This window comes from Pyxicephalus adspersus, chromosome 5 (genome assembly GCF_032062135.1).
Source record: "Pyxicephalus adspersus chromosome 5, UCB_Pads_2.0, whole genome shotgun sequence".
NCBI lineage: Eukaryota > Metazoa > Chordata > Amphibia > Anura > Pyxicephalidae > Pyxicephalus > Pyxicephalus adspersus.
Genome location: NC_092862.1, coordinates 43,296,510 through 43,368,598, shown reverse-complemented (window position 1 = coordinate 43,368,598; position 72,089 = coordinate 43,296,510). Strand labels below are relative to the sequence as shown.

General features: G+C 35.6%; 1 protein-coding gene across 1 annotated transcript; it reads right to left on the bottom strand.

Annotated features, from left to right (window-relative positions):
• Positions 1-46,168: 46,168 nt before the first annotated feature.
• AQP4 (aquaporin 4) lies at positions 46,169-63,841 on the bottom strand. The gene is made up of 5 exons (XM_072411286.1): positions 63,748-63,841; positions 52,239-52,653; positions 51,280-51,444; positions 49,791-49,871; positions 46,169-48,689 (listed from the first exon to the last, which is right to left on the bottom strand). Exons 1-5 carry the CDS (start codon positions 63,777-63,779, stop codon positions 48,426-48,428), a joined length of 957 nt encoding a protein of 318 aa, XP_072267387.1. The 5' UTR covers positions 63,780-63,841; the 3' UTR covers positions 46,169-48,425.
• Between the last annotated feature and the right edge of the window lie 8,248 nt (positions 63,842-72,089).

Sequence of the window (72,089 nt, the reverse complement as noted above, 5' to 3'; positions counted from 1 at the left end):
CTGCATTTTGATATAAGCAGCACAGCAGATTTATTACTATTATTACTATTAATAAAGCTCTCCAAGGCTGGATAGGATACACTTTCATCTGTGAAGCTGGCTAATCCAGCTAACATAGAATGGATCTGGTCCAAGATTCAAAAAATTTGCTAGCAAATAGCAAATGACTTTGGAGAAATTCATTCCAGGCTTCCCTGGTTACCCAGCTTCACTGATGAAAGTGTATCCTCTCCAGCCTTGGAAAGCTTTAATAAATTAGGTCTAGTGTATCGCAGTGATCAAGCAAGCATAAACCCAGGGCAGACATGGCAACATTTTTAATTATCGGCTTGAACCCATTCATGGTCCGAGGTCATTGATACCTAAATGCCCTAACCAAATTTATCAGCTTTGGTATTGAAGGCAACCTAACCATTGGTGTAATTAAGACCTATGAGCACTCAATGTGGCATTTGGACCTGGGCCCTTCTTCTGCCACAACTCTGTACCCTACATACATGCAGCACAGCTCCCACTTTGGTGACTGACCATTGCCCTTTAGTAACAGATCCCCCCTTTAGTTGCAGCTCATCCCTAATTATCAGCTTTCCTTGCTGCAAGAAATCTTAATTTGCTTTAAATGCAGGTATGCACAAATTGATTTGTCCATCTTTCTGTGTACTTTATTGCCTATGCCATGGGGGTGTAGTTCTCTGTAACACGTATGTAATTATCAGATACTTTTTTACTCTCTATACTTGGTTTGGTAATAAGCCCTGCTATTGTATACGGTTCCTAACATGATATAACAGGTTTTGTCATCCTCAGCTGAAATGAAGTGCTCCAGGCATTATCAGGTAGGAGTTGAGGCCACCCCTGTAGCACATTTTGCATTGGGGCTGCGGTACTTAAACAAGCATAGACAACATTGCATTGTCAATATGTATTGTTAAAAACGTAGACATCAAGACATGAATGCTCCCTGCCTGTTCAATGTATAAATAATAAATGTTCATGATGTTAAATAAAGATCACACTTTTGTTTCAGTGGATACTTTGTTGTTGATTACTTTATTAGTACTCAGTGTAACTATATATTTTTAAGGTGTCTTCATATAGAGCGTTCACAAAGTTTACCCTGCAGCAAACTTTGGAAATTTAGTAACCAATGTCTAGATAAAGAAACATTATATGGCACCTTTATGTGGCTGAGCACCAGAAAAGGCTGTAAACTCTGAGGCACAATGTAGGATTTAACATATAAATAGGCACCTGTGGAAACCCTGTGGATATTTATAAAACAGGGAATCTAACGATCCCTCAAACATTCCCTGATGGGAATCAATTACTGCCATTCAAACACATGGACCTGAAAGATTCCCACAGGGAATGTCAGATTCCCTGTTTTATAAACAGAGCCCTGTGTGGCACTTTTGCAAAAACCTGGGCACATGAACAGGCTGTGGACTTTGAAACAAAATACAGAATGTACCCTAAGGCAAACACTAGAAATGGCAGCTGAGGTCCAGGTATGGAAATGTTGCAACATGTTGTACCTTTAAAGTACTGGTGTTTATAGGCATGAGGAGTGGCAGGAACTGGTAATGGTAGCAGGTATGTTTTGGTATCTATGTTGGTGGGAAGGCATGATGACTATTAAAGATTTAGTTTGTAGCATCAGTAGGAGGTGTTTCGCCCTCATTGTTAATTTACGACTGGTTCACTTTGTTGGAAGGGAGGTGGTCCAAACTGTCAGGAAAAAGGTAAGTCCATCTTCCCACACAGCAAAATGGCTGCAGAGCAAGCTAGAAGCTCTATCACATACTATGTAAGCTCCTGCCAGTGGTCCAGCCTGGAAACCCAATAGTCCATGGATCTGTGTGTGTCACCTGTGTTCCTCCTTTCAGGAATCAGAGGGGATCCACCACCACGAGGGAGTATAGAAAACAAGTTCTTAGGCAGCATCTTCTCAAAATGTTGCTTTTTGGGCTTCTGGTGACAGTAGACTGGCTTTTTTTGCCCTTTTATCAGATATCTAATAGGGTAGTCACCAAATAGTTATCCTTTTCTTTGATAACCTATATCTTAGGGTCATTTCATTTGTGCATAAAGACTCCATTTCTGATTCTTTCACAATCTTATCCCAGCCATGTACAACTCCTAAGCTTTAAGAGGCTCCCCTAACACACGCATTAAAGCCTGTGCCATTTCTATATAATTTTGTCAGGCCATGGAGTGTTTACTTCAGAAGGAACAAGAGAAAGACTGTATCACTTATCTCTACTTTTTTGTGGTTCACCAATTTGACCTCCATCTAGAATGCACCCCAGAGCCTGTCCTTTTACCATATTAGCAAAGTTATCCACAGATGGTATACTATTGCTTGTACAGCCTGTTCAGCCGGACTATCCTTGAATACCGGTGCTTGGGGGTTTTAGAGGTGAGGTAGTTTGGTTGGTGCTTAATTTCTGTTTCAGAGAGAACACTCTCTGGGTATGACTGTCTAACGTTGGCACAGCTCTTTCTGGTTTGATAAGGGACATGCTGGAAATCAGGATACCTTATGAAAAAATCTCTGACATACAAGACTGACAACATGTCACAGAAAAGGTACATATGTGACTTTTCCGCAGTGAAATATGTCCATCAGATCAGTTCCATTGTCATAAACAACATTGCCTGGCCAATTTTGGAGTGAGGTCAGCTTCTTCTCGGCCTGGAGATTGGAGCAGCTTTGGCCCGGTGTTGCTTAGGTCCCCCAACATAGCATAGCCTGGGATGTTACAAATGCTCTGGAGTGCGTTGCTGAACTACTGGTTCAGAGGAATTTGCAATGAGGAAGAAGAGGACCTAAATATCACTATCAGACAAAGCACATGGCGGCACTATCTGCTTAAATGATGTTCACCATTGTGCATCGTTTCCAGATACCAGAAGACTGTGGGGTGGATGTAAGAGAATACTGCAGAGGTGCACTTCATGTGATATTCCCTCCCTGTCAATAGGGGCTGCAAAATGTTTTGAATGTGGAAAGAAAGGAATGAATTGATGGAGGTTAAGGATTACAGACATTGTGGTGCCAATTTGTCTCATTGGGGTGCTCTCACCATTTAAGCCAGTACTTTTATAATGGCTGATCTGTGTCATTCAGAGGCTGAAAAACACAATGATTTCAGCACCAGATTTATTAAAACCCCAAATTTAGAGGACTGAGTAGATTGTGAACCAAAAGTGAATGAATTTGCAGGTCATCAACTCTTAAACGAACTGACCAAATATACCAAGCAGACGTTGTGAACAAGGCCCCCTAACAAATAACATATAGCTGCTTATACAGGATGCAACCCTCTTCATTCTGCATTTTATTTATTTTATGTTTTTAATTTTGGGGGTGATGATACCTTTACAAATCTACCAGTTTTTTAGATTTGTGTTAGGCATCTTATTAAGGATAATTTATTAATAACATGTCATAGAGCACTGTATGTGTGTGTTTATGTTTATATATATATATATATATATATATTTATTTATTTAATGATTGAACTATACATAAATGACTAAACTACTGAATATTAATGAATGTTTTGTAAGGCTCTGGCCGTGAGATGAAATTGATATATGCATTAGCACAAAATGGCCTCTGGAAGATGGAAATGACTCTGGACAAAAATGTAATCACCAGTTGCTGAATACAAATGCAGTAAATAAAGTTTGCATGCATTCATATTCATAAAAAGGTGAAAATAGGTATAAAATATATGTTTTTCATAGTAGATATCAATTCTAACATCTGTGTATTTTTTGTATTTATAATATATAGTTTTTTTGTAAAAACAAGCAAAAATAGTTTGCAAGACAAATTTTGTAGGTCAACTGTATTCACCAATAACTCTTGAAATTGTTATTAGAATAATGCACACTTTCATGCAGGGACACACAGTACGCCCAATGTAAAGCAATCTTAATTGTGCTGCTCTTCTATTAACCAATAGTTCAGCTTGTTGTAGAATCAATGTCAATCAAGTTCGGCCTTCCCACAACTATCCTACCACCTCTACAAAAAACTATTTAGGTATCATTTACGGGTAAAGCAAGGGGATACCATAGGAGAGAATGTCAACTATAAGACCCGATAAACCCGGGTAGTGCCAAACTTTAAATGAACAATAAATTATTGATATTCTTCCAGCTACTATATTCTTGAATCATAAAATCATTTTTACTAGATATCAAATCACCGTCATACGCAGTCAACCCATTAAATAAACACATTTTGCTTTTAAGAACAATTTACACCATGATCCAAATCTGAATTGTAAGTTCTCCTATATATTTCTTCCTACTTTTCACAAGTTTGGAAACATTGTTAAAATATCCAGTGAGTTTATATTCCAATATTTGTTATTTTGTTCTTCTCATAGCCCATTTCTCAAAATCCCCTGAGGAAGCCTGTTTGGGTGAAATGCGTCAGGAGAGGTGATGTGCATTGTGCTTTCATTCGCATTTAATGTTGTACAAGTAACAATAGGTCTCAGGTTTTGCAAAAAACTTCAAATTGCACTCTTGGTAACACTTTATGCATGATAATATATGATTTAATTTGATCAGTTTACAATTGAGTGCCCATTAAAAAAGCCTTCTTTTCTTGTCTTCCTTTCTTCTTTTTCTACAAAATTTATTGAGGTATCATAGTAATTTGTTTATCTTGAAATGAAATCTAATTGGTTGCTTTTAGTAACAACTCCATTTTGTGTGCATTTTATGCATATTTCTTGTGCGCATTGTATACAATTGAATATAGACAGGTCCAAATTTAAACCCCTTGACTCTAGTATAAACCCAGGGCACAAAATGCATCTTTCACTACTATATAGTGTTGGTCGAATATCTCACTATTCAATTCGACAGCTATTCGATCGAATAGGGGGATATTGTTCAGGTGAATTCGAACACCATTAAAGTCAATGGGGGGAAAATTCAGGTTATTTTTCAGGACTGTGTAGAACTGCAAGAGCAATCAGGGGAGCAGAGCCTACAGCTCCACTCCCCTGATTGCTCTTGCAGCCCTAGCGTAACTATATTATGTGTTTTTGGATAGAGATTCTCTATCCAAGAACACAGAAGTCCCACAGGATCCTCAGGCATCTAGAGGCTAAATGAAGACAAGTCTCCCCATTCATTCACCTCTAGTGCTCTGTGATTGGCTGTGATTTTTAACATATTTTTTACACACGAATTTGCAAAGTCGAATACCGCGTTTTTCGGGTCTGGTCTTTCTGAATTCGAACACCAACACTTCTACTAACATTCAAAAGAATAATTAAAAGAAATGCCAATAAAATGTATGTGAATAAATACATCCATGGTGTGGTATTTTTAACTCAAGTCACATCGGCTCAAACCGCATAGTATTGTTCCCTTTTTACAGATTATTGTCACTTGCTCTTAAATGATCTTTTATACCAGGGGTTGGCAAACTCTGGCCTTTAGGCCAGATACGGCCTAGCCGGTGGTTCGTTCCGGCCTTACACCCCCTGGCCGTTCTGGCCTAATGCCGGGATCTGCCAGGGGGCATTAGGAACTACTGGAGCCGGAGCCGCCGGAGCTCCAGTGCCGCCTCCTTGCTGTTGCTCCTCTATTTACTTCAGCCGACGTTGATACTTTTGCCGCTGCAGTAAATAGGGAAAGCTCCCGGAAGGGAAATCCCTCTCCTTCGCAATGCTTATGGAGGAGAGGGATTTCACTTCAGGGGGGTTCCCTGGTGGGGGGCAGAGCCATTAAGGTGAGACTCAGAGTCCAGCCTAGTGTGCTCCCGCCCACCCCTAAAATGGCCTAGTGGCCATAAAAGTTTGCCAACCCCTGTTATACGTTATTTTTGACTACTATATGCACCTTGGTCCTCATGAAAAGTGTTACAAAACGTTGGGGCCTCATTTATTAAACCTCATAGGTCTGGATAAAATAGAATATCATGGGAGAACCTGGGTGATTCAGCAAACCTGGAATATCCAAACTTAGATTTCTTAAATATAATTTGCTATTATTTGTCAAATGTTTTCAGATCCGGGCAAGATCCATTTGAGGTTTGCTGGATCACTGATTCACTGATAAAAAAGTACCTTCTCCAGTCTTGGAGAGATTTAATAAACCAGGCTTGTTGGTATCTGATGTTAAGCCAGAGACAAATGCAGTTCCATAAATTGCCACTAGGTGTCACACAAATATAAACTGAATTTATTTTTGGACAGCATTTTAAAGGCGAAAAAAAATCTTGGTTTATACACAAGTATATACAGTATACAATGTATATTGTTTTAAATAAAAATGCCAATTTTATTGTTGGGTTGAATGATAAGTTGTAAAGAAGGAAAAATTTAAAGGAAAGCTCAATAACGCTCCAGTGACCCAATTGTAATCTGTAGCTTTGAATACATGCATGTCCTGGAAGCCAAATATTGCCAAAATCATTCAATCAGATTTCACATTTATTTTACCCTATTTTAACATTTCAGACTTTGAATAATGTGGTTTCTATTATGGACCAGTATATTGGTTTTTACAAATACATTGGTAAAATTGGTTGCTACATTTTTTTTTGAACTTTTATATATCTATAACTTTTAATTACTGGACATTCAGGACCAGATTTGCAGTGGAGTTTCCGGTGTTGGTATTTTTAGGCACAGAACATAAAACTGTTAGAATTGAGGTCTAACATGTTCACTTTTTTAGGTAAGTATTATTTTATCAACAATCTAAATGCTTATGTAATTGTTCAGGGGTAAAACAATGTTGGGTTGGTTTGTTGAAAAACTGTCATGATGATTTTAATTTTATCATTTTATTTTTTCATGTTACAAGTTTTAAAATGGTGATTTCTATTACTTTACATTCAATTGTGATTTTAATTCATTGGGAACAAACTTTAAGGAAAAATGGCATTTTCCAGTACCTAATCAGAACTAGTAATGTGTAATCACGAAAAAATGAATAAAACACTTTAACTTTATTTGCTATATCCACAATTAAAAGTTAACCACTAAGAAATTCTCCACATGTGTTGAATACTAAGATAATAGACAATGCATGTCTGTTAGTATGTGTAGTATCCAGGGTCAGTTAACACAGCTCATGCAAGCCTTGGATGCTGCATGCGCTGACATCAGACACAGGCTGATACAGAGGATTGCTTAGTGGTTATTTGTTTTAAACACCTTCCGCCTTCATTGCAGTCTCATACTATTGTTTGGGACCATAAATCACACACTAAAACACTTTAAAACTACCATAAAAGATAATTTATCACTTTGCCTGTTCAGAAAAAGGTGGCTATTTTCTTATCCATCCACAACTGATTATTTTTTCCATGGTCCTCTTCTGCCTTTCTTCTCCATCAGAGCTGGAAGATCAAATTCTTTGTGAGCTCAATGTCAGACTGTTGAAGCTTGCATGTGGGTTATGATCTCCCATCTGTAATGTGTGATATGTGTTGTGGCCTGTTGATTTGCCACTGAATCCAGAATTGTGAATCCTTAGTAAATGGTTGCAGGGGTATTTCCCAAAATCTCCAATGGAGCAAAAAAATGATGAGCTTAGGTTACTGACAATGTATATATGTGTGCAGAGTATACTTGTTCCAGGAGAACCTGTCATACGAAACATTGATCGCTGGATTAAAAATTCATGGACTGGAAGTAAATATGCAATATTATGCAAACATTAGCAAATACAGAACAAAGTCAGAACTCCTGAACTGCATTCTTGTCCCGGATTAGTGACTAAAAATGTTGACGCAAGACGTTTTGTATGAAAACTAGGTAACTAGCAGAATTTGAAAGGTCTTACTGACATAGTGTCTTTTTAATTTGAGAAAAATGTTGATGCACAATTGAGTATTTCAACTCATGAATCGATTAAAAGTATTCAAGCTGATAAATAGACATCAGGTGTAATCATGTGTACTCAGATGCTGGTAATATGAAATGTTAAATCCTTATCCAAAATAAAAGCTTATAACAATTTAACCATTAAAAGAGATAATTACTTTTCATGTTGGATTGTGATTAGCAAGCTGTCGGTTGAGGTCTGAGCAAATGTTTGATAAATATACAGAACATGCTCCATATGGAATGAGAGAGATGAATAATAATGAGTGGAGCTTTGCATATAAATGTGAAACCATGCCTTTTTTATGAGATCAGAAACAATTAAATGGAATACAATCCCTGTTTAGATATAGAAATAGACAATCTACAAAAGTGAAATATGAGTGTTCTTAATTGCCAGTCATTACATATGCTCATCTTTTTCCTTATATTTCCTTTATGGGCTTAAGTGAACTTCAAGTATAATAATTTTTTTAGGCCCCATGCCAAGGTTCATACTTACCTGTCTGTGCTTCAAAGTGCACCCCTAAGAAGGGTAATCAAGTAAAATTGACCTTTAAATAATTATTCATTATTTTTTTACTTTTGGTAACACTGTGTTGATTCCCTTTTTTTTCGTTTATTAAAAATGATTGAGATAAAATTGATTTTGCAATTAGCAAACAATAATTGATTTTGAAATTCTAAGTTTCGCTCATCACCTTGCTTAGGTGAATTATGCTTTTAAAGAAAAAACAAAAGAATAGCGTGATGATTAGTCAAACCATGTATCTACTAAAACCAATACTTAATTTTAAACAAGTGGTGGGCAAGATAAGAAAAGGAGCTTCCTTTTGCTAGGAATTCTCCATTCATGAGATTGTGTGTAAATTGTGAAATCCTTGCACTACTATTTTTGGATTTGTATGTGCCCTGAAAGGAAGATAATTTAGTCTCCTTAAAGTCAACAAAGCCTTCATCCCTGAGAGCTTTCATAGGCACATTTTCCCTATACTTTTGCTTTGATAACAACACAAACATTTTTATTTTCCCCTTTTTTTGTTTTTGCTACAATAGTCACCAGGGCAAATGAAGGGTAGAATTCCCCCGAGCAAGGATACAGACATCTGTAAAGTAGGGCTTCCCTAGTTGATTGAAAACTACAAAACAAATCAATTTTACATACACTAAAATGTTAATTTCTAGTTATGCTGGTATAAACTATTTTGTAGCTTTGTTATTTCATGTTACTAAATACTACATACATATCCAGTACTAGGAAGGTCAAAAGAAACAGAAAATAACAAATAAGCGCCTCTATTGTTATAGAAAATGAATCTAGACTGTAATGGTTGGCAGAGGTGTAAAGATCATGCCACGAATGCACGGATAGATGTAAAGTCCTGGGAAATTATACTTTTTGCCTTGCATTGACATGGTGACATATGGAAAAAAGAAAGATTTCTTAAACTGCAATAAAAAAATCACACAATTTGTTAAAAAAACCAAAAAAAACCAAAAACAAATCTGGACAGTTACAGTGGTTCAGAGACCTGAAGATAACACCATTGATAATGCCTAGACTCAACTGAAGACCTCATTGTTGCAGCCTTAGTTAAACATTGTGGCATACACACAGTAAAGATTGCTATTTCTTAAGTTTCTCAAAATACTCCAAATATCAAACTTAAATAAAGTTACACAAGTCTAGGAATATGTCTCCCCTTCTCTGTCTTAGTATGTACAACCTGCTCATCATGAAAAGATACTCTAACTAGAGATCCCCAGAGCGAAATATTCAAAAGTGACAGGAGAATTTCTAGTGGCACAGCAGCCTGCAGATATATATTTATGAGAACATCACTTTCTATTTCTTTACTTTATTATTTACAAGCTTCCTGATTGCTGGGAGACATGCCACATCAAATTCATTACCACTCCCACATTTCTTTCAGTCCAGTTCACTTTTTGTCTTTGTTGATAGCTGGTAGGGAGTTTCATAATTTTCTATAAACCTGCGAGGTTAAAGCTTGGCACTCACATGCTCTTTGCTATATGAAAAGTTTATATAGTTTTGCCTTTGGTTTCTAATAAAATATTATGCAGTTTGGGGGTAAATTTTCATATGTCCAAGAAATCTAGGTCCACGTCTTTGTAAAAGTTAAACAATTGTATTATTCAAAATATTTTTTTTCTAATAATTTTTAATAATAATGATGATTGGTATAGATAGTAATATTATTATTTGTATATATAATATATTATATTTATTATTTATACAGTAAATATTTTAAAATATAAACTAATAAGAATCTATTTTAAAATATATATGATATAATTGAAAAACATATTATAGGGCACATAAACTTACACATTTCTATGGCATTGATATGCCAATGTCTTGGAGCTCATCTACAAAATGTTTTTTTTAAAATAAATATAATTTATAGGTATGTGCTAGGCACTGCTGGCGCCTTATAATGGTGCAATAATGTCAATAATAAGAAATTTATTAAAATTACCAGTATTGTTGTATGAGTATCTGATCATTACAAATGTCAAACCTAATAGTGGCAGTAACGTATTTGTTTGTATAACTATGTTGTATGTTAATACTTTTTTGAGGAATGGAGGTGATATAGTGTTTATATGTTTGTATCTAGAAAGTTGTTTATTAAATCATCAAAACATAATGAGGAGCAATAGCAGAGAAAAGACCAAGTGCTCCATCAAGTTTGCCCCATTTGTTTTTAGATGTATGTTTGTTTTAAACATACATAAATGAAACCATAAACTTTGGTTGACTATGGTAGACTTGAAGTCTGTTCCACACATCAACCTTTCCTGCCTTTTTACTTCAACAAAATGATTTGGTATTTTCAGCAAAATCTGTCCTTTTAAAATAATACAAGTTTGCTTTTGTATAGAAATTACCATAAACATTCAACTTGAATTTTACACTTTTGATAGTAAAACATTTTGTCGAATTGCATAAGATATTTGATAATAATTCTAATTCAATTTTTTATTTTTACATTTAAGTGGCCCCTACCTTTTGAACTTATTGCAAAGCCACTGAGGTTGGTATGGTCACTAAACTGTATGCGGTGTTCAGCGGCACCTGAAAAAAGCATATGGTTTTCAGGCATTATTAGCATCCCATTGCCATGAGCTTTAGTAGGTTTGTGTCTTAGCTTATTTGTTTATAGTTTACAAATTTTATATTTTACAAAGTTTATATTTTACAAATTCAACACAGAAAAACCCTTTTTATTACCTAGAGGATGCTCACGGCTGCAGCAATTTACAGTGGCACATTTGTAGCAATGACTTATTAAAAATGCTTGTGGAATGTCTTAAAGCTTTACATTTTTTTAATTTTAATTTTATTTAAAAATTAGTTTTCACTCCCCTTTTTAATATTGAAACCAATCCCTCCCTTCCTTTCCATACCAGGCCAACGAATCTTGAATAGCCAGAATTAAAGAGGAAGGGAGTTTATGCCCCTTTTTCTCTTGCTAATATCAGACCTCCATTATTCATAAAACGTGTTAGGGGCACAGTTAAGGGACAGGGCCTCACCCTCACCTGTTGTCTAAATAGTTGTGAGGGTCTGCAATTAGGTTTGTTGGAATCTAGAAGCCCCATTTAATACCCTCAGATTGCTGTCCCTTACCCTGATAAATGAGCTTAGGGGTACATACTACTTCTTAGCATTTCCCAGAAAGAGTTAATAGAATGGTATTAATAAACCAAACACGAAAAAAGTATTTTAATAAAAAAAAACTCCCTATTTGTGTCTTGGGTCAAGTGAAAGTAATTGAAAAAAATTCAGTGTCATTCAAGTAATCCTGATCCTTTAACACATCAGTGGTCAAAATAATAGCAATACATAATTGAAATAAACAAGAAACAAAAAACAGAATTTACTGTAAAATGTCAACACCAGACTGGAAATCTACCCAATCTATTTAGGAGTACAAGAAAAGAAGATCTCCATAGACATTAGTTGATTGGTATTCAGGTCAAAAATGATCAGACCATGGAAATATATAATATGTTGGTGGGCAACCTGTTCAGGCACCCCGAGGCTGACCAATCTGGAAAAAAGAATCAATCATGTGTTTGCCCTGGGTATAAATATGCATGCTTGGCTGACGTGATAATGTGTGTTAATGTTGCAAGAATTTTATAGAGTCTACAGCAGTTGTATTCTCCAGTCCAGTCTGATATCTGTTGGTACCTTAAATTCTCCAAACTAAATACAACTGTTCCCATCTAACAAGATACACATACTCTGAACATCTTTTAAAATATCTACATTCCGATTATGGGTTAATAAATCTGTTCAGTCCATTTTGTCATTTAAGGCTGATGTTATATCTCTACTAAACCTCCTTAGCTCCAGGCTAAGTGTGTTAGCATATCTAATCTTTGTTCAACAACTCTTCCCTCACATTGATTTGGTGCTAGATAGAAATCATGCAAACTGACATTAGATTTAGACTGTCTCCTAATGCAAAATCTACTCAAACGTGTTTAGTTATAGATGAACATTTATTTTTCATCACCGCCAGTGTATTTTTCTACTGTAATTTGATATTGCCTAAATCATTGCAATTTAGGGTAGTTAATGCAATTAGAAAAACTGACGCATTTTACACTGGTTTGCCGTTATAATTACACAGTTGTTAGCTTTTATATGTTGCAGAATTGAGTGCATTTAATTCTTGATCAAAGCACCAGTGAAGATACAAATGGCTCCTGAGTCTAATATCCATTCAATTTCATTATAAACACAGCTGCTAGCAAGTGCATGTGTGTCTTTGTGTGTCATAGTGGTGGTGGCATTTAGAATCCAAGAGATAGTGCTATGGTACTTACTTAGGTATGTAGATAGTGATCTCACTGACCACCAATAAAAGAAGGAAGCAATAAGGACTGACTGACAATGGTATTAAAGCTGAACTCTAGTTAGCATCCTAAAATAACTGTCATACCTTCCTTTCATCCCCCTGTGCAGTGTATATTGGTATTTTTTTTATACTTTGACCATGTACTATGTGATCCTATTTTTTAGCAGCTCCTGTAGGAGGTGGACTGTCAACTGAATAGGGAGGTAGTCATTGCAGCCATAGCAATTTCATTTGGTAAGTTGTTGCATTGGATATTTTTTTTATTGAACCTTCTTTAAGGTAGAATCTATAATCTGCACTCTAAATAAAGATTACAATATGTTGTGGGGCAAGGTACACACGGTATGTGATTAGTGTACAGAAAACAAAGGGAATTCTGGGTGGGCATTGATGTCCTTTTCATCAATTACAGATAGATTTCAATTAATCACTGTCAGCCTTGCCCTTCCAAAAATAAAGGGTTCACCAGTATGAAGTAGAGCTAAGGTTCTACTCTGTGATCCCCCTTGTAACTTACACATCAGCTGTGGATTATTCTCCTAATTTATTAGCTGCTCGGTTTACAATAGCTTTACCAGTATTTATCTACCTAATAAACCCATGAAAGTCTAAAACTGGGTAATAATAGTAAGGAAAAAGGCATTCTGGTACACAAATCACAATTATGAGCCTGTCTACATTCAGTTGTTGCTCTGCCTTAACTTCAGTTATATTTCATCTCCTTGCATGAAACAGGATTCCTATGACAGTCAATAACTTTCAACTAATGAGCTTCTTTGTGCTCTGCCTTCTTCACATCACTTTTTCTGTTTAAAAAACTAGAGAGAAGTAGATGTGTGTCTCAATGAACTAATTTATAGTGACCATTATTTGCTGTAAACTGGTATTTATAGCAACTTTATTTATAGTAACTCATGCAGTATAGCTTAGTGAATTGTGCTTATGATCACTCCTTTTTTAGATGTACATGGTCATAGATATTACAGCTTTACAGCTAACTAAGAAGTTCATAATCAAATGTCCCTACTATAGTCCAAGGTCAAGAACTCGAATATAAACTGTGGGTCTTTTTTTATCTTGGAATTAAGGAAACTGTTTTTGCTACAGTGTAAACCTATGCACAAACTGCATCTGCCGCTGCTAACATTCAAACCAGTAAAACAAATGCTAATAAAATTAAGTGGTATTTTTTTAACAAAAAAAAAAAAACATGAGCGCAGTAGATATATCCCTTTTTAAATGGTAATGCATTTTGTTCTTTTGAGTTGTGATCTTTTGCACATAATTGTTGGCCAACAGTAGATGGGGCTGTGTTCTCATGTGAATTGTGTAACAAGCACATATCGTATGTCTCAGATGGCGAGAGATTGTTACACAGTTGTTACACATCGAGATTCTTTTAAAACTACATTTTAATGGAAAAAAATATTGGTTTATATTTGAGTATATACAGTAACCTACCAGGATGCTTTTGTGATGAAATCCATGCAAATGCAGGGAAAACATATAAACTTCATGGAGATATTCAAACCTAGGTACTACACAGGCAGCGTGTCAGCTACTCAGATATTGTGCCACCCCATATCTAACAAATATTTAATTTAATCATTTAACTTAGCATTTCATATGCATGGTATCTAGAGACAGGCCACAGAAGACATTCTTGGTGCATCAAAATAATAAAAAAAAGAAGAGAAATGCAACTACTACATTCAAGGACTAATAAGTGACAGTATATCACACTTTTGTTTTTAGATTTAGATACAAGAAATGGTGCAATATCCCCTCCCTACTCCTAGCCTGTGCTTGGACAGTAAAGTAAGTCTGGTTTATATAAAATATCTTTAAAAAATGCATGTATTTCAGTTATTATCCTCCTAGTCAACCTTGATGCAACCTTGCCTATGGCTAAAAAAATGTTTTGCCCGCACACTTCCAAACATCTCACATAAAGATATATGCAGACTACGTATACTTGAAAACTACATTCGTAATGTTTTAATGCTTGCAGAGTTACATGGGAAATAAATAGAGATAGTTACATACACTTTGCAACCCTGACTATGGCTTTTGGACCTTTCCGCAAACATGGTTTTGGTAAAAGTAATATATGCAGTTATACTGAAAAAGATCAGGAGTAAAGATATTTATATTTATCACAGTAATTGCTGCATCCATGAAAATCCCTGTGTATTAAATCCACTAAAATACATAAAAACCTTTTCAATCTCCCTCTCTCTGCAGCTTGAAAATTTTGAAAATGTGACTATACAGTAAATGTAAATACAAAGAGGGACATGTAATAGTTTTTTTATGTTGCAAATTTCTTTTAGGTTTAAATACCTGATAAAATATTACAATGTTTTTTTAACTTTCATTTAAAATTTTCATATGCCACCTAGTGTCAGAAAATGATATGACATTTACATATTGTCTTTCTGTTTTCCCATTTACCTACATACCTTGGGCATTGTACAAATAATTCTTACCTTTAAGCATTTAGAAAACATCATTTTATGTTATTCCTAGACAAAATCTGTTCTTTGACAACTTAGGCTGCCACACTGTCTCTTACCTAAATACTGATGGGCTGACCTGGAACAAGCATACATTTCAGGAAAGTCAAAGGATAGTCCACACTCCAAAATGACATACAGTACTTAATGTGTACTTAATGAGTAATGCCTCAGAAAGTGCTGAGCATCTGATTTTTTCTATTTGCTCTGCAATATCAGCCTTTCATATTCTCTCAGCACGGGTTTTGTTGCCCTTAAAAATAAAACAAAATCATAATACTATATCCTTTTCACAATTGTATCTCTTTGTTTCCAGCGAATCAAAACAGGGATAGTTTGAGAAAAAATGTGGCTGTAAATTAATAAGTAAGAGTTTCCAAATGCACAGCATTCCAGCTCCTAGCATCCATGCTATTCTGCTTTTTGGGGCCTTAAAGTAGGTGAGGGCTCCGGGCAATAACCCAGTTTTACCCCTATCAATATTCAATATTATTATTATTGGACAGTATTTATTTAGCACTAACATAATACACAGCGCTGTACAAATTAAAATAAAATTATGTCCCTGAAATGGAAAACAGAAATTTTTCTTTCCAGCATAGACACATTCACAAAATGTGTCTATAATTATTATTACTATTATATGTGTTACTGACTTACTATATAAGTCATGTAAGATCAGAAAATCTTAAAAATGTATTGAGGCTAAGTTTTGTTTCAAGCCTTCTGATTCAACTTGATTTAGTGTGGAGGATAGTCCATGAGCAGAAATGGAAAAACGGGAAAGTACATAGTAGCTGATAGTATTAAACTAAATAGAAGTAGAAGTAAAAAAACTTTCTCACCTTTACTTCCACAGATCTAGACGGTCCTGCACCGTCCAGTTATCCACCTTTGTTCTGGTGTGAAGGAAGTGTTTCCGTCTGCCGGCTTCTGCCTACATCACCTGATCTTGCACTGCCCAGGGTGCATGCATGGGAACGACACTATTTTAGCTATTGAAGAAAAAGCGTCTTCTGCACATGCCCAAGATCAAGCATGAGCATAAGGATCAGCCAGGAGGTTCCTGGGATGTGTGACATATGTACCAGAAGACTCTGTGCTCCCATTCTGCCTTTGGAAAGAAAAAATAAAAAAGTGTTATTCTCCCCCCCCCCCCCCCAAAAAAAAAGAAGATACTTTTTACCTTACGTAAAAGGGTTGTCTTCCGATCAGACTCATGTTGATGCCTCTGCTTTGCTACAGTTACACAATTTGATGCTGTTCAGTGGTTAAGAAGACACTAAGGAAATGCTTCTTTCTAATGAGATCTTCTGAACCTAGGCAAAGTAACTGGAGTAGAGTCCAATGGCTTCTTTTATTAATAGAAGATACATCTTTTAGAAGAAATAATACTATTGCCCCATACATTTAGTGTAATCATTTTGTATTCTCCAACTTTTTATATATACACAAAGTGTATTTTTGAATCTGGTTGATACTGACACACCATGCAGACTTTATATATATATATATATATATATATATATATATATATATATATATATATATATAAATAACTCAGACTGTTTTTCTTTGTTGAGAACAGGGCATGTCTTTGAAAAGTTAAATTGGTTGTCTTTGGAACTTGCAGTACAGAATAGTAATAGTAAAAGATTAGTTTTGCATTATGTTTGTATTTTATTATTTTTTATTGTCTTTTTCCCCATAGGCAAGGAATGTTTTGCACTTCTTAAATTGTTTGTAGCTAGATAATCCTTCTCTTTTTCCAGAACACTATGTCTAATTTGCATTAGTAACAAAATAAATCTTGCTTCTACTACATGTGTAAAGAAAATTCTGAGCAGATAAAGTATGTTTATTCTTTTTCCTATTTTATTGTCATACTAATAATTGCCTTATCTGATGATCTTACCCCTAAAATATATTTCTGATAATTTACTACTTTACCTATGACCCCAGTTTTTATCTTCTTGAACATCCAATAATAATGTTAATGTTTGTTCTAACCTCTGACTTAAAGCAATGGTTACCTCCAACGTAACTATGGGCAAAATGAAAACATTACATTCATCTTACTAAAATAACAGTTAACAGTTTAATTGATCCTGCCAGTTGATCTGTTTTTCCAATTCCTAGAACAGACGAAACAATCCATCAAATTTGTCAGTTCAAAGGCGGGAAAAATTATCTTACATTAAACATTATTTAAAGAAGAACAATCCTAGAGCTGCCCTGACTCTCTGCAGTGGTCTTTCTCGTCCTGTTCAGCTTGCTTCTACTTCTGCTCTTTTAACAGAGCTCTCAAAACCCATCTTTTCAAACTTGCTCTCCTGTTTTCTTCCATCTCTTAAAACCCTCATTACTTCCCATCATTTCATATCCCCCCTCCTATTGTTTATTACTTCCCCCACCTCCTAGATTGTAAGCTCTTTGGGATAGAGTCCCCTCCTCCTCCTGTGTCACTGTCTGTATCTGTCTGTCATTTGCAACCTCTATTTAATGTACAGCGCTGCATTATATTTTGGCGCTATATAAATTCTGTTTTTTTATTATTAATATTAATAATAATAATAATAATAATAATAATAATAGGAACTGTTACTTTAACTACTCAACATTTATTATTTGTATTTGAGTTTCAATTTTGGGAGGCCCAAAAAAACAAAAACCTCTGGTCACTATTAATACAGACATTATATATGCCATTTTTGATTGTGTTCATTGTCATACTTCATAGGATACGTACATTCTTATCCTCAGGGATCGCCCTCCTCCAAAATTTTTGTAACTGCTCTTCTTAATATGAATGTTACAAAATAATATTATTTAGGTGGAAAGTCCATGCACCTAAAATCACAAGGGATGTGGAGATTTCTATATGAAGCATGCTTGGGAAGCATACTGGTCATGTTGGAAGATGTAGCAGACCTTAGAAGAACTGTAAGTTTATTTACACTTTATGTTTCTAAACCCATTAACTGCAAATGATAAACTTATGTTGGTTTGACCCTGACTCATTGCCAGTAATCCTAATCATACAACTGCTTGCATTGGTGTGAAAAACTTGGATCATCCCTATCGACATAGCCCTTCTTAGAGTTCTGTGATATATCCAGGCAAAAACCTTGATACCACTGATGATTGTGGCATGTTCTAAATTTTGGTTAGATAAAAGGAAAACATTTGATTTACTGATTAGTTAAAACAAATGGGATTTATGCAAAGAGATAAATTAATATTTTAGGAGGAGGAATTCTTAATGAGTGGTTTGAAGACAACTGTTTTGCCAAACTTTTTTCCTTTTTTTTTTTTTTTTTTTACAGTGGTGTGCTTAGGAGGGTGCTAGCGGTGCCAATAACACTCCTTAATGCCATTCATTTACATATACAGCAACAAATGTAAAAACATCTGCTTTTCTCCTAATCCCCTGCACATGTTGCTATATTTACTTGTTGTCCTGATTAAGTGCCCCCCTACCAATCATTGTCTTATTTATCCCTTTTCTCTACTGGTATTCCAGCCATGCTCTACACCCCTTGGCACTCCACTATCCCATTCGTTCTTTTTAGTCCCGGTCGGGTTGCTTTTGGTCCTTTGTTTGGAAAACTCCATTCTGTGACAGCCCAAGTTGGTACTGCTAAAGCTGCTCAAAATAGACCGTGGATGACTAACAACAACAAACTCTAGTATTATTCTTGTTCCTAGTCCCTACACCAACACAGTTTTGTCATTCTGCTTACAATACCGGACTGTTGCTGGGGGATATTAGTGGGGTTAATCCTTTCTTGCCCTAATTCCTAGCCTTTACAGTAGTGCGGGTTATCAGATCAGCAGGGAAATATTAGAATGAAGCCCTAAAGAAAAAGAGATATATTTTTTGGGTACTAATGAAACCTGCCATGGTTTTTATTACTCGGTCTCGTAACGCTTTTTGGTAAATCTATCCTTTGTTCTTCCTTTTCATATTCACTTATTCATTACAAACTTAATCTAGAGCCAAATTTTCCTTATTACCCACAAAGCATTATAATGTTTTATAGTAACAATTTTCATAGAAAAACAAAGGGTTCAACTAAAAAAATCAGTTCTAATTTAGTCTTAAGTCATTTCTGAGGGTAACTTGGTGCAAGAAAACTTTTCTCATTGTGACGAAACGTGCAGTTTTGGTACCCATTCAATTTACTCTTAGATTGTAAGCTCTTTTGGGCAGGGTCCCCTCCTCCTCATGTGTCAATGTCTGTATTTGTCATTTACAACCCCTATTTAATTTACAGCGCTGCATAATACATTGGTGTTTTCTAAATACTGCTTATTAATATTATTATTATTATTATTAATAATAATAATAATAATAATATTAATATTAATAATATTAATAATGTTTTTAGATTTTTTAAGTGGGATTCTGAAATCAGTATTCTTTTTTTTTTTTGTTTGTGGTGGGGAACCCCCTGACATTCAGCAACAAACCACATAAATACCCAATCTCATTGCTGAGAGACCCTGGTAATAATGCAAGCACAGAGATTTCAACAAGGTCACAGTCATGTTTGTAAATGACTTTGAGACAATGTGCCTGATTTAATAAAGCTCTCTAAGGCTGGAGAGGACACACTTTCATCAGTGAAGCTGGGTTATCAAGCAAACCTGGAAAGGATCTGGCCCAGGATTAAAAACATTTGTGCTAGGAAACCCTTATCGGACTGGCGGTTCTGTGCTGTGCACCACCGCTGTATCCCAAACAGACTATTTTGTCCAGCAATGTCACTTGCAGCAGCAAGGAGAACAAAGAAATATCAGCAGCCCCTGCCTCCCTTTAGCCGTTGAGCCTGGTGTATTTTATTGGCATCCCCAGCCCACACTTTGAGGCTGTGCACTGCTGAAGGGGATTTTAGAGGCAAATTAACTCCTGACTCTATCATGCGCTGCTATTGGCTGCTGGGACTTTATAGCCTCTCTGCACCCAGTCACCAGTGCCTGTTGTAGCATTGATCTGGGCTAGTCTGTGTCTGTGCTGACCTTGCCTGGTTTTGACCCTGTGAGTTTACGCTGCCTGTACTGACCTATTGCCTGTGACCCCAACTCTGATTGTGTTTGTCCCTGTGTACTTCATCTAGTGGAAGGATTATCTGTTATGATTTCCGGCTCTGAATTCTGGACTTGTCTATTGGAATCTTGGTACTTCTATCAGTGGGCTCCTGGCTTGCTGCCAGCCCATCTACAGACACCATCCTTTGTGCACTAAGTCCTGGGGGGAACTGAGTGCTGGAAGAGGCAACCAGTCCCCTAAGGCTGAGTGGGGGCTTACTAAAGGTGAAGACTGCAGGGGACCTGGTGCTGACCAGTAGCAAAGAAAATTTTTTGCAGGTTTGCTGGATCACCCAGCTTCATCAATGATAGTGTATCCTTGGAGTGATTTAATAATTCAGGCTGAAAAATAGGGCTCCATGAAACTTCCCATATGCAGTTCTGCTAATCAGCTTTTTTTTATGTAATGAAAAAATCCCGCAGCTCCGTCGATCAGGTGGGAGGTTTCTTTGTTCTCACCCCGCGTCATCCTGGTATCTGTCTTCGGCCTTGGGGAATAGGAAGTGCCGGGTGCTGACATCTTGTTCTTTTTTTTGGGTTCTTCTTCCTAAGTCATCTGATCTCCCACTGCGAGTTGTCTACCCTCTTATGTAAAGTAAAAATTCTGAGTTTAGGTCCGCTTTAAGTGTTTTTTTTTTTTTATGAAAGTTCGGCTTTAAGGGAGACTCCAAAGAAGAAATTTGACATTTTAACATAAGAAAAAGGATTTGAGTGAGTATATGAATGGAATATAGATATAGGGATATTTATTTTTAGAAGATGTAAGAGGTCTGCCACTGATGATTTCGGTCAAGCAGATGTAGGTTGGAGACGTCAGAGATAAATTTGTAGTTTTTATAACAAAAGGTAGGAAGCCAATATGAAAGCCAGGGAACTCGTAGAAATGAGTAACTTCGCTAATAAACTTACGCATATTATTAACAAAACCCTTGAGAACTTTTATCCATGGATTATGTATCAAACTGATACCTGGATGAGGTACTTTTATTATTATTATTATTAATTTTTTTTAAAAAGTATTTATAGAGCGCCAACATTGTATGCAGTGCTGTAGATTAAATAGGTGTAGCAAATGACAGATTCAAACGATGATACAGGAGCTTACAATTTAAAAAGAGGGGAAAGTAGATCACTCTTTTTTTCTCTCTTCAACTATCCTGTTTTTCTTCTGGATCTGATTGACTTTTTTTCTCTCTTCTAACCAATTATATTTGTATTTGTACCTTAAATTGGTTTAGTTTTTTTTTTGTTTGCTTGTATTTAATACAATGATAACCAATCTAGAGAATGTTACTTTATTGGGTGGGGGTGGTTCCTCCTCCTTATAGTGATGGATTGGTGTTCTTTCTCTTTGTTGTGCAACATTCCTTTGTTCAATATTTTATTTCTTTTTTGTTGTGTATTACATATATTTAAAGCTTCTTTATTGAAAATATAAATACAAATATTGATATACAAAAAGAACATTAAATCCATGTAAGGTATTTTAACACAGGAGGTTTTTACTTGAAAATATCTTTGTTTCCCAAGCAAGTAGTACAGTGCTAAATTTCTATAACTTATAGTAGTTTGCTTTGATTTTCAGCAGTAATTGGAAGAGTTAATACATCAACCTTGAGTATAATTTATACAATAAACAAAGTCACATGTGGCCCCCTATAATTTAGATGTAAGCAAATGTTGATTTATTCAGGAAGGCGAAAGCCAGAAGCGCAGCCCACAGCCTCAAATTGTGAATTAAACTAGGACAGGAGCAGGCTAGTCTATAATAACATTTGTATAATTTTATTTTCGCCCTTGGCTCAGTTCATTTCCTCTTACAGTAGACACATGAAATTGGTTCTTCAGCCACCTAAGCTGATGTTCGGTGTTAAACGGCAGGAACAGAAAAAAAAATGCAAAATATTATAAGACTTTGTCTTTTTAATCAGTATGGCATGAATTCTCGGGTCAATGCTGACAATAAATATCTGCCTTGAGAGTTTAGCTGCCTTCAAAGTTCCAGAACAGCTCAATTTAACCTGGAGATACATATATTTTCTTCTTGTGCTGATAGAACTCTTAGAACTGGGATTCTTAAATAGATGCAAATGTTTAGCTGTTTTTATTCTTCTGTTTTGGCCCCAGGGGAGAGCTCAGACTTGCTCTGCTACCCTTTCAGCACTGAAGTAAAAGACCATATGAGAACTGCAGCACTATGTGGTAAATCTTATAGACATAACGGTGACAAATAAACACCATTGAGCAAATGCATCTAATAAATACGCCATCAACCGCTCTCATAAAACTTTCATTAGCCTCCAACCTGAAGGATTTTTAAAAAGGAACACATTAGAATGCAGAAGATTTTTTTGAATGGTTAATTAATATTTGTAAAACCGTGCATTGTATGAATGTATTTACAGAGTGTATTGTCTGCTTGAGCTTGGTGTAAACGTGTTATTTCTGCTAGCTGATACAATCAAAGACTTGCAAGTGTGTACCTCTGGCTGTGAGTTTATTAACACATTCTGTACATGCACAGCAGCAAAAATCACATGTTCCACTTGCATTTCACATTCATATGATGCATGTGGTGCACATTACAGGGATGAAAACATTTATAAATTGACCCTGTTATCACAATATTCTGTTAAACAATGCGTCATCGCAAACTAGGTCCACTTACTTTACATTTTGGGCCTTTTTTATTACAGCTCTCAAGGACTGGAGAAGATAGACTATGAGCCTGGGTGATCCAAGGAACCTTAAATGGATCTAGTCCAAGATTAAAAGTATTTTCCTAATTGACTAATAGCTAAAAATTTTAAATAAATCCAACCCAGGTATGCTGGATCACCCAGGTTCTTCCACAATAGTCTACCGTCTCTTCACTAGTGACCATTAAGAGCTTTAATCCACCAAAAAATGATTTTTCTTCAAATGTTGGTTTGGATTTTCTGGAAAGAAGCTTTATAATAAGTTTTATAATAATAAAAGAAAGTAGTAAAAAATATCATGTAACAGAGATCTTACCTTAACATTCACAAAAACTGTTAGCTAAAATCACCTTTTTTTAACTACCCCTTCTCACTCTCCGAATCATCATATAGTCATATACTTAGCTGACCTTGCCCCTACCAAATTCCCTCATGTGCAGCCAACTAGTAGCTGCAAAATCTTCTGGGTGGATATTAACTTCTATGAATGCAAAAGAAAAAATATGTACTCTTTCCTACTGAAAGCTGCAGACAAGAAGATGACTGTTAGTAAATGATCATCAGCAATGTCAATTGCAGCAGCCAGGAGAACTGGGATACCAGCAGCCCTGCTTTCCTTTAGATTTGCAGCCTGATGGATTTATGGCATCCCCAGCATCCAGCGATAGGCTGTGCACAGCTGAAGGGGATTCTAGAGGCTGATCAGGTTCTGCACTGCTATTGGCTGTTGAGACTTTAAAACTTTTCTGCTCCCAGTCACCAGTGCCTGTTGCAGCGTTTAGCTGGGCTAATCTGTGCTGGAGATTTATCATCTGATTTACTGTTGCTGACCTTGCCTGCCTCTGACATTGCCAATTTATGCTGCCTGGACCGACCTTTGCCTGTGACCCGACTCTGCTTGTGTTTTGTCCTTGTGTACTTTGTTTGGTGGATGTATATTCAGTGTATGTGACCTCTGCTCTGTATTCTGGCCTTGTCTCTGTTGGAATCTTGGTATTGCTTTATCTGTGGGCTCCTGGCATGCTGCCGGCCTATTCCCAGACACCATATTTGCGCAGTAAGCCCTGGGGACAACCGAGTGCTGGGAGACGCAAACAGGGAGTCTGCCGAGGCTGAGCAGGGGCTCAATAAAGGTGAAGACTGCAGTGTTAGATTGAGGGACTGGTGTCTGGTGACGACTGGTGCTGACCAGGCCTTACAATGACGCTGGAGATGTTTTCAGTATTTGAGGATGAGGGAGGTTAGATAAACGATAATTCTAATAAAAACAAACTTTACCATAAAGCATGTCTGTAGGGATACAATCAGCACTGCACTGACAAAACTAGAAACATACACATAGACAAAATAAGTATTTTACTGAACAACAAACACACAATCAGATGTCCTCAGGGGCACAACTAGTACCATACTGACACAACCCAAATTATGTCTTCAGGGACTCAATCAGTACAGTACTGATACAACAAGAAAATCATCTGCAGAGACACAATCAGTACTGTACTGACACAACCAATAACACATCCACATAGATACTATTAGTATGTTACTGACACAACTAAAAATGCATCTGTAGTGACATGATTAGTGATGATGATTACGCCAGAAACCCCTCTGCAGAGACAGAAACACTACTGTTCTGAGTCAAAAAGAATCAAAAATTTTTTCAAGTTCAGTTAAAACAGCATAACCTTATTACAGGCAACTCCTTTACAGCATGGAAAGGACTCTTGGCCAAAAAAAAAAATCTTTAGTGGTGAAAAACCCTTGATCTCTCTGCAAACCAAGCTCTGTAGGTCCCGCTTTGTCCCAGCTTCTCTCTTCTTTCCAGCATGGATGGTACAGCGAGTGGACTATCTTCTTTTTTCTTCTTCCCGGTTTTGCACCCAAACTCTCACAGTGCAGGCAAGTGTTTTGCCAAAATGTCTTGTCAAAATGTAAAAAAAGTGCCAATCTCACTGTGCATGCGTGGGATCGGCATTTTCTTTTTACAGTCCAGGTAAGCCCATTATGATACATGCCCGTTTTCGGCCATGCACAGAAGTTTCAGCCTTGTGACGATATGTATCCCAGGAGGCTGTGGGTTTCCCCTACAGAAGGGGGATGATCCTCCCAAAATAATGTTTATATATCTATCACTATATACTATCTATCACTATATATATATAGGTTAGTCACTCTTTTATATAAAGTTAAAAATGTGGTGGTAGGTCTGCTTTAAATGTGTGCACTAAGTGGTCCAGTTAACATTCAGGGCCCCATTTATTAAAGCTCTCCAAGGCTGGAGAGGATACAGGTTCATCAATGAACCTGGGTGATATAGCAATTTGAAATGAGTCCAGCTTTAAAACATTTGCCAACAAATAGCAAATGACGTTTATGAAATCCATTCCAGGTTTGCTATCTCACCCAGGTTCACTGATGAAAGTCTAACCTCTGCAGCCTTGGAGAGATTTAATAAACCAGGCTTATAGTGTTTGGGGTATTGTATCACTGAGTTCAGAAGCACCATTTGGGTCCTGTATATGTATAATTGTTTTTGTTACTGTTTTGCAATGAGCTGCCTACAGGAAGAACAGTACAGTCATTTGTAGTGTCCTACCTAAGCACAGAAACTGTGATATATGCCTGAAAGCAACTGTATGTTTTAACACATTCTCTGTAAATATAGTGTTTTAAACTGTTTCATTTCCCTCTGTGCATTCACTGTTGTAATTTGTCAGTGATTGCTTGAAGTCCGATAGATGGTAGCACTCTAGACTTAATTGAATAGATTGAAATAAACTGCACACAACAACTGTATTACTTTATTTACATATTACATTATTTTTACTTTATTACAGTGTTTTCTATTTTAGTTTGCTATTTGTCTATTTTAAGCCTTTGCTTTCAGTTAGCAGCATGGAATTTAGAGGTTTGTGTAAATTATGTATGGTATCATATAAACAGTCAAATGATATGTAGCTCTGGCAGTATGTGCAAATGGTAAGCTGGGATGTAAAATAGTTATGTAGACTGTCTGGAGATCATACATCTAACCCCATAACACTTTATCAAACTGAAACAATGGTTCCGAAAGATTTGAAAAACTAGCAGTTTAAAATCTGTAAACACTTTTTTTCCCTGAAATTTATCCAGCTATCCAGATGGACCATTATTGCTAAATGACAAAAATACAATTTCCAAACTAATTTGGTGTCATTCTCTTCCTTGCGAGATGCACTTAATGTAGCATTTTCTCCAGTCTACTAAAATTGTCACATTCCAGATTTAAAAAAAAAAAAAAAAACAAGACCAATCAGAGTTCAAACAAAACGATTTCTTTTGAAAGTGATTATACTGTTCTTTGTAGGCGAATAACCTTTTAGAAAAAGCACAGTAGCTTAGAAGACTTTGTAGTAAAGTTTAAGGTTAGCTTAGTTGGCAACCCCTTGTCCCCAATAAACCAAATACATAATAAAATACTCATCCTACATCTTAGGTTCTGGCCACTCCATTTTATGTCCTGGTATCACTGATGATCTTCAGCTTTACAGATTTACATTCAGCTTCACAGATGATCATGACATTTGGGATCCTCAGCTTTTCCAGGATCCCACAGACCCCAGTGATATCACTAATACCTAGGCTACATGTGCTTAGCTGAACCCTTCTGAGAATGCTTTGTAAGGTTATCTTTTTTATTGCCTTAATATAGATTCCATAATCAGTTTAGCTTGTATTTTAGTGTAAGGGATGCTTGATAGGTTGTCTTCAGACAATGTGAACGTTGTGGTGCCTATTTAATAAAACCAGAGAAGTTGCTCTGCAAAAAGTAAGTGTCCATTTAGCTTACAAAATAAAGGAACGCTATATTCATTTAAATCATACAGTTATGTATAGGCAAAAATCCTTTTTTTCCTTTGCAACATGATTAGGTATTTAAAATAAACACTGCTTTACAAAACTGTAGCGGTAATGTTATGATTGATTTATGATGGGTTGATTTAGTTGGTCAAGTGTAGGTTCAACAATGCTATGTGCCCAGAAATTAGGTCAGCTGACCACCTAATAATAACGAATAGCCACGTTTTTCTATCAATGTTTTTTTCTTACGTGATGGCATGGGCATATACTGGAGAATACCAGCATTCACTAAGCCTAAATTGTAAAGAAGTGGATCAGCAAGCATAATACATCATTTTTACACATTGATTGGCCACCAGAGTCCAGACTTTAACCCCATTAGGTATCTTTGGGGTGTGCTGGAGAAGATTTTTCACAGCAGCCTGACTCTGCCGTCATCAATACAAGATCTTGGTGAAAACTCTTTGCACCTCTGGACAGGAATAAATGTTGTGACATTGTATAGGTTTAACAAAAGACTATGTAAAATTTCATCACAGTGAATGCATGTGATAACCTGCTCACTAATTGTCCCCTTTTACAAACATCATACTCTTACCCAAAGTCAAAGTGACATAAACACCCAAATAAGGACCCAAGATAGAAGACTCAGGATAGGAACTTTATGTAACTATGTATTAAGAGGATTAAAAGGAGCATTTAGGTAGGATCTATCAATTTGAGAGGAATCTCTAATTAGGTTGGATCTATTAATTGGAGGGGAATAGGATAATTCACCTGTGAAGTGAGCAGCTTTAATTAACAAAATGTTCATGTACAATAGTAAGAATGCTCTTAATTGTGTGAATTCATAGTCCAGTAGCTCTGAGCTCTTCACTTTGTAGGTTACAAAGCAAATCACAAATCATGATATGTGGCTACAATACCAATCTTACATTTTTTCACTATGGCAGCCAGGATAATTTTAGGAAATGAGTGAGCACAGGGAAATATTTAATAAGTAGGCCACTAATGTTTAGGAAGGAACACATAAGCACCCCAGCTGTTCTGTCATACCCTGCAAAAGTTCCTCACCGTAGTAAGGTAAACAGATCTTGTAAGGTTCCTGCTATACTGGTTAGAACAATGTGCAGCAGCAATTATAGTACATTATTATTAATATTATTATTATTATTAGTATAGGTAGCAACTCTTATTTGGGGCAAAGCAGGGTATGCTTCTACATTCCACGACTGTTGGAAGGGGGGGTCTGGTGGTAACCTACATTTTAATTTTGGTTGCGTAATCCTACTCACTGAAACAAATAATAAAAATTTAGACTGAAATAATTTGCTCTGTGTAGGTTGAAGAGCATTAGTTACAATTAAGTATTGTGTAACTTGTTCTTTGCTTTTTGCATGAACAATCACATTCAAACTTTTGAAACAGGTTTTATTCTCATTGGTTAATCTGATTTTTCATAAAACCTTCTGACCAAGAGAAATGGGAGTCAGGGTGATCCATGAGTATGCATCACAATGGTGATCAGAATACACAGATAAAAACATGGTGATTTAACCAATATCACACCTCCCATCTTGTTTTTGGATAGTCAACACCTACCATGATACAGTCCATGGAGATTGTAACAAAGTCGATGTGTACTGGGCATGTTCCTGACATTAGATCTAAAACCAAGCAGCTTGGACGAGCAGAATCTTTGTTCAAGAAAATGTCCAATTTAATGCAACTTACTATTACTAGGTATATGATGGCCCAGATAAATGGGAACAATTACCTTACCTAAAGGTTTCATTTTCAGCTCTCACCAACATGAATGGCTTTACATCTGTTTTTTAAGCCTAATTTCTCTCTTCCTTTTCCAAACCCACTGTTTTATTACATGGATTTCCCCAGCATGTGAAGTCAGGTTCAGCAAATATTTTTGTAGATAATTTAGAGCAACTGTTATGATTAACATTAAAACTCTGTGAACCTTGCAACCTTGCAAAAGTTTTATAATAGAATTTCTGAAGCTTGAATTCTTGACATTAGTTCAGTTTTTCCACACACACATACATCAATACTCGTGTTTTTTATTAAGCAGACATTCTTAGAGAATACTAAAAACGGGCAGTAGTGTTTCATAATATGAATTTTGTGTGTCATGTGGAAAAGTAAATACATGAATATTTCAATGAACACAGTTTAGAAAAAAAAATGAATAATGGCAATAATAAAAAGTTTCATTGAAGTACACCTAATAAACTGTAACAGAACCTTTTATTAGTGGCCTATATTGATTAAATTATAGTAATATGGTTATCCAAACATTAGTGATTTGTCAATACAGAGGCAAAAAAACAATCCTGTCAATACAAGTGCCACAAATGCGAAACCGGGGCAACAAACAGTCAACTGTTAAAATATGCATGTAGAATATGGGTAATCATTGCAAACCCCAAAGGATAGAATTATAAATCATTACAATATGCAGGCAGAAAATGGCCAGTCATGTGTATTTGAAGGCACTAAACAGGCAATCATGACAGCATTTGGAGGAAAATGGCATTTTAGACTATTTACAGAGAAAATTCTTTCCCCTTCAGGTACAATCCTCCAAAATCCATCCAACCTTTCGCTCCACTCCATAGCAAAACTGCCTCCTCACTCAGCAAACTCTTTACCAGCAACCCTCTTTTCTTTCCATTATTCCCCTCCCATCAAAAATAACCCAATTCCACCATTTAGACTCTTCAACCAGAAAGTGGAAACATGAGCTCTTGCAGTGACCTCAATAGGAGCAACTAACACATTTCGGAAGAATTACGAACCCTGGCAAATGTCATTCTGTCAGATTTCACAACAAATTAAGCAAAGCTAATAAAGGAGACTATAATTGAGACTTAACACTCCAACTCTTGAGTAAGCCTTGATATATCTGGTTCCTTTTTATAAAACCACAACCAATGACCTTGTCCATGTGACTTTATAGTGAAAAAAATTGTCTTTCTAAGGTTGGACACCAATCCTTTTATATTTTAAGAAAAAAATCTCCACCATAATAACTCCATCAGATGATTCAGCTTTGACGACAGAGAGACCAATATGTGTTTTTTTCCAAGTGAATGTGCATACAGGCTAATAAAATGACCATCTGTACTCTACCCTCATTAAAGTTGCATCTCCTGTCTAAATCACAGCCATGCACTGTCACAGACTGAGGGGGGGGACCGACATTGCTCTCTGCATCTGCTGCCTTAGGTAAGAGAGGAAAATATAATAAAATCATGTTTATTCCATCAGATGCACAACCTGCTGAGTAGACAGGTGCTGCTTGTGCTCATGTCCATAAGCCATAGAGCCTAGATGTCCCACTATCTCTGACATCTATATCTACAGATCTCTACAGAGTCTATAACTGATACAACATGAAGAATGTCACTCTGCGTTACAACTCTATATTTTACATTGCTACTGTTTGCTGAAAGGGATTGGCTGCGAGCCAGATACCTTATCGTTTGGTGTTTTTATTATCCCTGCTGACAATTGACTTTATGACAGGGTAGCCTTCGCCCAGTTTGGCTGGCATGAAACATTTCAGCATTCATTCCAATGACCAGTTTTATAGTTTTGACAGGACAACTGCTATAGGTTTGAATAATAGTCACAGTAAGAGGACATAAGTAAAATAGTATCATACAATACTACGCATTAATGTCTTTTTATACTATGGCTGTTCCAGGGCCCAGTTTATGACTGTGTTACAAGGTGCTATAAAGGTTTATTTGTCAACGTTTAACATTTCACAAAATGTACTAAAATATTAAACTGTAAAGCAAAAATTGCAAAAAATGTGTGACTACAATATTTAACTAAGTGTTTATGTATATTTTTGTAGATACATATATTTATTAGTGTAATAACTACACTATAAATGTCTATTAAAATGCCACATGTGCAGTAGTATAAGAAAAACTGAACTAGAAATTGCTATTATGACTAGGGATGAGCAAGAATGCCTCTCACATTCTCGCAAAAATTTCCCCGAACTTCCGATGGGTCGCGAAATTTTGGCAAACCGATTTCGCTGAACCATTGGAAGATTGAGGAAATAATTACAGGAGGACTACCGCGGCTGCAATGTACTATCCATGGGCACTAGAAGGTAAATGAGGGCTTTATGAATGCAGCTGTGGTACTCCTCCTGTTAGTGTAAGGCCCATGGCTGTGCGCATCAATTCATTCATGATGATGCGCATTCATTCATGGTGGGCACACCTGAGGGACTTCTGTGTTCTTCAATAGAGAATCTCCATCCAAGAACACATACTACAGGGCTGCAGGTCCCAAAAAATTCGATCTCGATGGCCGAATTCACACAGACTGTTCTAGCTTACATGTTCGGTAAGCAGAAACGTCCCAATTTTAAAATTCAATCTTGCGGCGAATCGAGCCGTTCCTGCTTACCGAACATCCCTCACTGTGCCATCATAATATACCTCTATAAACCTAGACCCCAAATTTCCTAATACCCACTCTCAGTTGTAGAATACTTCGGTATGGACAACCTAAAACAAAGAAATATTTGAAAATAATTGTATTGATATAATAATTTACTTCCCCTTTTCTATTGTTTCTGATATTATGTAGTGGTTTACTGAGTAAAATAAACCATTGGCATCAGGTACTGGACCTATATCATTATTTATCAAGCCAATGATGTACAATTGTTGTGGACATCTGTTATAAAGCACATTCACTGGTTACATATGCCTTTTGTGTTGCAAGTATTATTCAGCAACATCACAAACATTTGAGTGTCAATATTAGGACACCCAGCAAGACTCACCTTTTTAGGATATTCATTTTAAAAAAGTAATTTGCTTATCTGTGTCAAACATTGTCCATAGTGCTGAATTTGTGTTTTCATAAATGATCAGCTGTAGTGAATGGAGTCCAGTGTTTTGCATTAAAACATAAAAATGTAGAAAGGAAAAAAATGTGAAAAAGAAATGTTTTTTTCCAAGCTACCAGCTTTCATTGGCTACCTACCATGCTATATCAAGTGACTGATATTAGGGGCTCACATTTTGTTTAACGTAAAAGTCTCTTTGTTTGACTTCCAAACAAAACAGCTTTCTTCAGCATAAAATGAAAACAAAACAAAAAGGAAGCTTACATGAGCTGGACACAGGTGCATGCAAAGTCCTCAGAGTCCATAATTCATATCAGAATAGATGAACAGCCACAACAGCTTTCTTTTGCAAATAGCACAGACTCCACAGAGACCTGGCTGCAGCCTACATGCTCCTTCATGGTAGCACACCTGTGCTCTTATAGCAGACCTAAGCAGAGAAAAAAACACTGGGTGTACCTGGGGTGGAATGGGAAGGCTCACCCAGTACCTTCCTTTTCATTCCGGAGTCCAGGGTCCTGAAATTTACTAAAGCACAGCAACCTTGGAAGAATTCCCCCCATTATCCTGGACCCTTTCCCCCAATGCACATCCTGGTTTTACAGAGCCCATGCTCTATATCCTGGAGAAATATATCTCCCATTCAGGACCAATCCCTGCAGTCCTGTACATGACATGACATTCAACAGTACATTTAGATACTAATTAAAAATGTTTTATTAGTCTTATTTTAACTATAAATTATCCACTGACATACAGATTGTGCCCCAATATTACTTCATTTCCTGCAGATCCCTGTAACATTACGGCCTTGGCATGTTTGGTATAATAGCCAATATGGTGAATTAGGTAAAAGATACATTCTTCTCCCAATTAGGTATATTACAAAATATAGTGCAGCAGCTGTAAAAGTTATGCATAATCCCAGGGAGACCCCCTACTGGGAGATCCCTGAAACATTAAGGCTATTACCTGTCTGGTATTTTCCTCACTTCTCAGATAGTAAATAGGCATGAAATATGGAATGGTATTTAAAATGACATACTGTATACCCCTTACACTAGGTTTCCTTTAATTCGATTAATAAAATAAAATATTATGGGGTGCCATGTTGTGCTGTGTTCCCAGTAGCAATTTCCAATTATCTGTAATGCGCCTGGGCACACAAACTACAGCCAACTCCAAATATCCTTTTATCAAGTTTTATTATTGTCATAAACAAGACGAGGGTTAAGTCCGAAAACCGTAGTACAGAAGGGTAAGGCAAAGGCAGGTCAGGAACAATCCGAGGTCAGGGCAGGCGGCAGACAAGAATGTTCACAAACAATCCAAGGTCAGGGCAGGCAGAGTTCAGGCAAGAGTCAGGTTTTAGACCAGTTCGCTATGGAAATGACAAACGAGATTAGCATAAACCAACACAAGAACGCACCCAAGCACACTGTGTTCACAGAGGCTTATAGCGGGCAATGGTGGTCAGGACAGGTTCTCCTTAAATGGCCAGAGTGACCAATGACCTTGCACCACCTGGCGCCATATGATTGGAGAGTAACTGAATCCCCTGCGATCGATTGGCCGCAGGGAACTCAAACTAACTATGCCCCGCCCCGCAGCGAGGCAGCCGAGTGCCACACCCTTGGAGGGTACAAGAGGCACACGTGGTAGCACCCGCACCTCTTCCCACAGCACCCCTGGGACGTGCATTACTTTGCACATCCAAAGGAGTGCTGAGAACAGGACTTTCTGTAAACACGTCCATAGAGATGCAAGGGATGCCGCCTGGCCGAACGGTAGTTTGGCCAGGATGGATCCCTTCGCCTGCAGAGAGAGACACGCTGCGAGCAGAGCAGCAGCAGCAGCCGCGGCCATGCTGCCTGCTGCAACAGCGTCTCCCTCTGCGGCTGGGTTACCCAGGGATGCCGCGGGCTCGCAGGACAGGTAAGTTTCTTACATTATCATTTTATAACTTTACCCTGTATTTAAAAAAAAGATGATTGATTGCTAAAAGAAACACAGACAATTCACTTTAAGATGGTAAGGTTTATGAAAGGTTTACAAATCAAAGCAGAACTAAAGCATACATGCAGCTCAGCATTATTTGCCGGGATACTCAGCAATTCTGGCTTCCCCTGTGCTTTGCCAGGACCAAAGTACGCCATGTTGGTTTAGCCAATCATGATGTTCGCAACTAGGAAGAAAAGAAGGAAGAAGATGGGGCGCCATAAGACAGAACAAGGACAGGTGAGTACAGTGGGCTTTACTTACACTTAAAACAATTTAGTGTGTGACGATTGGTATTGAGCCATTTATTGGAACCTTTGAGTTGAATTCCAGGCAAAATAACTACAAGTGAAACTAAAGTTACACTTACAAAGTTTGTGATCAGGCAGGGCTTTATTGCAGAAAGGCAATGTTCCGTCTGCAAAAAAATAGCTGGCCCTTCATGATCACAATTTAAAAAAAACACTCATCTGTCCCTGTTACATTGCAGATGCTGTCATCACACATGAACAGCTCAGTGTAGAAAGCGGGGATACCCAGTCCATCCTGGCTTCCCCTGCAGGTGTGGAAGTTACATCATCGTGGCCTGGCCAATCAAGATGGTCAAAGATTGAAACCAGGAAGAAGAGAGATCATAATAATGCCTTTGCCATTTGGATAATATTTACTGCAGAATTTATTTTTTCCTTTAACAGGTACCATTTATATATGCTACTCATAGAAGTAAATGATGATTTAGTTGTCAGTAGAGTCCTGATTTCTATTCTTATTATATAAACAATTTTGTCCGGCCTCTACATCTTCCTTTTTGTGAGAGTATGCTGTTTTCTGTCCTACCGTCTGGATGTATTAGTGTGTGTTTTACATAATATGTCGTTGGATATCCTTTAGCTCTGATAACAGAATGCACTCACCATGGTTTCCTTTGCTTATAAAAAATCACAGCATTTTTCTATGCAGAGTTGCAATAATTTTTTTAGCAGTATCTTGTATTGATGATGAGAAAGTCACACCACTGTGTAGCTTTTCTCCAGTACATCCCAAAGATTTTCAATGGGGTTATGGTCTGGTGGCCAATCCATGTGTGAAAATGACATCCTAGGTTACCCGACTCACACTTTCACAATTTAATCCTGATGAATCCTGGCATTGTCATTTTTTGAAAATGCTAAAGCCATCAGGATGGAAAAACATGGTCATTCTCTATATTTAAGTAGTCATCTGACTTCACTTTTTGAGCACATAACTTTGCTGGACCTGGAGCCTACCTAGGATTATAGCACTGATCCCACAAATCTAAGGACATTTCTTTTTGACCAAGTACATCAAGTTCAGCTGTTATTAGGAATAGTAATTTACAATACAAACTGAGTTTACCAAGCTACAGAACCGAACAAATCTGTCTGATCTGTGACCTGTGATTTTAGATTTGCATGAATCATTTCACTTGCCCATAGCTATTAAAAGTTATGGATAAAGATGAAAAAACCGAGCTGTTTTGGGTTTCTGCTGTGAATCTAAATTTCTAGTTCTTTCTGGGGTACCAGAAAAAATGAGGATTGTCTTGTGTACATTGCCTTGTGAAATAACTGCATCAACTTATCACTTATATTACTGTCATCAAAATGAGGTAAACACTTTACAAAGAATACAATCAACATTAAAAAGCCTGTGTGCCAGAACCATTTCCTCTGCACCACAGCCATTGCTTTGTTCATCTAAATATAAATAAACTGAATTGAATTAAACAAAATTACAGCCCTAAACATTTTAAAGCAGCTACAATGCTGAAGCACCACACTTTGATTCTTCCTTTCTTATCTACGTTCAGTAGTGTCGTCAGCCTAATCAGTAGCTAAACAACATTGGAGCACTTAGAGAAAATAGTCAAATAATACGAAGCAAATTAAAGCCATAAGTGTCACAGCCCGAGAGCTGAGATAACAGGTGGATGTCTTCCGCAAGATCTGCATTGGGTTCATTTAAAGAAAGACTTCAGGGCAGGTTTGCTGGTAAGGACAGCTGCACAGAAACGTAGCATATAACACAGACTTTCCTTTTCATGAAATTCTACATTAAAACAACTGCTTGGTATCATTCACTTGTCTAAAACATACATTCAGAAAGGCCATGTTCCTAAACCCCAAATTGAACATACTGGACGTATATCTATAGATCATGGGCTAGAGATAGTTTTGAAGATGTTTTCTGCAGTAAAAAGTGAACATAATATAACTACAGCACTGATAACTTTATATGTTAAAAATATAGGTGTTTGTGTGTGTGTTGGTATTGGTTGGCATCAATATACAACTACAGTCACAAGGTATAAATGCATTTGGCAATTTCAAGGATTTCTAAGTTTAAAGTAGATCTAAACCTTAAAAGATTTATTCCAAAGTGAGATTTATTTGGAGTGGCACTATATACCACACTTCCATTCATTATCATTACAATTGGATGAATATGCATAAAGTACAATAAGCCTTTATTTAACAGCAATTACATCTCAATAATAAATTGCTGATTTGGATTTAGACTGCTGGTGAATTTGTTGGCAATAGCTCTCCATGGTGCTGAAACTGTGTTAATACATGGTTTTAGTCAATATATTGTATATATTAGAAATACTTTAAAGTGTACCTCTTTATCAACAATTATTGCAATTCAGATTTTTTACTCAGGCTCTGGCAGAGTGATGATGTCATGACAAAGTGCAGAGAAGGAATCACCTGTTTCCACCAGCAGAAGTGTTAAGAAGAGTCATAGGAGGATGGACTGAAAGTTGATTTTTTAGTGGGAGCAGGGTGGGATGGAGGGATTCAGTGAGCCAATTTGGACTTTAAAAAGACCACTTTATTATTAGCTGCCCATGGAGAAAATGTCAACCAATGGGACATTGATTTTTTCAAGATTTTTAAGACTGGATAAGATATACTATCATGGGTGAACCTGGGCAATCCAAGAAACTTGAAATGGATTTCTTAAAAAGCATTTGCTAAGAGTTTGCAAATGATTTTAATCCTGGACCAGATCCATTTTAGGTTTGCTGGAGAGTCTTGGAGAGCTTTAATAAATCAGGCCCATTGGTTCTGCCTCAATTCTGCCCAAGTACATTCTTGAAATCATATACTTTTAATTAATCTGGTCTTTTCAGCAATTCTTTGAAAAAAGTTCAGCAATTAAGCAAGTAATTAAATGAGTAGTGGGTCATGTTGAGGTGGGTTTGGGTTGATATTCGTAACTCAAGAAATGCTTACAGTTCTTTAAATAATACATTAGTATCATAGTCTTCCCAATAAATAATAATCAGCAGAAGCTAAAAGAAATGTGCATGCATAAATTTAAATACACACACATATATATATATATATATATATATATATATATTTGCACATTTCAGATTCTTCAGAACCCCGTACTTACACAGTGAAGCAGCAGAACAGTTTCAGCTAAGCTTTAATTGAAGGAGCCACTAACAGGAGTTAGGAAGGGAGAGAGGCAAGGCACAAAAGGGAATAGATAATGTACATAGCTAGCAGGCTTTCCTTCCCACACATATGATTTACTGTTGTTCAATGTCTCACATGGGAAAACGTTGTCCTACTGACAATATCACTTAGGGGTAGTTTTGGCTCAGAGACATTCCATATGCATATTGATAACATGCACTTTGTTTTGCCTGAAGATACTTTTAGCTAAGCATGCTTAAATGTACCAACAATTTTTATTTATATCCTTCTGCCAGCCACAGATGATAAAATGTTTGCTTCCTGGTGGTCCATGCTTCTATGAGTGTTATATGTATCTTGGAACCAAACACGCCATATGTATCTGTTATTTACTACTTTAGAGACTGCAAAAAACAATTGACATTCTATAAATAAATAAATGGCAATTAATTTTGCTTTTCTTGTTGTTTCTGTTAATGTTTAAACTCCAGAATGTAAACTGAAAATTAAAATAAAATTTAAAGCGCTTATGATACTATAAAAGCAAACTGGCATTGTAGTTGTTTGAACATAAGGTCAGAGCGAACAGAAAACCACAGCTCCTCCACTCCCCAGCAGCACATGCTCAGCCTTCCTCTTTTCTGTACTGTTGTTTAACCGCTAGGACCAAGGTAAAACAAAAGCTTTTTCAGTTTTCTTTGTCTGACATTCTTAAATTTTAACGTTTTACCATTATTGTCATGCATCCATACCACATGCTGATTTGCACACACACCAATGGTAATTTAGGGAGAGCTGATTATTCTAACTGCGTGTTTTCAGGATGTGGAGAAAACCCAATTGAACATACGGAAAACGTGCAAACTCCTTGCAAATAGTGTCCTGGCCAGACTTCAAACCTAGGATTCATCGCCGCAAAGGCAAGAGACCATTAAGCCAACCACATGCTTAGAAATTAAATTCAGTGTGTGACTTTATATTGGCAATGAAATTCAGATTAAGAAATTTTGTAGCAAATTATTACGCTGCACTGTTCTCAAAATTTAAGGCTCATGTAGTATCTATTGTAGCTTTGAAAACAAATCCAACTCATTTTTGTTAATATTAAATAGAGCTTTGGATGTTAAAGTACTAACATTTCTTTATTAAAAATGTCCATAGACAATAGATGTTAGTATATTTATGCATAGTTCACTCTCTCAATCTGGCATCACCATTTTGCATGGATGAAGCAATGAAAAAGTTCAGAAAATGTGATCTGATTGCAGTTGTTTGTCCAGGGAGTTGATTAGGTAGATTAACAAACACTCCATACTTCTTTGACCAAACAGAAACACTAATACGACTTGAACATCCCTGTATATATATGTAGCTCAGGTATTTTACTACATGGTGCATTTGAGATTGGTTCTGATCTGTTTACTTCGTGTGTCCATTTTACAATTTTTATATTGTTACCTTTTAAACACCCAAATATTTATACTTTGTTCTTCCACGTTTAAATGTTGTTGTGCAATTTGTTTTAAAAGTTTAAAGAATACTAGTTGTTTGTTTCAGAAAGTTTTTATAGACCCCTTTGTTCTCTTTGTTTTCTATGAAATATTTTATTAATGTAAATATGCATAGTTAAAAAGAAATGACTATAAATAAAATTAGGAGAAACAAAATGTGAAAGATATAGTTGATTTTATAGTACATTATTACATAAAGTAATTGCACAGTCGTCAGGACTGCAGAATGGCCAGTGCTCTATTTGTAATGTTTTAGATTTCATTGTTGCACTTGCTTTATCAATGATTCAGAATCCTCCAAGGTTTTGTTTTCAACTAGACTGCTGAACTTCAAAATAGGTTTCTTTTGCTGCATTCCCCTTAGCAAAAGATATTGATGAACACAGGGTGAGATCTTACACTAGGTAACCACAAAGAAACACTGTGATGTTCCTTCTAAGCTATGGCAGCTGTACATCAAACTAATTTTCTCTAAAGAAGTGACAACTTCCAAATGCATTTGTATTATGAATTATAAAAACTGCAGAAGAGTGTCTCCTTGAATGATGCTTTGAAGTTTATTATGTTATTATGATAATGACAACACAAGACCTTGTTTACCATAAAATCTGTCCCACATCTTTAAGAAATAAGAAAGATTCTCTCTTTTAAAGTCAGGTTAGTTATGTTTTAGACATACAAACCCTTGAAGACTGAATTTGTAAAGTGATGCAGGAGACATCACCTCCATTCCGAGTAACTTTAAAAGATACCCTCACCTTTGTTTAAGTTGTTTTCAAAGTATTTCTGAAGACACAACTTTTTTTTTTTCATTTTGGATAGTGTAGTGGATAAAAAGGTTCAAACCATAACCATTTTTTTGCCATCTGTCTCATTAGGGAGATTTCTTTTCTCTGTAGACCCAACAGGAAGTAAGATAATATCTTTGTTATGTTAAAAGAGTGCCCATTGGATGATTTTCTGTATATCCCTATTTTGATAGTAAAATCTTTGATTTTCTCTGACTTTTGGGAAAAATTAGAAATGTATATGAATAGTTCTTCCTAAGAGGGACAAAAGACAGCAATATATAACTATATTATATAAATAATAGTGCTTTTAATCCTTGTACAACTCCATCCAAATAAAAAAATAATGTAGTTATACTTTAATCCCCCTATCAGCATAAAATCAGTCTAGAATCAAATTCATATTTCAATATTCTATTTAGTTTCTGCTGATTTATTATGTAGGGGTGGGGTTCTGACCTCCTATATAAGGGTACACTGACCCACATACTCCTGAATTTCGCACTCTATGCTGTGCTGTACTTCACATCCCCAGGCATACTCCTAAACAAAATGAACATTTGCTGTATCAACATTTTCTGTTTGCTATGCAGGTCCCTACTATTTTTATTAACTTTTTCCATATCTCAGAGAAAGAATTACCTCTGTTCTCTCTCTCATATATATATATATATATATATATATATATATATGTTTTTACACTTGTACGTTCCATATAGCTATGTACATTCTATATAGCTTTAGCAAGCCTTCATGTGTTCTGTACAGTTTCATTTGTGGCACAGTATACCCAAAGGTTCCCCAGTTTTTCACAATCATATTTGCAATTAATCAATCATATCGCTACTGCTGAAAATAAAATTCTTCTTAAGCAATAATTGAGAGAAAGAACACTGTGAGGTAAATCATGTGCTCACCAATAAAGGGGTAGAAAAAAATTCAGTCGGTACAGCAAACTGTTAGTCAGTTGTTTCAATGTCAATCACCTACAATCCTCAGAGACTTATGTTTGGGATAGCATAATGCAAGGAATTACAGCTTTAGCTGCAAATGTACCATTTGTTATTTTTTTATCACAACATTTTATCATTAAAAGTTATTATTTATTTTCTCTCTATGCATTTCTCCTAATATAAAGCTTTGCCACAATAAATTAAATGTTGCTTTTGAGTATATACCATTGTTAAATGTCAAAACATTTAAGAAATACACCAGATCTTTCTGAGCTAGTGACCTCTTTGGTTTGAGCTGTCTTAAGAAACAAGTGCTTTATGGAACATGTGTGCTTTTCTTTATATATAATAGGCAGTGCAGCTGCCTCAGTTCTTTCTTGGTGGATACAATGCAGCTGTTTCCCTGGAGCTTCACCTGAGGCAAGGAACAGCAAAGCCCATCACTTGTGTACATTTCCTGAACCTTCCGGTCCATTTTGTCTACGGTCTGTCGTGTTTAATCATTAAATGTTACTGTTTAGTTGACACCTTTCTCATTCTGTAAATCCAATGGCTTCTTTATTTGCAAGATGAAGGGACAAGTTAGACATATTTTACTACAATAGTTTTTATAATTACTTTCTTCAAAGGTCCCAGATTTTGGGGATGACATGCAACATTCCTGATGCCTTTAGCATTTACATTTATATATGTAGCTTATTGTCCTCAGGCAAATGTAATTTCTTCCAGCTACTGATGAACTTGCATCATTAAATTTTCAAACTACATAAATGTCTAGAATAAAAAAAGACAAACATTAGTATTAAATAAAGTAGTAATTTAATTCCAGCATGTAAAACTGTTAAAGCAAAGCAATTTGTGGCATTGGCAGTATACAAATAAAAGAAGCAGGTATAATAAAAACACTTTTGGTGTTGGTTTCCAAATGAGCTTTTCAAATACGTTCTGTTAATTAATACACTTCCAAAATAAGAATGCAATGGTCTACCAAGAAACACTTCATGCATTACCTGAGCACTAGCTGCATACATTAGGAATGAAGTTTTTTATAATGCAATGAAATTGTTTTAATTTTGTGTCTTAAACGCATTTTAAAACTTCTACATGAACACTAAACTAATCAGCAGATGGAAATAGTGTTACAACAAGAATGAATACAACATTACTTTTTTTCATAGAGTTCCTTTAATTTGTTTTTACTGTTCATATCTGAATGAACAGTAAGTTGGTTATGGGTCACAAGTGGCCACCTACTTGAAGCATGTTTAAATTTACTGACTCAATGGACCTGATTTATTAAAGCTCTCCAAGGCTGGAGACAATACACTTTTATCAATGAAGCTGGGTGATCCAGCAAACCTAGAAAGGATCTAGTCCAGGATTCAAAACATTTCTAGCAAATAGGAAATGACTTTGAGGAAATTGTTCCATGTTTGCTGGATTACCAAGCTTCACTGATGAAAGTGTATCCTCTCCAGCCTTGGAGAGCTTAATAAATCAGGGCCTAATACTTCTGCTGGAAACCTGTTTCATGCATCAACTTTCTGAAAAATAATACTTTCTGGGGTTAGTTTTGAACTTTCCCCCTGGCCTCCTCTTTTGGGACCATGTTCCTATATTCTTTGTCTTAAGTTTATATTGAAAATATTGCCATCCTAGATCCTATTCATATCTTCTAATGTATTTAAAGTGGAACTTTTTCAAACAGGGGCTGTATTGCAGAAGGGACAAGATATGTCACTAACCTGTCCCAATTTTGTCATGGGCACTGTCACCTATTCCTTCTGGCTTCGATCTTTGACCATCTTGTCTGGGATGAAATAATTCCTACAGAAGCACATAGGAGTGCTGCTGTGAAACCAGAGATGTGTCAGAAAAACCTGGCTTCCTAAGCTGAGCTGTGTATTTTATGATAAGAGAGGAAAGGGAACAGGTAGATAAGTATGTTTTTTTGCAGAAAGGACATCACCTGTCCTGTTCTGCAATAAAGCCTTGCCTGATCACAAATTTTAGAAGTGGAACTTTAGTTTTGCTTTAAAGGTTTCATTCCCTCCTCCCCTTTCCCTTCTTTCCTCTAAATCTCCAATCTTACTTTTTCATTGTCTGCCTCTGGACTTGGCCTGTCCTATCAATATTTTTTAAGTAAGGTCCTAAGAACTAGACACATTGTTCTGCATTTAGACTACCTAAGGATTCATATAGGGAGATCAGGACTACCCTCCTTTTTCTTGCCGGTAGTAATTGCCTCTAGTAATAGATTCCACTGAACCACTCAAGGGTTCTAGTTTGTGAAAGTGATGTGGAGTATTATTTTATCAGTTTTGTGTATATGAAAGGCAAACATTTTCATTGCTGAGTTATATACAATACCTAAAAATATTCAGTATTTCAAGTGGATACCAGTTCAGTAGGAATATACCTTTACAGCTATAGCTACAATTTCTTTTTCTGTGTTTCAGAAGATATTATAAGTTATTTTTCAAGTATTAAAGCAATCTAATGTTACCCTGGGGTCCAACACAAGAGCACAAAATGATGATTTTATAGAGCTTCATATTAAGTGCCAGTGGGGCTCTCCCCAGCTATGATAACTCTGTATATGTTGCAAGCATTTGCCAGATACATGGCACAGCAGACACAAAGCTCTGTTTAACATAAGAAAATAAGTATAATATATTAATGCAGATTTATGTTTTACCTTTGTTTATCTTGTTCTAAGTTGTAATAAAAATTGTATGGATTTCTGGAAATATATATATATATATATATATATATACAGTCATGATAAAAAGAGCCCTCTAATAATTCTAAGGTTTTGTGTATCAAAATATAATTTTAAATTATCAAGTGTGTGAAAAATTAGGTATACTGTTACTACTTCCATAGGAATTAAGAAGGTAAGTAGCAGCCAGGCTTCTCTAACCAATTCTAATTGAATTTGATTAATTGGACATCAGCTCAATTTAAGACTAATTGCAATTGTACTTTAAATGTTGCTAGTGTAAGTACTTGAGTTTGATTGATATCAGTCCCTAGTATTTCCTTGTTTTTTTGGGGGGAAGTTAGCACTAGTTATTCATTAAGTCTTCTTATTGATAAGATGGCCCACATATTTGAATTTTAATGTATATAGTTGTTTTATTGGAGTAGAGCAATAAATGCTAGTCCATAATTCTGAAAATCCAAAAAAAGCCAGATCATGCTAAGCAACAAAAGAGTCAAGACTGTCCTACCAAATAAGTTTCCATTGGGATGTAAGAATCACATGGCAATCCTCCTAAGGCTATCATCATACTACTCTATTGGGCAGGTGCCAATTTTATATCAAAGAATATAAATATAATAGCCTACAATGAAGTATTAAATTTTCGCATATATTTACATTTTTAATATATATATATTATATTATATATATATTATATTTCATATAAATTATAGGCTTTGTGTTCCAGTACTGCAAAATGTATTTTTTTTTTGTTGGAACAAGAATTCAGGTAAAATTTTTCCCACTTCCTTAGTTGATTTGCCACTTCATTAATACTTAAAAGAACAATCCTTTTTTTAATATTAAGTTAAATAAGATGGTTAAACTGACTTAATGCTGCTGATTTAATATAAACAGATGGCTGTAAAGACCACAATCAACTGCTGTGATGTATGGAGACCAGCAGATAGGCTTAAGATAAATTAATTAGGAAGATTATCCTCAACTGATGAATGATGCAGTAAGCAACAAAATGTTTTTGTCTATTGTGCACAGCTCTCCCTTTGCACAGGATATGATCTAATCATTCACAATGTGTGTTTTACCACTAGTGAATTAGGACAAATTGTTTTCACACAGATGACATTACTTTGGGAGAAAGGCAAGTAAAATAATTACCCTATATTTGTAAATATAAAACGATCCCAATATAAACCATAGTACTTATTTTTACCTGAGATTAAAAGTAATCTGCTTTGTGTATAAACCTAGGGGACAAAAAACGCCCATCGCTGCTAACATTCAAAACAGTTGGTACACTTGGAGTGATGGAGCCTCTAGGTCAGTGATTTTCAACCACTGTGCGCAGCACACTAATGTGCCGTGAGAAATTATCCAACTACCATGGTCGACTGTCTGTGCTGTAATGACTGGCAGAGTAATGTAATACTCTTCCATGTCAGTGGGTGGCAGTAGGTAGCTTAATTACCTTGTTTATTCTTAGAGACAAGAGAATTAACTACAGAGTGTCATTTTGTAACATTACACAGTATTTCTATAGAGCCATCATATTACGCAGCGCTGTACAAAGTCGATAGTCGTGTCACTAACTCTTCCTCAAAGGAGCTCACAATCTAATGTCCCTACCATAGTCATATGTCATTAATGTAGTCTAAGGTCAATTCTGAGGGGAAGCTAATTACCCTTACTGCATGTTTTTAGGACATGGGAGGAAACAGGGGTACCCGGAGGAAACCAACACAGACACAGGGAGATCTTGCAAACTTCATGCAGATTAGTGTCCTGGCCGAGATTTGAACCCTTGGACCCAGCACTGCAAAGGCCAGAGTGCTAACCACTAAGCCACTGTGCTGATTTGTTGTGTGCCGCTGGATTTTTTCAATGTAAAAAATGTGCCGTGGCTCAAAAAAGGTTGAAAAACACTGCTCTAGGGGGCCCTATGGCTTGCACATGATGGTGTGAGGCCTCATAAAGTCCAAGATGCAGAATATAAGCAGCAGCCAGGTCTGCTCCAGAGCCTCTAATGGTGAGGATGTTGTGCTGCAGGCTGCTGCCAAGGTGCAGTCCTTCGGAACACCAGGGTGGGGAGGACAAAGGGTGATATCAAATCAGCAAGCAGAGGATAGTTAAGGAAGGCTGGGGTTGACGCAGGCAACAGAAGAGCGTAGTCAGGAACAAAGCCAGGGCTCAAGTATCCAGAATCCAGAGAATAGACTCTGGGGACACGGGGTTTATCAAAGTCACAGTGGAACACAAGAGAAACAGAAAGCGACAGGAGGCACAAGTGACAGGGGGGTCAGCAAAGACACAGGGGAATCCAGGAGGCAGGGGTGACATGGGGGTCACTGCAGACACAGGGGAACACTGGAACAGCACAATGGAACAAACAAGGAAACAACAGACTGTGCAGCAAGGGGTTAACACAGGACCTGGACTGAGAAAGCACTCAGTTAATAAACAGGTGTATAGGAAATGCTCAGGAGAGCTAGGGGGCTCAGCACTAGTGGAGATGGCACTGTGTCCTCAAATAACATGTATAATGTGTAAAATAAACTCTTTATTAATGGCAAGCATTGGTTATACACTTTGCATGAGGAAACAGTGTCATCTACTTGTGTGACCCAAGTATAAACAAAGATATTTTAATGGCATTTTCAGGGCCTAAAAATGTTGGTTTATACTTGAGTATATATGGTTCATGGGCAATGTAGAGATGCGAGATTGTACGTTTTTTGTACTGTATAGTATACCAGACTATAATTCTACTTTAGTGAAAATAAAGTAAAAAAGCAACAGGGTTAGACTACCTTTAGAGACCCTATTAGACCAACTGACCATATTTTCTACAGCAGGTGAGTCCATAGTATGTAATACATTTGATGTCTATGTCAAGGTAAAATTAGTTCAAATAACCAAAGCCACACAAATACCGTGTTTTACTTTTATTGAATACATTTACTGTAGTATGTAATCAAGTTAAATATCTACATGCATTTATTTAAATACAAAAATGTATTTTTTACTGTCAAATTCTCACACAATTATGTTTAACAGGTGAAAATCAAAACTGAAGTTGCATACTAAATCATAATATATACATATTATATGCAATCAGTAAAATACTTGTTTTTTTATTGAACTTTCACACTCAACTATTTAATTAGTGACAATATTTAGTTCAAGGGCTTTACAATGACCTCACAATGTTGATGACCATATTTTTGCACATTTTTTACTCAGATTTATATCAAAATACATTTCTTTCACTTAATCCTAATTGCATGCTTCAAATACATGATCAATGGGACAAAGTCAGTATTTGTTGCATTCCTGATAAATTGGGATCACTCCCAATTATCATCTCCAGTCTTGGAGAGCTTTAATAAACCAGGCTCAATGTACTTCAATCTGGACAGACAAAAGGAGCATCCATAAGTGTTCCTAGATAAAAGCATCTACATCTGTAACATATTTCACTGCAACTTTTTCAAGCAAATAGGTGGTGGTGCCATGTGCATTTATCACTGGCTTTAAATCAAGGCATTACTGGACATTGGGCACACCTTGAACATGTCAGTACATCAACAATTTGAACGAAAATCCATGATCATCAAATACATTACACTGAGATGCACAAACAGGTACTGTTTTGTAACTACAAGTTACATAGCCTATTAAATTTACATTTATCAAACAATTTCAACCAAATAGAACAAAATATGTTATAAAGTTTTATTCAAAAATTATGTACATAAAAATGGACATAAGAACAACATAACAGCTACCAGCCACAACTTAACAGTGATTTATATATATATATATATATATATATATATACGGTAAATATATGTATATATATACAGACACATTAGGTTCCTGTTTCTTTTTTCCAGCACTACCCAAAAAGAAAAACTATTCTATTCTAAACGCAAGAAGTTTACAGGAGAACCTCCTAGCTTGCCTAAGGACTTCATACCAAGATATAATGAGAACATTGGTCCCTAGATAGCAGATTATTCCTATGTGTTAACGGCCAGCAGGGTTATTAGAAACAAGGACAAGCTTTAGAAGCGGTGTCTGACCATTTGTGGCTGTGGTATCCTGGTTGTCCTCTACCCTACTTGTATTATTCAAACAAATTGTTTGTTCATGATTAGTTTACAAAGTAACTAGTGTGCATCTTTTGTCTTAGTACACAAAGAGCCCACCCTAAAAAATCAAATGACCTATTTTTTATTATAATACTATTTACTATTGTACTGTTAAAAGGTCAATTGCTGTTCCACCCTGAGTAAGTCTTAAAAAACTCTACTTTGCCTTTTTTCTTAGGGTCTCCACAGTATCTAAACATGCATATTAGGCCAACCTAATTCTGCATTTATGTGAAGACCTTTTGTTATAGAGACTCATGTATATAGATAGCCAATGACAGTCCATTTACAGATAACCAGAATAGGGTTCTATTTTTTTAGTGTAATCTGGACTTTTTTGCACCGTCTTGATAAATTGCTACAGCCGTTCAACAGATCAAACTAAAGGAAAAGATACATGGTCAGAAAAAGATAGAAAGGTGCTTAAAGATTTTCTTTTCATCCTGAAGCCATTTGCTGTTTTTCATTTTGTTTCTTTACCTCTAAACTACTTTTTCAAAAGTTTATACCAGCAAACAAATCTTTAAAACAATAGGTATTTTATTTAACAGAAGAAAAATACAATAATTTTATAAATATATAATTTATGCTTAATTTTGAATTTGCTCATCTGCTGCTACAATCCTTCTGGATAGATTAAATGGGGGCATGTCTTAATCAGTGCTGACAACAGCCAATTATACGCCAGAGGAAAAACCATTTGTTTGAATTTGCCAGTGGGTGTTTTAAACTAATGTGTACTGTCAATCTAGATGCTAAACGGGCAGATTTTAGGCTCAGTATTGACTTCTTGTTAAATTAAGGATCATTCTTATTTACCTTAGATCTGCCAAATGGATTTTCTCTGAAGATCATGTGTAAATATTTTTATTGTGTATATACATTGTGTGTTTAAATTCTTTTAGGTGGTATGCTTATCAGGTTATTATGACATTTTACAAAATAGCTGCTTTATAATATATCAGTTTCTTTGATTGGAAGAATTGGCGATGGTGGTGTGGATGGCATTTCTCTCGCTGCAGAACCCAGTGCTAGTCATACAGAAGATAATACTTCACCAGACGGATCTTTTCCTTTTTTCTCACCCAAGACATGAACAATGCCTGGTTTTAGTAACAGATCATCTGATTCAATTTGACTTTTACTTTCTTCTACTTCACTGTATTTGCCTTTGGTTTGTTGAGATGCTTTACTTAAGACTTCCTTTAGGCGATTTTTAATTTCAACATCTGGACAGAAGACGTATTCATAAAGGCATCCTCCAAGAACAGCACCAACAACTGGCCCAACCCAGTAGACCTGAAATATCAATAACACAGATAGTCACATTTGAGCTGGTATTTTAACAATGTGATATGGTTGCTTTTAACCACAAATCAACAAAAACATTTTCTGAACCCCCTACTAACACAGGCTGAATATACACACATATACACATACACACAGATGCAAGCACACTTGCAGCCTTATTTTTAAGTGTATTCACTTGGATTAAGTACACATACACAATAAATCACACATAGTTACAGTACTTCTACACATAACAATACAAATACCCACATGCATACACTGAGGTACATTTACTAAAAGTGCAAAGGCTATTCAGGTGTAGGCTCACTTTGCAGAGAGAACATTGGTAAGAGTGAGCTATGTTTATCTGTTAGAGGATAGAAGCAAGTGAGCTATGTTTACTTTAAATACCAACTAATGCACCATAAAAAATATTTTTTTAATTTGCACTTTACCTTGTCACAAAAGACTATGTTCCTGGTGATCTTGCTACAAGAGGCAGAGGCAGTCACTTTTTTAAGGACTGTCTTGTTCCCAGAGACTGTCATATTAAATGCTCTATTAAATGTGTACTGATAAACACTTCTTCCCCAGGACATTTAATCGATCCATATCATTTAGGAGAAGAGGAGATAATGTTCTACAATTACCAGCCTCATCATTATCATTTTGTACTGGGCATATGACAAAATTGCTATATGAAAATGTCCATACACCACATAAATGTCCATATCATATGATAGCATATAATACTTTAGGGCCTAATATGTCATTATCTTTTGTGGCTACTTGGAGACAATTACTTCAGTTTGAGTTGCATGATGATGTGAAATACGTGTGTACATAGTTACTGATTACCACTATCAAATCTGCCAGTTCTGTTAAAAATCCGTCCATGGTGAACATATGTTGTGTAACCATGTAAAGGAATTGAACTGGTCATGTACCAAGTTTTTGCTCAGAGATTACATGCTATGTTTAAATAAATATTATATGCAAAAGAAAACTCCCAAAAAAATACATATTTTTAATAACAATATGTCTTGAAAACCCATATATTTTATTAGAATTTAAACAAATGCATTTTAAAGCATATTTAATAAGTTTTACCCAGTGATTTTCCCATTTGTTCATAATAACAGCTGGGCCAAATGATCTCGCTGGATTCATGCTGGCTCCTGTGTAGTTGATCTATTAAAAGAAATAAACATACTGCATATGATGTAGCTAAATATAAAAACTTGAATGAATAATGAATGTTTGACATTCCAGGTTATATAGCTTGGCACTATATAGAGATACTACTATATAGAGATAGAATACTAATATGTAGATTTGGCACTATGCAGTGTAAGCAACTCCCTACCTGAACACTGTCAGTATGGAAATGTAAGGAAAAGGAAAAGGTGCACAGACTTCTTCCTGTTTTTCAAATAGTCATGCCAAACCCCACTCACAAAAAAATATGTGTTGATAGAACACAAAAAAAGAAATAGAAAGGTGAAGCAGTTTTTTTTTTCATCAATTGGCAAAGTGGCTTGTATTAGTTATTACAAGTCCATAGATACAGTAGAAAAAGTAAACATCAAACAATGCGTACATCCAACACAATTTGTTGAAATGGGTCCAATCCCATTTTTATGTCTGGGGTATATGACCATCTGCTATACATAGGAGTCCCTAAGTACATCCCTTAGTCAAAGAAAAAAAGCACATAACGTCACTAATCCCGACGCGTCTTTACCCCTTCTTCAAGGATATATTTGAAAATGCTTAAGCTATAAACAGGGAAAGAATAAAAGTGAATAAATGTATATACACCAAAACCTCAGTAAAATCTGTTGGCATTTCTGGGCAGTGTCCCCTCTGAAATGGGCTTTTTTTATTTGGCCAAATTTTCATTCAGATGCTTTTGAATCCCCATACATAACTCTACTTATTGAGTCCTAAAACTAAGACTCATTCTGCCACGTCTTGGCCATTTATCAGAAAAGCACAGAGGTCAAAAATGGAAATACTAAACCTTCCCCAGGAATCTGAATAAAAAAATTGCTGAATCGCGACTAAATTTACAGGCAAACAATTAATAAATAGACCCCAAAGAGCAATATGTTAATAAAAGAGATGAACCACAGGAGTGTGAATATTTTAAATACAACTCAAAGGTGGATCTAGTTTCAAAACTTTACTGCTTCGCTGGGGAAATTATATTCACAAATGTTGGGTGGTGCGTAGATTCAGTGCTTTTTATTTCCGGTCTGGCACCAATAAGAATCTGTAAATGCCCAAAGAAGCAATACATACATACATAAATATGTATGTACATAGACAAAATCTGTCTGTTGCAATACATTAATGGCAATCTATTAATTTAATTTACTGTCAGAACACCACAATGGACCAAAGACCAGACACAAACCTGTCTTCTATATGCAAGGCATCTTAATGCACAGTAGTTTATTCCATGCACTTATAACTGCAATGCATAGGAGTGCGCTCTAAAACAGTCTGTATAATTTTCGATTCCCAATAGTTTAACTGTGTTAAAAAGGAAGAAGTATTTATAATACATCTGTAGTAGTTTTTTTTTTATACTTACAGCAAATAGATGACCTATTGCTACAGAAAATCCAATTGCTAGTGCTACAGATCCAGTGATATCATTGCGCTTTGAATCACAACTTGCACAAATAGTAAAAAGCAACTGGAAAGTAATTATCAATTCAACCAGAAGTCCGTGACCAGGAGAAAGCTTTGGATTCACCTATAAATGTGTAAAATAAACAATTATTGAAAATAATCAGGGTATATTTAAATAAAAGACAGTATGCAATCTCAATGATGTATTTTTTTCTTTCCCTTTTTTCTTTATTAACAAAACAGACATCATCACACCCAGAGGCTCTCTTTTATGCTGCAACATAAAGCCTATGATCGTGTCACCAAATGGTGTCAACAAAGCTCCACATTTTAATGTATAGTTATATAAAAAGTTAGACTTCAAAATTTAATTGTGGGAATTTATTAGTGGACAACATTTTATTTTCCTCCTATTGTGTGATGCTTCCCCCACCTCCTAGATTGTTAGCTCTTGTGGGCTGCAAAACATGTTGGCGCCAAAAAAAATCCTGTTTATTAATAATAATTATATTAATAATAATTCTGATGTAGGCATTCACTCCTGTACTGCCTAGCTTTGATAATCTAGGTATGCCAAAAAAAAGCAAACACACCCAGGTGATCTATTTCCATTAAACTTTGTTGCCTATTTCATACCATGGGCCTGATTTATTAAAATTTTCCACGATGGAGAGAATACACTTTCATTAGCGAAGCTGGGTGATCAAGCAAACCTGAAATGGATCTGGTTCAGGATTCAAAACATTTACTAGAAAATAGCAAATGACTTTGAAGAAATCCCTTCCAGGTTTGCTGGATCACCCAGCTTCACTGATATATCCTCTCCAGCCTCTGAGAGTTTTAAATATTTGCAATAAGAAATAAATATTTGCATTATATGAAACAAAGAAAAACAATGCAGAGAAATGTGATGATTACCTCAGTAACTCCTAAACCTCGAGCAACATCAGATGGGGTGACTGCATAGAGAATTCCAGCTCCTGCAATGGCACCCAGACACTGTGCAGCAATATAAAAGGCAGATTTTGCAATGCTGATTTTCCTCATACAAACCATTGCAATAGTAACTGCAGGGTTAATATGGCCACCACTAATGTGTCCAAAACACTGCACTAGAGTTGCAATGCTAAGCCCAAAGCAAAGGGAAATAAGGACCAAATCTGCTGGTTGAGGATTTTCCTTTTTGCTCCAATTAATAGTTGATCCAAGGCTCAGCAGAACAAAAATGAACATAGCCAGGAATTCCCCAATGACTGCCTTCCAAAAGGGCTGGGTCCACACTCCTTTACAGGCCACCATGATTGGATTGCACATGCACAGTCGTCCGCACTTGCTAAAGAAAGAAAATAAGATGCAATTTACCAATAATGCAATATAATACACAAATGCATCAATCTAAAGTGCCCTAATGCCAACCATGCATGCCTCCTATTTTCTAGCATGCACAGTGCAGTCTATAACCTTGGGTCGGCTGTTGGTAATGAACTAACTTGCATTGCATGCATTCAAGGAAGTTTTCTGACCTGACCAATCAAGATGCCCGAAGATCCTGAACCCAGAATAGCACAAGTAGTAGATGCCAGTGTTTGCGATGGAACAAGAAGTGAGTGTACTAAAATAATTGGAAACAGGCAGGTAAGTTCATTTTGTTGCTAGTCCTTTCTGGAATAAACAACCTGCCTGTTTGTGATAGTTTTATTTTTACAACATAGTTCTGCTTTAGGGATGTTTGTTCACACATTGTACCTATTTTAAAGAAGCATGTTGACCCACAAACCCAAAAGGTTTCTGGGTCATCAACAGACCAGGCAAGTCAGACAAGTTATTAGTTCCAAGACAGTGTATCAGGCAATACAGAAATCAGTGGGTCAACATGAGAGCCAAGCAGCTAGCATTTTTAGAAGGAGAGGTCAGTACTGACAGTTCCCACATTTCTCTTATCACAAGTTTCTTTTAAATCTAAGAGAATTCTTTATGAACCCTGAATAATGAATAAAGGCAGAATTTTGAATTTGTAGCCTTCTACAAGAACACTTTATTCTAATGGATAGAGCACAACACAGCCAAGAAAGTTAAGTTCTACTGTTGGAAGACAAAAACTTCCCTTTTAAAATGCTCTGGGCAGTGGAAGCAGGGGAATTCAGTTTAGGGGCACCATGGAAGATTTATCACAATAATACACACAGGCATGAAATATGTACAGAACTACTGAAGAACTTCCAAGTTCTGGTTAAATATAGATGAATTTATGCTTTTTTTTAAATCTTGGACACATATCAACACTATGTTTGTACTGGCAGCACTTTGATTAATACTTCAGATACTGAAAAACTAAATATTAGACCGGAGTGTGAATCAACATGGATCCTTTCCAGCCTGTTTTTAAAGCTTTGATAAATAAATCTGTAAATGTTAATAAATAAAAAGCTTTTTACCAATGTTAATATGCTATTAGTTTGTTATCAGTTTGTTATCTGAATTTTTAGCAATCTGTCATTTATAAACTCCTACCCAAACATAATAAACTATGGTTTATCAATAAAATTGTAGGTGTTGGAATATTATTACAAAACAAACTAAACAGGGCATAGCAAAAGGCATTTTAAAATTTAAAGGTAAAACAAAAATCCAAGAAAACAAACAGTGGAAAGAAAGGCTAACAATGATGGGGTTAATCTGATGGAATGGAGCATGTTAACTTTCAAAATTAATTATCACCCATCTTTCTGAACAAAGCGGAATAAAGTGAAAATTCTCTTTACAAAAATTCCAAATCGTGTGCAAGACAAATAAAAGAAACAGGAATTTGTGCATAAATGTCTAAAAGCTAAACATTAATATCCCCTATTCAAGGCTGTTAGCCATTGAATATGTAAAAGTGCGTATATATATATATATATATATATATAGTATTATATATATAGTATTTTATATATATAAATATATATATAGTATTATGATATATTTAAATGTATATTATTCTTATATAATATAGTAATTTTATTTATACACATATATAATATAATTTTTAGTTTGCCTCGTTGATAAATGTGACAATCAGCCTAAAACGTCACCACTTTTTCAGAATGTTCAGCACTATATTTATAATGTTGTGGTCACCCACGATATGAAGTTTCTGCTAGGAATCAGATGGGTCCTAAATTTTTGATTCTTTATAAAATGCTTTTGGATTGTTTAAGTAGATTGCTTTAGGGTCGAAGTCAAGCTGTAGGCTACGACAGTGCTTCCAGAGAATATTACTAATAGTATGATGGTTGATATTGTATCTAGTGATGTGGCAATTCACATCTGCTTTGAGGCAATCAAGTCTAGGCAATAATATTGGCTGTTGATTGGTTCGGAAATATCTTCCCTTCAAGCACATAATGGTTTTCTGCCCTCCATCCACCTAGGAATGGGTACTCTTCCCCGAAAAATTCTCTGCCCCACATCTAGTAAAGAGACTCCAGTCAGATTTATTGATTGCTGGTTCCCAACAAAGCTAGTTGTACTTACCATGCCAATAACACACCAAACGCAGCACACAAGTTTTGCCATAGTGATGCTTCTTTTTAATCTTTGGCCACCTTTTTTTTATTGAAAACCGTTCTTGGAGATCCCTGAATCTTTATCAGAACCACTTTGTTACCTAGTCCATTGTTTTTAGCACAAATCTATATGAGCTCTCCAACCAGCCAAGCAGCCCCCTACATATTAAGCCTGATTTTTTTAAAGCTCTGCAAAACTGGAGAGGATACACTTTCATCAGTAAAGTTGGGTGATCCAGCAAATCTGAAAATGGATCTGGTCCAGGATTGAAAAAACATTTGCTGGCAAATAGCAAATGACTTCAAAGAAATTAATTTCAGGTTTGCTGGATCACCCAGCTTCACGGATGAAAGTATATTTCTCCAGCCTTGGAGAGCTTTCATAAATCAGGCCCAATATGTACACTGCTCAAGGTCGCTCGAAGAGCAGATAATAAATGGGAGCATCCCACTTCCATGCTGTATCAGAGTCTGTCCTTGTGGTAATTCTGCTGTAATATGGAGTATTCTGTTGTGTATTACATTTCTAATTATATTTGGATTTACCAAAGTGCCCATGAACTCTACAATTTTAAAATTAACAGAAGGTGATGCATAATCCCTCATATAATCATATTTGTTTAATTTCCTTTTGTTTGGGAGGAAACTTTAATGGATCTGCAAGATTACATATCCCAAGGCTGTTTGACTTTGTCATTTGATTTGTTGAAATGTTTTTAATGGTTTGATTATCCCTTAAATTTAAGATGTATTTGCAAAGGTTTATAGCGGCCTTAACACATCAATAATACTTTGCAAATGCTTTTCAATTTCCGGTCACGTTTAGAGTCACAATTTATTTACTATTATGTATTAGTATATAGTAAATTTTAGTAAATTGTTATAAATCTGTTCTGGAACATCAGTCTATGCAATGGTATGTTTTCAAACACTGATTTACTTCATTTAATACTAACATTTATAAAAGTCCTAGGTGCATAATTGGTGGATTAGTGCATTACAGTATAAAAATGGACAGTCGGCCTGTATTTTTGTATTGTATAGTCATTTTTACTGATGAAGTAATTGCAACCCAAAATTAAAGAAAGAAAAGGCTTTGTTTTGGGAACAATGGTCTTGGGCCCTTGTGCTGAACTGACTTAGGCCCCCTGCTGAATTAACTTAGGGCCATTGTGAGGGCCCCTGCTGGCTGAGTAGACTCCAGGGCCCTTGAGCAGCAGCACAATTTGCCCCTCCCTAGGGTCGTCCCTGCTCAGGAAAGCTGTTACATGAGTGTATATTATAAAAACTGTCTACCTAACTGAAACAAGTACTGCAAAATGAAGAGTGTACAATGATTGGTTGGTAAATGCTACTACTGACTGTTCTTCTGAAACACACTTTGGTGAATCGTTTTGCTGATATGTCTTCATATTCACTCAAAAACAGCAAACAGCAGGACATATATACACATAGATCAGTAGAGAATATGCGTCATCTATGAGGATCTTTAAACATCCTGTATCATTCAAATGATTTTTTATGGTTGAAGTATTGTACAATTTTGCTCCACAAAAAAATATTTTTGTGAATAATTGGCTGACTGTCTAATTTTGTCATTTTGGATAAATGTGTGGAGATCAATGGTAATGGAAAGTGATTGGGGCTAAAAATTCTTCAACACTGACGTTACTTATAACTTGTAATACATGTACAGACAGCTTTTGTTTGTGTTTTAAAGTGTTTATTAAGGCGTTTTGAATCAGGCCATGTGGCAAAGTTGAGGTAGAATCATAGAAAACACTCATAAACAAACAAAAACAAAGAATAAAACCTGGCACAAATGTTTTAAATTAGCCCTAGACATTCATTCATTTTGTTGGGTGCATTGGGGTTTTTATGGGTATTTTAAGACTGTCTAACTGCTTGCATCTCATTAATAAAAGGTTAAAAAAATTCTAGCGTGAACTGGCCTATTGGCTGGGTAAACAGTCCATGTAGACCTAGCCTTGGGTTGGTGTTATCCTATATATTGGATTTATATTTCCTATATTATGATTTTTTTTGTTATTAGGGGTAGTTATTTTTAGCTATGTATCATATAGTAACAGTCTAGAATAAAGATCAAGGAAGCTGTTTAAATGTATCAAACTTGTATGTAGCATTGTGGCAGTTATAGAAGTGAGGGCGTTCACTACAATACGGTGTGTTTGGATGTATTTATTGATTTACATTTACAAGGGCCTGGGGGTGGCATATTTTTGTGGTGGGACATAAAGGACCTGATTTATTAAAGCTCTCCAAGGCTGAAATATATTAAATTGTAACATTTTTATTTCAGGATATATTTACTAACACATCACAGTGTATGTAGATGCATATTTCTGAATTCTGTAGCTAGTAATCTGTACCAGGATTCAAATCATATTATGTGTCATAGCAAAAATTTATCATTAGAGGGCGCTTTAGGTCTAAATATTAAAAGAACATTTACAACTGTAACCATTATATATATATATAAACTACAGAAACATACAAAACTGCAACACTTGAACATATACTTTATATATTTTTAGTCCATAAAGAAGACTTTGTCAAGTAAAAATACAAATATGTGAATATGTGAAGCCATATAATTGTATGCACCTGTGAAACATTGAAAACAATGATACTAAAAAGTGTTAAATAGCTGATACTTTAGAAACCTTTTCAGCTCATCACTTTTAGAGTTAACCTCAATAACAACCTCAGAAATATTCCTCTTATCCACACGTGTATGATAATACCCAATATGTGCTGAGTATTCACAAGCACACCATACATGTGTGTTTTTATTTGTATGAGTATGTGGGGAGGAAGGGGAGCTCTTAAGTGTTCTTGCTATTTTTTTTTCTTTTACATGATAAGTTTTTTTTAAACACTCCTTTATATTTTTTTTTACTGAACTGTTTTTATATTACAAAGGTGCTGACATGTCTCCTATGTAATAGCATTGGAGAGATGACAGGTTCTCTTTAATAAGAGGGTTAACGCAGATCTTATGTTCTTCAAGTAAATACAATTCAATGTGTGAGTTGTATTATTTATAATGTGAAGACTTACAATATGACTATTCTTGTGTGCGTTTATTATTATTTTATTTTCTAAGCTCTATTGCTGAATAAGTTGCTGCAAAAATGCTATAAATGTGCTATACACATTTACCTGTGTTTCTTGGAGATAGAATAATAGTCATCAGCTCTGCCATAAACAATGTAGAAAAGTCAATGCTGAGTTTATTTATACCAAAATTATCACCTTGAAAGGTAATTATCCTGTTTTTAGTGCATGTGGTGAACATTTACATTGCAAAGAGTTTCCAATCACATGCAAGGAAATGGGAAAAAAAGAAAAAGATTTTTGCTTGTACATGATTAGATGATTCATGTCAGCTCAGCTTTAACTAAAATTCAATAAGCAAGGAAAATATTCTTTTTACTAAGTGAACAGTGCAAATAAAGTAAAAGAAGATTGAAAAATATTCTCCAATCTCATCCAAGAATGCAATATGGTAGTTTTTATTCTCTAATTTAATGTTTGAATCATGTGCCAGGTTACTCCCTTTTTGTAACAGCCTTAAAATCAGTTACCTGTAAATACCATTGGAAGCAAACCTTATGTTTAGGCAAAATTGTGTTTTTGGAAGTTGCACTGCAGATGATTGTGAAATTGAAGTGGACTTATCTTTGCTGTGCTAAGTAAACATTCTATTCTTCTTTATTAAATACACTTGACAGAGTCATTTTTTAAAAGTGTTTGTACACCGTAACAGTGAATTCCTCTTATTTGATCCCCTTTATGTCTAATAATACACCAGAGTGTTTTCTAAAATCTGTTCAATAGGCAAAAATCTAAATATCTTTTGATCTGTAATTTATTTAGTATTATTGCAGCTCTGTAACCAATTATGCACCATTAGTTTTCAATGCAAGCAGTAAGTACAGGAGTTCTTGCAGTCTAATATACAATCTGTATAGCAGAGTTCAGAGAGGGGGAGAGTCAGGTATGCTGCAAGTACAGATCATGGTGATAGTAGAAGTAAGCAAAGTGATATGTTTACAGACAGATTAGGGAATCAGCATTCTCCTGTTATTGTCAAGGTGGGGTGGGGGCTATAAGTGAAACTGCAGCAAAGGTAAACCAGGTATTCCAGGTAGATCCCTTACTATGCTGTTCAAAAGCGATGTATACATCACAGAAATAGACAGACAAAAATATAATATTTTAAAAAGATTTAACAGCATTTAAAAAAACGTTTGCAGTGGTGTGCAGCTGTTTATGTAGATATCAGCTTTACATTATTTATACTTTCACACTGCAGACATGACTTTTGGCAGCAGCTATCTCATTGTCTAATAACCATGTCAAAGTGACCAGGAAGAACATCAACCAGGGAAATGGTGTTTGCTAGATAATGAACAGCAGGTACCTTATGGTGTTCAGGTAGGAATTTAATACATTTTAAATGGTATAAAAATATGTTTTTTGGTAACTGAGACACAATAGACGGGCCCTGCTATTGTATAGTGGGAACTTCAAAACATAATCAGTGGGTGATCCCAGTTTGTGCCTTTGTACTGTGACTATTAAAGTGTTTGTGATTTAATATTTCAACTTAAAAGCTTTGGGAATATTTTTGGAAAACAGCTGTTGAAGGAATACTGCTGCAAAAAACATCCTTGGACATATATGTAAACTTCATAAACAATGTCAGTTTTGTTTCACAGTAACCCACCTACCAATAATAGTAGAGGGAGAATAAAGGTTTTAGTCTGATAAGTTGGTAGATGGTTGGTGGTGTACAACCCCCTAAATAAAAAGGTATACTACTGTGTTTTTAACACCTTGCCATAACAAGAAACCTGTTAGACTATAAATACATACACAGCAATTGTTTATTATTATTATTCTTATTCTGCATACAATGAGTGAGTCATTTATCTTTATTTTCACCTTTTAGTACTATTGTGTACATAGTTACTGTGGTATTTGTTTGGTATTAGGAAAGACAGTGGTATTTTCAAGTGTACTGTCCAGGGAGGAAGGTAATGACAGTCTCAGAGGTACTATACTATTCCTATAAATACATTTTTTTAAATCTGGTTTAATTCTTAAAACAAAAACGTTTCTCCAATTTACGCCTATAATGTGTAATATATAGTGATATATGATATCTATTATTAATTTATTTAGAAAAAAAATTGTAACAGATCAAATCAAAGACACCAAAGAATTTCTACTAATTTGCAAAAGATTTTACTTGCGATATAAGGTTTTGGTAAATTTATCAAACTTATTTAGAGAGCTGGTATGAGATAAAAGGACTAAAAGCTGCATTACAAGTATTTTGTTTTTAAAATTATTTACCTGGCTGTAACTGGCTTCAGTGTCTATTCAGCAAATGGCTCCTGTCACACTTTTGGATTGCAGTTTTATTATGGACATTGGTCTGGGGGAAGGATTTTATAAAATATACTGGTCATGCTCCGCCCACCCAGCAAAATCCACTAAATGGTGGGTAGATGTAATGTATCTATGTATGAGAGATATGGGGTGTGTCAGTTGTATTGTTCTAACCCCAACAGCTTCTCCACATAGCCATAGATATTCTCTTGCTGCACTGAATGCTCTGTTAGTAGGGATATACACAGTAAATTATATTTCACAGATAAAAAGTATATTTTATAGCATATACTAGCAGTATATTTTATAGCATAATTAGGAATTAAAAATATATATGTATTGGGATGACTATTGATCAGCTTGAAGGGGATAATACATGTCCTTACATAATAATGTTTTTACTTAATAAACAATGATTTGACTTGCAAACTGTTTTTTCAATAAACTTGGTTCACAAAAATGTTTACACATCAGACATTAAATACATACAGCTTGCTATTTTGTGTGTGCTAAATTAATAAACATTTTTAGTAGTAGTAGTTGAAATTAACTGCTGACAAGTGAGATGGTGCTTTTATTTTACAAAGCGTTTTTGTGCCAACAAAGCTGGATCAATGGTATTTTTCATTATATGCTTTTTTACAGACATAGCTGCAACAACCAATTTCAAACATCATACTGTGACTGCTAGTTTTGCCACTAGGTGGTGGTGTTATGTTTAATGCTTATAATGTAATTTTTTATTGTGGAATTTTATAGCTGATATTATTTCTTGTCTTTGTGTCCTTGTTATTGCCACTATGAATATTTATGTATGCTCATCATGAGATATATGTCATATGCTTTTGTATGCAATGTGAAAAAGTTTAAATAGGAAAAAGGTATTGTACTTCCTTTAAAATTTTCCCTGTTGCTGCGGATATTTCAAATTGTATTCTATTTGATATAATTGTACCCAGTTTGTTAGGTAATGCAGAATACTTGTGATTACCCTGGTTACTGACATTTGTAAACCTGAATCAAAGAAAGTCCAGCAATCAACCCCCAGGAACCCTGTCTTACCAATATTAATTTTATTTACACATTCTCTGGTATTCAGATGTGTGATATACTGTGTTTGGACAGGACTGTTTGCATCGAAATGAGTTTGCTATCAAACTAAATTGTCAGGAACATGCTTGACATTGCAATGGTTGCTACATGTGAAACTTACAAAGTAGTCCAATAGACTTTCCATTAATTAAAATTACATGTAAATAGAAGCATTTGTTAGGTTTAAAAGTTCTGTTTAGAAAAGTTTTGTTTATAATAGTATTTGCCCAATAAATTCTCAAGCTTTGCTTCCTTCTTTGCATTGTTACACAACGTTTGTGTTCTTCTCACAAGTCCCCTATTGAAAACAGTACATTCCCTATGTGGCTGATATTTTACTTCAAGAAGAGACAGTATTAGTGTACTTTCAGTCATCAATGCTTTGGTTTACCCCATGCATATTTTGTTGTATGTGATGTGAGGTGAAATGTTATTGACTGCCTAATGTCATTGAAGCAATATGGTGTAACTAACCCCTACTGGATTCCCCTTTGGCATATGGAAGAATGAATTGGGAAACCATTATGTACTGGATGCCAAAGGGTGGGGTGGAGGTCCATGCTATGGTCACAACATAAAGGGTTAACTGCATTCATTTTGTGTGGAGTTCCTCATTAAGTTGTTTTGAGGATTATTCCATTACTAGTATGTTTCCTTCAAATGACAATCTTGTGGAATAACTGGAAAAACAAACATTGTAGAGTGAAATCAGCCCAATGCTGCAACCTGCGTCCATTTGTGTCTTATGGAAGACATTATTGTATGTTTATTGTGCAATACCTATGTACAAAAGACAATAAACCACGGCCTTACGGGCTTATAGAGTCAGAGCAAACTGTATACATGAGATTTCAGGCCATATGAAAATAAATATCCATCCTTATAAGATATAATTGTATCAGACATAAATAATTGTTTTGTTTTTTTGTTTTAGTGAAACAATGTAGGCCTGCATTGCTGAAACATGCACTAAGACAAATTATTTACTGCATGTATTGTAACATGTGTTTTTAAACATTGTTTGATGTTTCCAATTGTGAAGTAATACAGTGGCATGCAATGCAGCCAAGATATTCTGCGACAAAGTATTGTGCGCTGTATTATGATGTCATGTGACGTGTGAATTGTGGGCTTTTCAATTGTTTGAAGTGTTGCAAGGAATTGGGTGCCTTAATACAAATCATGTTAATGCATTTGTATTAAAGTAATTGCAACAGTCCATCAGAGGGCCTTTGTATAGTTTTCTTTTAGCACTTTACTTAATTGCTAAAAAAGCAGCAAGCACATTCATAAAAATATCATGCATGTCATTAGTCCGGATAGGTGACTCTAGGATGAAGTCAGATCATGGATCATATTACAGGCATCTAATATAAAATGTAATATTTATGTTTTAAGGATTGCATTGTGTGGTACTGTGATTTGATATAGTGCTGGTTTATTTATCTCACCTATGTAAAAGTGCTATATTGATAGTATGCTTTATTCAACAGAACATATATAGTATAAAAGGTATACCTGAGTTGGGTTCAGTCATGTACCATTCTGTGTTAATATCATGGAAGATCCAACTATATTTGCATGAACAGGAGCTTATTTAAATATCATAGATCATTTACTTGTTCCGATTGAATTACACAATACCGCTTTAGGGTCTACTTATAAAGCAGTGAATTAGACATTTCCTGAAACATTTCCTGGTGGATAATCAATCACTGCCATTGAAACACATGGACCTGGAAGATTCTCAACCAGGGAATGTTTCTGGGAATGTCAGTCTGAATGATCTGCTTTCACAACTTGCACATGCTGGGGCACTATGGAGAATTATGTTTGCCCTCTTTACCTGAAAATGCTAATTGCTTGACTGCCATGCTGATCCAATGAGGTGCTCTGACTTTTCCCTGACTTCCTTGAGCTGAGTCAGGCAACTAACATTTTCAGACAGTTTCTGTAGACTGTCCCTTAAAACTATTTAAAAACAAAATTATCCCAATAAAAAATGGTGTATAAATAGTAAAAAAAGAAAATGGTAAAATTTCAGCAAACCAATCTCTGAAGAAATCTAAATAGTGGTAACACAAAATCTGAATAGCTGTTATAAGTTACTGCATTTAGCGCATTGTTGTTTTATACATCTTTACTGAATGCCAATATTAATTTTTAAGTTATGATAGATGCTTTAGATAGTAAGAATACAATCCATTTATAATAGGAATACATAGAATGAATGCCTTTGATTTATTTTTTTTACCTGTGTTTAGAAATCTCCAATGTCTGCTATCTAAATAAAAGCCATCTGTCCCTCACAAATGGAAAATGATGATGCACTACTTGTAAAAGCTAACACAATGTAAAGCACTTACCCTCTAACGGTTGACTCAGGTCTGTCACTCATTCCTCCTTAGGATAGAATGAAATGTTCTAATAGTCCACACCAGAAGAACACAAGGAGTCAGATTTCAGCAAGTTGTCTGATTGGGTTTTGCAGGAGTAGGGGTGGAAATGGATATGTGCTCCAGGTGTGATGTCACTGATATACTGATGCCAAATTATATCTGATCACAGGAATACATTTAGAATCGCCTTGTCAGCTCATTTTTAAAGTTTATTATATAGATGGAAAAATTGTAATAAAAAGTGCACACAATAATCCGGAAATTCTTTAATATTAAGTTGCTTGTACCGAACATTGTTCTATTTAAATGTTTTGTGTCTGCTATTATCAAAGCCCTCTTAATGGGTATTGCATGAGCCACAAAAATAGACATTATCTGCTGTCTTACTGACAAAGCATCTAGTTTCTTTACTAAAGCATTGTAGTGCCTTTCATTTTTTTATTGGCCACATGTTTGTATATAGAGAACATCCAACCTAAACAAAAAAAAACCTCTTTCAATAAAAATGTATATTAAAAAAACTGACTTCAAATACATTCCTGTATGCCTAAAAAGAATTTAAGCAGAACTAAATCTTAAACACTCATCTATCCCTGTTCCATCCCAGGGTACACCTGTTTTTTTTCTTTTCTTCATGTGACCTTTGTTCAACTTGATTGGCCTTGCCGAGATGATGTAATTCCTATGCATGCCCCTGGGTGTTCAATTATTCTTGGCACGTGCAACAAAAATTTAACAAAATTGGCAGCTAGGAGGTGATTGGGCAGCTAAGAACAGTTATTAAAGGAGGAACATTGCCTGTCCCTGAAGACCCTGAGGACTGCAAGAAGACAAAAGTGTGCCCATAGGGTTTTATATCCGGGATATGTTTATTTCCCTAGTGGTTTAACTTGATGGACTTATGTCTTTTTTCAACCTAACCTACTATGTAACTATGTAATATGGAAAGGTGGGTTCCCTGTCTCACTTTTACATTTTTTGGGTTTTTGCACTCATGCATAATTATGAAAATCAGTTTATGTAGTAAATGCTGTTGCAGTCTTTCTCAACCTTTTTGCCCTGAGGGATCCTTACAATATTTTCAGAAGTTGGGGGAACCCCATCTATAATCAGTTGATGTGAATAATGCTGTTTACATTGGTTGTTGGGAGCCGATGAATACTCTGACCGTCCACAGTCATGGATTTTAGTCTCTTTAATCATAGAAGTTCAAGAATGTGAGTGTTACACAAGGTGGTCTGCTGTAATGCATGAAAATTACGAAACATTGTAGTTATGTCACTGGGTCAAAGATAAAGTATTTAATGAAAATGGAAAGGTTTTATTTAAAAATACCACCAGTATGTGGATGAGTGGGTAGGATGAACCATGGAAATAAAACAAAATTTGAATATTAAACTTCAACTTGAAATGTTATTTAAGCATGTACACATTTATAATTCCCAGATGAGTAACATAGAGTATGTTGGTTTAGGATACATCTCCACTAGTTGTATTCTGATATGACTAGATTAGTATGACATTCAGTACAAGAATCTCCTGTTCAATCATTCAAAAAATGCAAACATCCATGGCTGCTATCCAGTGGTTCACTTGACACCTTCAATCAAATTAACTGGACTGTTCTTGGCGTTCTCTGTTGGTAAAGTGCATACTTCATTTGCAGTTACTTGGCTCTAGGCACAACTTACTATGTTACAAATTGAGTAACTTGTTAGTTACAGACATTTTTATTATATATATAACCTTTATGACATTTAAACAATAAAAAAACTGGTATAAAAGAGAAGCTTTCTATGTTACAGTATACACATTGACATAAATACTGGAAATGGTTGCCTCTCGTTCAGAACTTTTGTCGGCTCCAATTTATGGCAACCACAGGCAATCTGCCACCTTATCCTCCACCAGCCACAGCACTGGAGCCCAGCTACCTTATGCTGCCCGTGTCTGATGTTCTCTGACTACCTTATGGTTATAGCATTACCTTCCTCACCCTCATGTGATAAAAAAACTTTGGTCTCCCACTTTGGGGAATATGTCAAATTATGTATGGGACTGTAAACTATTTAACAGCCATTCAAATATCTAGTTCTGATATGTCAGCTGAGACTTTGTTGGGGTGGAAATCCTGCTAAACATGATCCTGAACATCCTACTGTATTCTCTGTATGTTCCTGTTTAGTGAACACTGGGGTACATGCAATTTGGTCTACTATGTTTTACCTGAATATAATATTGTATTTTCATATAAAAAGCCTTTTTGAAATGTATATTCCCTAAGAAGTCTAAAACTATAGAATACCTAAAGTGAAACTAAGCCTTCAAAACTCAACTGACCTAGTTCCGTTGCCGGGCTCTGCCATCTTGTTCCTTCTTTTCTTTCTGCAGACAACTTTCTGTCATTTTGATTGGTCAGGCCAGGATGATGTAACTCCCACACAGGTGTGAAAGAGTTCATCCATTCTTGGTACACACTAAGGAAGATGGGATTACCGGGTTTCTCTGGCAACCAACGTGTGGATGCTCAGCAAGATTTGACAGCTAGGCAGGAATCAGACAGGTTAGACAGGATATTGCAGAAAGGAAATTGCCTGTCTATTTCTGAAAAAAACACCTGCCTTATCGTGGGTGGGTCTTTGGTCATTTCTGCTCATTTCAAAAATTCAATTTACTTCACGACAGCATCATTTTCTAAGAACTAGTAACATCAAAAGTAATAATTGTTAAAAAGTAAGAGCAATATTTTGATTCAGGGAATTGATCTGACTGCCCATGGAGGTCATAAAGGAAAGTATTTTCTCTATTAATGAAAAATTGGAAACAGTTTTGTGATCCTTAGAGCCAAACCTACAGGCTAAAGGTGAAAGGCTAAACATGATGATCGTTTTTCAGCCTCACCAACCATGTAATTCCTTAGTATTCATTTTGTTCTTATTTGTATTGAAATGTGCCAGATTGTCATGTTTCAGATCAGGTAGCCAAAATGATAGATATTATTGATACACTTGTTTATTATGAAATTGTTTCCTGATACTCTTTTCAATACAAAAGTCTACAGTTGTTTTAGGCTCCCGATAGGAACAGTAAGAGTGTTTGTTTTTCTGTAACTATAGTGAAGTAGTCAGATCCAGCTGAAACTTTGGTTGGCTTTCATTCCATATTGTAAGTGTTCCGAAACATTAATGGTATTTGCGCAACCTTATATTGTGTGAAGTACAATAATAATCATTTCACTGTGTTAGGTTAAAACATCATGCCAAAATATTTTAGGGTATTAAATATTAATTAATTATTTATTTGAATATCTTAGACAAACACATATATATATATATATATATATATATATATATATATATATTATTAAAGTGTTATAGTGTTAAAGTGTTATATATATATATAACTTTTGTTATAAAACACAGAAGCAGAGTTAGGGAAGGGAAAGGGAAAACACAGAAGCTGAGTTATTAAGCGCTATGTTCTAACATGTCACTGAGGTATTGCTAAAATGGGAAAGATGAATCTGTTTTGTTATGTTGTATTCCATTAAAAAGGATAGGCCATTGCCCAATACAAGACCATAGGGATGGCTTGGAAGAACTCTAAAGCGGGTGAAGCAATTGTATGGTATTGAAGCGTGGGTCTGAATCAGTAGTGTTAGGTGGACATTTTTAAAGTTTAAGTAGAAAAGCATAAAAAGAGTAAAAAGAAAGTCAGGATTGGATCAAATGTTTCCATACTGAAATTCCAATACCCCTGGTGGCAGGGGCTTAACAAATATCTGTTTACATGGCTCCTTTTCCATTGTCTATTCAGCAACCTGGAAATGAGAGATAATTAAGGATGCAGAACTTTGAGTGAATATCTTTACTTTGTGTTCAACTATGTATATTGAGGATGCATGTTGAAAACGTATTTATGTGTATATGAATTTATGTTTATAAATATTGATAAATAATAAAAAGTTTGAATTTTTGTTTTACAAATAAAATACTCATACAAACTTTTTGTGAAAAAAACATAAAAACAATATCAATAACTAAAAAAAGTTAATAAATCCCCCCTTAGCCATACATGAATTAACCCATGGCAACTGAAATGTATGATTTTTTAACAATAGCATATATAGTGATTTATATCTTAGATTTTGGCTGTTCCTTACCTATCAGTTTAACTTTAAAAAAAGAAATCCTTTTTCAATCATTGTAAGAGAACACTTTCACATATTTTTTTAAAACTAGTCAGGTAAAGAACATGGTGCACCTTAATGTTGTTTATTTCTTAGCTGATAAAGTTTAATTGATATCCTTGGGCAGAATACAAAAAACCATAAATCACCACCACCCACACTTGGACAAGATTATGTTTTAAAAGCAGCATTTTCTAACTTTAATTCCTAACTTTATCTTCTCTGAATGCAGTACAGTATATTTATTGATTTTCTATTTAAAAGAAAACTATAATGGTTTTGGGACAAATATATTCTAATAAATGTTTAATGCTTTTAGTTTATGGTTTAACTGTAGCTTTTATTTTCTTTTTCTCGATATATATATATATATATATATATATATATATATATAGCATAATATTGCTTTGCAGCCACCTTTGTTTAAGTAGTAGTAAATAAAGAAAAAAAGTTCAAACAAAACAAAAAACAGTGTGCATTGCTTTTAATATAATTTTATACATTGTAGCAGAGAGACTTTATAGAACAAATAGTTGTTCACTATAAGGAAGCAACAAAAGATAATTGGCACAAAACTACAGTGTACACAAGAGGGCCAATAAACCTTTCTAAGTGTGTTTTATTTTACTCGTGTAAGTATGTTGTCTCGGTGATAATTAAAATCTTGGTAACATGCGATTTAAAAAAGGAATAAAAAATGAGGATAGAATTTGCCTCTGCAGTACTGTCAAAACATTATTTTTTTTACCTGTACTAGGAAAACTGCTTGGTAAAACAAGTCCAGATTTATTATTCTATAGATAAAATGACACATCTCCCACTATTGAGTATTGCAAATAATCAAAGACTAAAGTAAAAGCCCTCTGCTTATCACACAAAACACATATATTTATTGTGAATGCCATTTACCAATACTATTATAATAAAAAGTAAAACAATATAAATAAAAATTGAAATACATTTTTTAACACACAGGGATGTAGATGCCAACATTTAAACTAACAATAATGAATACAAGTTTCAGTGGTATTAAACAAAAAGGATATTTTTAAAATATTTTTCAAAGAAAGGGTACTGTTCACACAATTAATAGCAAGGAGCAAATTTGCCTCAAGTTTTTTTGTTCACACTTCTAGAAAGTTCTCTTATTTCATTTTAGTCCCTGCAACTTCCACCAACAAGCATTATAAATGGCAAAATGTATAATGAGCCCACCTCATTTCCTGTCTGATGGACTAACAGGATCATCAGGCCCACTGCTCTCCCTCTGTGCTGTCCTCTTTCTCTTCTGCCATTTTCTATCTGTCCTGTTGGTCACGCTTGAACATTTCCTAGGGTGGTTTCCATACAAATGGAGTAATTTCATTAATGTGCCGATACAGTGTGTGAGAGGTGCTTACGGATGCGGTGCTGTTGGCTGAGAAACCCTCTGTCCTTGGTTAAACTTACTCAATAAATTTACTAAATTTATTCTGCTGTCATGGTGGTTTTTTCACACACACACTTCAACTAAACTTATCCTCAGCGGAGTCACTGGAGTCAGCTCCTGGGAATAGATCTTTGCAACCCCTGTAATGATATCACAGGGGTAATGAAGCAGGATCACGCAGTAGAGGGTGAAGGTAGTTAAAGAAAGTATTAACCTCCCTAAGCAGTATTCCCGGGTGTGATTTTATCTGCAAATATTGGTAGTCCTGAGTCAAACTTGTGGTCACTTTACCCTAAAAAAAAAAACATTTACCTTGTTCCATCACTGTCCCCCGGTGTCATGCTGGTCCCCACAGGTCTTGGGGACCCGTCCGTCTCCTTCGATCTTCAGCTGCGAAATGCAGAGACGTTCTCTGGAGTTTCCTAGTGGCGTCAGTGTGGGCGGGCAGATCGGCGGGAAATTCAAATAATTTTGTATTGGATTCAATACAAAATAGATGCATTGGCCCTGATTTATTAAAGTTCTCCAAGACTAGAGAGAATACACTTTCATCAGTGAAGCTGGGTGATTCAGCAATCCTGGAATGGATCTGGTCCAGGGTTGAAAACATTTGCTAATAGCTAATGACTTTTAGGAAATCCATTCCAGGTTTGCTGGATCACACAGCTTCACTGATGAAAGTGTATTCTCTCCAGCCTTGAAGAACTTTGATAAATGAGGGCCATTGAGTCCAATACAAAGAAATCTTCAAATAATATATATATAATTCTATATATATTATATATGCTACTGTACACTTACATTACATGTTTAACTATTGTTTTTATTTATTTTTTTAACAGAATTGTGTGTTTTTTTTAAATTTAACGTTTATTATTAAATGTATTAAATATTGGACATATTTTGGTGAGTTATGCATAAGAATTATAGCCTACAATGAAAAAAAAATTTCTATGGAAAAAAATGCAACACTTTTTGCATGTTGCAAACTAGCTTTTAAAATAAGGGCCGTTTTCTAGCACCTCTGCACAGAAAGCCTTTTGTTCCTCTGAATGCATGAATTTTGCCATACATTAAATGGTTCCATTTAAAGTTTATATATGCAGGACAAATCATTGTATGACACAATTCCAATCAATTTCCGGAGGCTACAAACCATACTATAAAGCTAAAGTGGATAGAAATTCCCAGTAGATGTATTTTCAGCAAGAACAAAGATTTCAGATTAATTTATGCCTGAAGTTGGATTAAAAGCTTGGAGGTTCAGGTACAGACAGGAAGCAGAAGACATCAAAATAGGCTGTAAAACTTTCACAATAATACAACTTATTTTCCATTTTAGTTTTATCTATCTTGCATGTCATTAACATTTTAGTGTCGAACATTCTGAATTTTGAAATGTAAGTTTCTTCTGCTACTTCTTGTAGAAATGATGAAATGTTGTTCCTTACATGTCCCCTGACAATGGAAAATACATTTTTCTTTAAAATTACAATTACTATTTTATGAATTCTAAAAATGCTTGTCTGGTAGAAGAGTAATTGAACTGACCTTTACTATGGCTGTGTTCTCTGATTTTATTAGCTTAGAAGATATGGTTGTCTAATGGAATCTTCGAGTACATGCCCAGATACATACTTTGCAAATAAAATTCACTGCATGGTACTTTTCTGATTTTAGTCTGCATAGTATCAAAGTCTGTAAATGATATTAAAAGTATTTTGCAGAATACTATTATAATGAATGACTTCATTAGTATGCCAAAGCCATTTTTCCTATGCTGTCATTCATGCAGCCATCCTTAAAGGCATGTCTGCTGATGTGCTATGAACAGTTAGGGCAGTGAACAGGCACTAATAATATGCAGCAACAAAGTTCAACTATAGACAAAATTAAAAAAGGCAAATTTGTAACACACTCATATTGACCACTGTAAATTGTAAGCATTATTTTTGGAACTGAATTATTTAAATAAAAAAAAAAACAATGTGGAACTGTGCTTGGTCGTAGCTGTGATTGGTTGTATTTGTGCAGCTACAGGAATTCTCAAGCCTTTTAGTTTCTTTTTTACCAAAAAAGGATCTTAAAATTACTCACCTACTATCACCTACTTCCTTTGAAAACAAGTCACTCCTTGAAGACACATGGATTTTACAGTAATTCAGGGATGCTGGGAAAAGTTCTTCTTACTTTGGGTATGACATGGTCACACATGACTGACCCTTCATATTGTGTAGTACACAGATATACTGTGTACTGCAGTGAACATTTGGTCCAAAGAATGGCAATTCGTTCCATCTCTCTGCTAATATAAATGTTTGTTTTCATTTAACAAACAGATTGATTGTATTGAATTAGTCTTGTTCAACTTTAGATTTCATTAAAATACTTTTCACTTACACAGTCATTCATCACTTTTTTTACAACTATGGGGCAATCTTGACCTCCCCATCCATAGTTCGGTCGGAGTTTTGATCCCTGGTGATTAAGTCTTTAGTTATTTGTCTATCTGGTGGCTTCTATTATTTGAGGAAGTATCAGCTCAATAGACTCTATTAAGAAACAGCACTATTTTTATGAAGTTGCTGTCATATGCCTCAACTGTACTTTGGGCTCGTTAAGACAATGATTGATCTAATCCACTGGACCAATAGTTCTATGTACAAAACCTCCTAAGAATGTAATTCTTTT

Excerpts from the sequence above, each read along its gene's own strand:
- AQP4 (XM_072411286.1), bottom strand. The coding sequence starts at position 63,779 with ATGAGTGACAGACCTGAGTCAACCGTTAGAGG. Across the intron at positions 52,654-63,747 it reads CCTGAGTCAACCGTTAGAGG|CAAGTGCGGACGACTGTGCA; the intron begins GTAAGTGCTTTA and ends TTCTTTCTTTAG. Across the intron at positions 49,872-51,279 it reads CAATAGGTCATCTATTTGCT|ATCAACTACACAGGAGCCAG; the intron begins GTAAGTATAAAA and ends TTCTTTTAATAG.